Source organism: Gossypium hirsutum, chromosome D05 (assembly GCF_007990345.1).
Source record: "Gossypium hirsutum isolate 1008001.06 chromosome D05, Gossypium_hirsutum_v2.1, whole genome shotgun sequence".
In the NCBI taxonomy this organism is placed as follows: Eukaryota; Viridiplantae; Streptophyta; class Magnoliopsida; order Malvales; family Malvaceae; genus Gossypium; species Gossypium hirsutum.
Genome location: NC_053441.1, coordinates 3,269,780 through 3,330,701, shown reverse-complemented (window position 1 = coordinate 3,330,701; position 60,922 = coordinate 3,269,780). Strand labels below are relative to the sequence as shown.

General features: G+C 33.9%; 7 protein-coding genes across 16 annotated transcripts; 4 read left to right on the top strand and 3 right to left on the bottom strand.

The window, feature by feature from the left end:
- The first annotated feature begins 3,004 nt into the window (after nt 1–3,004).
- On the top strand, nt 3,005–6,315 carry LOC107907047 (casein kinase 1). 5 transcript variants are annotated; one of them, XR_001686841.2, is made up of 8 exons: nt 3,005–3,733; nt 3,818–3,902; nt 4,673–4,742; nt 4,838–4,986; nt 5,075–5,202; nt 5,385–5,426; nt 5,686–5,875; nt 6,099–6,315. XR_001686841.2 is itself a non-coding variant. In XM_016834247.2 (8 exons), exons 1-5 carry the CDS (start codon nt 3,658–3,660, stop codon nt 5,105–5,107), a joined length of 369 nt encoding a protein of 122 aa, XP_016689736.1. In that variant the 5' UTR covers nt 3,038–3,657; the 3' UTR covers nt 5,108–5,202; nt 5,385–5,426; nt 5,686–5,875; nt 6,099–6,315. The 5 variants fall into 5 exon arrangements, 3 of the variants coding, with proteins under 3 accessions (XP_016689736.1, XP_040949077.1, XP_016689737.1); XM_016834247.2 differs by having other exon boundaries at nt 3,038–3,733; nt 3,818–3,858; XM_041093143.1 differs by having other exon boundaries at nt 3,038–3,733; nt 3,818–3,858; nt 5,385–5,487.
- A 9,235-nt stretch (nt 6,316–15,550) lies between these two features.
- Nucleotides 15,551–18,963, top strand: LOC107907049 (cytokinin dehydrogenase 7). Of its 2 annotated transcripts, none has more exons than XM_016834249.2 (4): nt 15,551–16,353; nt 16,498–16,770; nt 17,375–17,637; nt 18,461–18,963. In XM_016834249.2, the coding sequence occupies exons 1-4, from the start codon at nt 15,658–15,660 to the stop codon at nt 18,786–18,788; spliced, it is 1,560 nt and encodes a 519-aa protein (XP_016689738.1). In that variant the 5' UTR covers nt 15,551–15,657; the 3' UTR covers nt 18,789–18,963. The 2 variants fall into 2 exon arrangements, with proteins under 2 accessions (XP_016689738.1, XP_040949076.1); XM_041093142.1 differs by lacking the exon at nt 18,461–18,963 and adding an exon at nt 18,218–18,393 and having other exon boundaries at nt 15,552–16,353.
- A 9,020-nt stretch (nt 18,964–27,983) lies between these two features.
- LOC107907051 (uncharacterized) lies at nt 27,984–29,888 on the top strand. The gene is made up of 2 exons (XM_016834252.2): nt 27,984–28,437; nt 29,041–29,888. The coding sequence occupies exons 1-2, from the start codon at nt 28,371–28,373 to the stop codon at nt 29,634–29,636; spliced, it is 663 nt and encodes a 220-aa protein (XP_016689741.1). The 5' UTR covers nt 27,984–28,370; the 3' UTR covers nt 29,637–29,888.
- LOC107907053 (uncharacterized) lies at nt 29,045–30,941 on the bottom strand. The gene has a single exon (XM_016834255.2). It carries the CDS (start codon nt 30,939–30,941, stop codon nt 30,384–30,386), a length of 558 nt encoding a protein of 185 aa, XP_016689744.1. The 3' UTR covers nt 29,045–30,383.
- Nucleotides 30,942–33,629: 2,688 nt separating this feature from the next.
- Nucleotides 33,630–50,355, top strand: LOC107907050 (myosin-15). The gene is made up of 39 exons (XM_016834250.2): nt 33,630–33,817; nt 34,008–34,136; nt 34,242–34,391; nt 35,320–35,465; nt 35,557–35,713; nt 36,161–36,219; nt 36,814–36,970; nt 37,465–37,614; nt 37,697–37,833; nt 38,513–38,659; nt 38,792–38,893; nt 39,010–39,067; nt 39,162–39,263; nt 39,795–39,832; nt 39,929–40,055; nt 40,147–40,320; nt 41,948–42,079; nt 42,773–42,882; nt 43,255–43,315; nt 43,450–43,627; nt 44,154–44,359; nt 44,641–44,760; nt 45,294–45,392; nt 45,720–45,941; nt 46,141–46,280; nt 46,452–46,563; nt 46,753–46,803; nt 46,921–47,010; nt 47,141–47,311; nt 47,482–47,634; nt 47,908–48,084; nt 48,487–48,621; nt 48,822–48,892; nt 48,973–49,072; nt 49,141–49,197; nt 49,278–49,334; nt 49,422–49,502; nt 49,582–49,664; nt 49,841–50,355. Exons 1-39 carry the CDS (start codon nt 33,812–33,814, stop codon nt 49,962–49,964), a joined length of 4,569 nt encoding a protein of 1,522 aa, XP_016689739.2. The 5' UTR covers nt 33,630–33,811; the 3' UTR covers nt 49,965–50,355.
- A 766-nt stretch (nt 50,356–51,121) lies between these two features.
- LOC107907052 (uncharacterized) lies at nt 51,122–53,089 on the bottom strand. Of its 4 annotated transcripts, none has more exons than XM_016834256.2 (3): nt 52,698–52,904; nt 51,685–51,866; nt 51,122–51,601 (listed from the first exon to the last, which is right to left on the bottom strand). In XM_016834256.2, the coding sequence occupies exons 1-3, from the start codon at nt 52,737–52,739 to the stop codon at nt 51,268–51,270; spliced, it is 558 nt and encodes a 185-aa protein (XP_016689745.2). In that variant the 5' UTR covers nt 52,740–52,904; the 3' UTR covers nt 51,122–51,267. The 4 variants fall into 4 exon arrangements, with proteins under 4 accessions (XP_016689745.2, XP_016689743.1, XP_040949075.1 ...); XM_016834254.2 differs by lacking the exons at nt 51,122–51,601; nt 51,685–51,866 and adding exons at nt 51,953–52,432; nt 52,955–53,089 and having other exon boundaries at nt 52,516–52,781; XM_041093141.1 differs by lacking the exons at nt 51,122–51,601; nt 51,685–51,866 and adding exons at nt 51,953–52,432; nt 52,917–53,081 and having other exon boundaries at nt 52,516–52,781.
- Nucleotides 53,090–54,937: 1,848 nt separating this feature from the next.
- On the bottom strand, nt 54,938–60,065 carry LOC107907055 (guanine nucleotide-binding protein alpha-1 subunit). 2 transcript variants are annotated; one of them, XM_016834257.2, is made up of 14 exons: nt 59,397–60,065; nt 58,389–58,582; nt 58,194–58,266; nt 57,618–57,655; nt 57,438–57,527; nt 57,228–57,305; nt 57,025–57,132; nt 56,797–56,898; nt 56,460–56,515; nt 56,110–56,244; nt 55,890–55,983; nt 55,727–55,786; nt 55,565–55,644; nt 54,938–55,485 (listed from the first exon to the last, which is right to left on the bottom strand). In XM_016834257.2, the coding sequence occupies exons 2-14, from the start codon at nt 58,473–58,475 to the stop codon at nt 55,308–55,310; spliced, it is 1,179 nt and encodes a 392-aa protein (XP_016689746.1). In that variant the 5' UTR covers nt 58,476–58,582; nt 59,397–60,065; the 3' UTR covers nt 54,938–55,307. The 2 variants fall into 2 exon arrangements, with proteins under 2 accessions (XP_016689746.1, XP_040949074.1); XM_041093140.1 differs by having other exon boundaries at nt 59,887–60,029.
- Nucleotides 60,066–60,922: the final 857 nt, after the last annotated feature.

Below are 60,922 nucleotides of genomic sequence, written 5' to 3'. Positions count from 1 at the left end.
TATTAGTCCTTGTATTAGGTGTGGGTTTAGTCCATATACTTCAAAATGATAAAAATAGTTTCGATATTTTTTGAATCAGTCAATTTTAGTTCGTGTATTCTTCAAATTTTTAAATTTCAATCTTAAACCAAATAGTAACAATTAAATTCAATTTATTAAATTTGGTTATTGATTTTGTACTATGCATAAAATTGTGGACTTAGTTCATGTTTTTCAATTGGATCATTTTTAGTCCCTACTTTTTGAATTTTAAATTGCAATCTTGGCACAGACGATAACAATTAAATCTATTAACGGACTTTTTTTATGAGTAAAATGTGAAAGTAATTAGCTAGCACAACATTGCACATGTAGTATTATGTTTGTCACATCAAATTTTAAAAATAACAAAACTTAATAAATTTAAAATTGACCATTTAATAAGGAATACAATTTTAAAATTCAAAAAATAAAAGTACTGAAATTATTAAATTATTAAATTAAAATACAAAATTTAAATTTACAACTTCTTTTTTTCATTCAATGCCTTCTGATTTTGGATTGAAGCAATTTTTTTAAAATTTTATTTTCCAACTATTTGTGGAAAGAGATAATGGTGCGTCAATCTTTTGTTGTGATCAGCACGAGAGGCAATCATAGAAACATTTTAATCGTTATAAATATAAAATTTAAATTTGAATATATAGAAACAGAGGTTCCAAGTTGCAAGCACCCACATCCCTGTCATGATTACCGACATATGTAACGGTGATCATGCGTGTAGTAAATTATTTCAATAAATTAGGTAACAGCCGGTTTTTTTTACGTATTATGGGTTTAGTTAGAATAATGATGACAATTATCTAACATTGTAGTTTGGGAACTAATATTCTTAATCATCTCCAGAAAACTCGATCCTACACCACGCCCACTTATGATCCAATGGTTTGTTGTAAAGTCAATAAGCTTTGAAACAAGAAACTCAAGTGGAACTAAATATTTTTTTTCTTTTTATAACTCAAATTCTCTTGCCAGAGTCAACACCCATGCCTTAACAAGCTTTACATTTGAGTGTATTATATTGTAAGAAGAGATTCCCACTTACAACTTAAAATTTTACATCAATAAACAATTCAAGCAGCATAAATCATTTTTCACTACACCAATGATTAATTGACACAAATTATAATTTGTTGAGTATATAACGAAAAAAAAGTAACTTTTTAATTTGTAAAATGGTTATATCCCTAATAAGATGAGACACGTGGCAGGTTGATAAGTGGTACGTAACTGACTCCTCGTAAGTTTTTTGGGTCCTCTCGCTGGACTAGCCTATCAACGGTCTGTGATACATCCCTCATTAAAGCCAACTAAGTTTAATTGCACTACACCAAAACAGGCTTTTAGCGGTAGTTTTAGTGGCGTTTGGAGAAAAAACGCCGCTAAAAATCGAGCATTAGCGGCGCTTTACATAAAACGCCACTAAAGATAGAGCATTAGCGGCGCTTTAGGGAAAGTGCCGCTAAAATGAGAATTAGCGGCGTTCTTTGAGAAAACGCCGCAAAAAACCTAAACCCAACGGCATCGTTTTTAGACCATTCGGGGATTTAGCGGCGTTTTTGGAAAAGCGCCGCAAAAACATTTTATCTGTCTAATTACTATTTAATTGTTTATTTATATTAATTAAAATTCAATTTATTTTTAATTGAATTTTTTTAAAAAATAGATAAATTTGAAATAATGACAGGTATAAATAAAATGAAATAAAAAAAACATAGAAAAATATTTGTTAAAAATGGAAAAATTAAAATACTATTATTTAAAATAATTTTAAAATTTTTTGGGTACATGACTGATTGATTTTTAATTTATATATTAAATAATTTCATATATAATTGTAAAATATACGGTAGTATTAATTTTAAAATATTTAAGTAATTGTCATTATAGTTTAGGGTTTAATATATATGGTTTAGGGTATATGGTTTAGGATATATGGTTAATTTAGGATTTAAGGCCGGTTTAGGAGTTAGAATTTTAAGGTTTATAGATTATGGAATTAGGGACTATGGATCAGGGGTTCTGGGTTAAGGGTTGTGGTTTAGGGGTTAGGGATTAAGGGTTAGAGATTTAGGGTTTATAGATTCGATGTCATGTTAGGGTTTAGATTAATTAGTGTGTTTTAATTTATATTAAATAAGGTTTAGGGGTTAGGTATTCAGGTTAGGATTTAGGATTTAGATTAATTAGTATTTTTTAATTTATATATTAAATAAGGTTTAGGGGTTAGTAGTCAGGGGTTAGAGGTTTGTGGTTAGGGGTTAGAGGTTAGGGGTTTGTGGTTAGTGATTTAGGGTTTAGAGATTCGAGGCCAAGTTAGGGTTTAGATTAACTAGTTTTTTGAATTTATATATATTAAATGGTTTAAGATTTAAGGTTTACTTGAGATTTGTTAAATGATGAAATTTTATGCATTCAATTAATGCTTTTATATTTAAAAATATTTAATATAAACCATTTGATATATTTAAATATTAGATTTAAAAAAAACATTGATAAATAAATAAATAAAAAGTAATTGATATGGATAGGTAACTATCTATTTTGGATAGGACTAAATTATAACAAATAAAAATGAAATAAAAAAACTAAAATCATTTCACATCGAACATTTAGCAATATATATAGTTATATTTTAGTTAGGAAGAAATATCTCTAATAAAATGAAGATTAGATTGGAAAAGAATAATATAAAATCACGATTAACTAATCTTACATTAGATAATTCTAACTTAATAATTAAATACAACCATTTAATCATTTGTTTTCTTATTAAAATATACTATATTTATTTTGAAAGTACTTATTTTTATTATAAAAATCAAATTTATAAAAAATAATAATAAAAAATATTTTATAAAATCATTTAACTAATAATTTTTAGCAGACAAAATAAAATATTTTTAACTGAGGAAAACAGAATCACTTTGTTTAAAATAAAATAATTTTTTACGGGGTTTCTATAAAAAAATCGCCACAAAAGAAAAGCAAGCATGGAATTTTTCAAAACCCCACCGTCTCAAAATCTCTTTTTTTCCCACTTTCCCTCCTCCCAGTTTTCCCTCGTCTATTTTCATTTTTTTTACTCTCAGAATAAATAAGATTTTGAATCTTCCACAAATTTCTCTCTTTCTCTCTTTGTTCTCTGTTGAAATGTAGTAACGATTGAATTGAGGGGGAAAAAGAAGATTTTAATTGCTTAAAAACTCTTTGTTTTTTTTAAAAAATTGGAGTTAAGTTTGACAGACGGTTGTGCGTGGATTCGGAGTGCAACCTAAGTCCGATGGCTACAACTTTCAGTCCAGGTCGGAGCCCGGGGGTTCAATGCTTCAGTTAGGAGCAGGCAGTGGAGTGTCGAGGCTTAGATCTTCGTCGCTTAAGAAGCCACCGGAGCCGTTGCGTCGTGCGGTGGCAGATTGTCTTTCGTCTTCTTCGCTTGCAGCGGTGGTTGGAGGAGTTAGCTCGCATCACCAAGGGGGTCCTTTGGTTTTAACTGAAGCTTCAAGGTTATTGAGTCAATTTGTCAATATTAGTTTAGTGAAATAAGAGGCAAGGGTGTTTTTCTTTCCCTTTACTGTGATATATAGTTGAGTGTGCAAAGTTTATTAAGATTAGATCATGGAACACATTATTGGTGGAAAATTCAAGCTTGGTCGAAAGATCGGGAATGGATCATTTGGTGAACTTTATTTAGGTATTATTGTAATCATATTTCTTTTCTTTATTTTTTTCCTTCTTTTTAGTTGTTTCATTGATTTTGGTGTTTTTTGTTTTGCAGGCGTTAATGTTCAAAGTGGAAAGGAAGTGGCTGTTAAGCTGGCAATGTTTTGAAGTTTTACTGCATTTCCCACACATTTGATATGGTGGAGTTTTTTAAAAGATTGTATTGATTAATCACTAGACATGTAGTATGGTCAATTAAGCCGAGACTGTTGTGCTTTTGTTTGCCATTATTCTGTGATGTATTTCTTTGTGTTTCATTTGGATTACTAGTACTTTAGATTATGCCTTTGCTTGGAATTTCTTTGTGTTTCGTTTGGATTACTAGTACTTTAGATTAAGCCTTTGCTTGGTGCTTTAGATTAGGGAGTGTAAAACAATTTCATTAGTATATTTATATTCATATGCCATGATAGAGACGCTAGATTTTAATGTTTGTAGAGCTACCTTGTCAAAGGAGATCAGGACCATCTGGTGGCACCTATGGTTGTTCAAATCCAAGCAGTTCTTTTATGCCATTGAAATCTAAGAAAACCAAATAGTGAACTTTCTGCTTTTATTAAATAGTTCACTGAGTTGGAGTTTATATGTATGCAATAAGTTCAAGTTGACTTGGCTACAAAGCATTAATGGAGAGTTTCTTTATATGTTTACTTTTGTAATGTGAAAATGGAGTCAAGGTAAGAATTTGTTTGACTGTGATTTATTTCGAGTAGTCTTAGAATTGGAGAGTGACGTTTGCTGCTAAAACGGGGATGGTGCTTAAGAAATTTCTCTAGAACTTAAGTTCTTACATTGTAGTAATGTTTTTATCATTTCTTTTTCCATTTGTTATTCTAATTGAACTTTATAGTATTGTCACTGCTTGAAGTTTTGAACCAATTATCACTGTGTACTCTCCTTGTTTGCCCAGGAACCTGTCAAGACCAAACATCCTCAACTTCACTATGAGTCAAAGCTGTACATGCTTCTTCAAGGAGGGAGTGAGTTTTCAGTTTTGTTGTGTTTACTCTCTCTTACATGTTTATCTGTATATTATCATAAGTTGGAGTCAGTAAGTAGTTTCTCTTATGTGCAGCTGGTATTCCTCATTTAAAATGGTTTGGAGTTGAGGGTGAATACAGTATTATGGTTATTGATCTTCTTGGACCAAGCCTTGAAGATTTGTTCAACTATTGCAACCGGAAGTTTTCTTTAAAAACGGTTTTGATGCTGGCAGATCAGTTAGTAAGTATGCCTGCTTTTTTCAGGGAACTTTTAACCTTGTCAATTGGCTGCCTTACTAATACTTTTTCTTTGCTTGTTGGTCATTCAGATAAGTATGCCGGAAGTGCAATGCTTCTGGTAGAGCCTGCGGTTTTGAGAGTTCCCCGGATTCCAACGAATGCCATCGAGCCCTTCTTTCACCATCCCCAACAAATACTGGAAGCAATAATACCAGAGGTATGTATGTACTTTCCATTTATACAATTCAACATGTTATTTATTTTCTGTTTTAAGATGGTAATATTAATTTGATGTGAATGTTTAACTCAAAAAAAAAAAAAGGAGTTGAAATTATTTAAATAATTGAAATCGTAAAGTAACTAATTTATTGCTTTGTGTGGTATGTTGTAATTTAATAGGTGGGTCCAAATCCAAGTTGAAGCTGACTCCAATAATCATAGGTATGAAACTGTTTGTTGGGTAATAATGTGGTTCGTTCAACTTGATGTGGGTCTTCTAAAGGTCAGAAATAAAATAAGTTGAGCATATTAGGTTTGTCACTTAAAGGGCTCTGCAGATTGTTTTAGATTGGCTTGATTTTTTATTCACTCAATATTTCTCTTTATCTCTCCATTTGATCCTGTTCTAGTATCATTTAGTACTTATTCTCATATGTTCATTGATATTTAAGTTATGTTCTTTTGTGTTCGATTATTTTAGGTGCTGCTGAAGAAGCAACCGCAGTTTTTGGTCAAGCAGCTGCTCTTTGTGTTCAAAAGCAGTACGTGGATCATGGGGCAGCTAGCCCAAATTTGTATATTTCCAGTGAGGATTATAATTTGGTTTTGTCGTGGAATACATTGAATCTGAGAACTTGAGTGATCTAGAAGATGTTGATACATGTCTTAAGGTATAATTTACTTTCAGTTTACATTTGTCATCTCTAACAAATGACTCAAACTTGAAAGTTACTGCAGCTTCTGTTCTTAACATTAGTTGTCTTAAAAGTTGCATTTGAATGAATCTGAAAATTATATAATCCTAAACTTAGTGTTCCTGAACACAATTATAACATCTTTTCTTAGCATATAAACTTAGCATGATCAAGTCAATAATCAGTTTAATCTTTTCAGGTTTGGAGCCATCAAACACTGGTGGTGTTGTCTTCTTTATGTTTCAGACTGCGAGAGTGGAGAGGAGGATAAATGGGACAGATAACTACAGCAAATTGGTGTATGTATAGGAAGCTTAAATTTTTATTTTGTAGCATTAAGTTTTCTGTAGCATTTAGTTTTTATTTTGTATGCATTGGTGTATGTGATTTTATCATAAGGATAAATGTTTTCTGTAGCTATCTTTCCATTGTTTATTTTAGTTTTGATTCTAAATTTTTATTTTTACTTTAATATTTACGGCAATTTGAGTTCTAACTTTTGGATTTTAATTGTGTTATTAATTTATTATTTTAAATTCTAAAATTAAATTCATTAATTTTTATATTTAGTTTTAAAGTTAAAATTTTTATAGAAAATTTAATTTACATAATATTTTTTATTTATCCTTAAAAAGTATATTTAAAGTTCACATTTAAAAAATAAAACATAATATAATATTTTTTTTCGGCGCTTTACAAAGCTAAAAGCTTGTTTTGGTGTAGTGTTGTCCCATGTGACTTCAATGATAAGAATGTTAGAACATGACAACTAGACTTAATTATGGATCGGGTTTGGATCATGTCGGTGTCAAATTTTAAGCCTAGGCCTGTCTCAATAAGGGCCTAAAACTTTTCTCAAGCCCGATCCAGATAAAAAATGCTAAAATCGAGCTCGACTCGGTCCTCCGGTATTAATTTTTTTATATAAAAACAAATTTTAAAAATATAATACATCAAATACACTAAAAACATTAAAACAAATATTTCTCAACAAATTGAAAATACATTAAGAAAAAAGTTTTATACTTAAATAATACAAATTGAAAATACATTAAGAAAAAAGTTTTATACTTAAATAATACAAATATAGTTGCAACCTAGCAAGCAAACCTCTAAAATAGTAGCAAAATTAACAATAAAACAAGAGTTATACAATATCAAAACAATAACAACAAAATAGTAGCAATATAATAGCAAAATGACAGCAAAACAACAACAATAAAAATAATTTATGCATATTCGGGTCGGGACAACCCTAGACAAAAAAAATCACCCGAGGCTCGGCCAGTTTAGAAAACGGGTCTTATTTTTTGTCCAAGCCCTTTTTTTGGGTCTATTTTTTGCTCAAACCCTCCCACTTTTAGGATAGGCCTTCGAACCTAGTTAGGTGGCTCGACCTAAGAACAGACTAATGACAACCTACGATACTGGCAATACCACACAGTACATGCCATGGTGACACCTAACCTAAACAACATTGACATCTAGCCAACCCACATAAATATTCAGGTTATCATACGATTTACTACATGACACTATAAGACAAGGAGTGACTAAATTCGATCATGTGTTGAGCCACCCGCCTAGACTCGAAGGCCCACTTGAAACAAGGCTCGTTTTTTAAACGGGTCAAGTCTCGGTTTGATTTTTTGCCCGAGCCCAGCCTAAATCAACTTAAACTTCTTTTTTCTATTGCTGCTTTGTTGCTATTTACGCTATTATATTACAATTATTTTGTTGTTATTGTTTGGATTTTATATAACTGTTGTTTTATTGTTAATTTTGCTAGATACATTTGCTTACTAAGTTGCAAATCTCTTTAATATTATTTAAGTGTAAAGACTTTTTTAACATATTTTCAATTTGTTGGGAAACATTTATTTTAATATTTTTAGAGTATTTGATGTATTATATTTTTAATTTTATTTTTATATAAAAATAATATAAAGTAAATATAATTCGGACGAGCCGAGTCGGATTTGAATTTTGTATTTTAAATCTGGACTAGACTTAGATAGAATTTTAACCTAAAAAGGGAGTTTAAAATTTTGCATATAACTCAAACTTCCATTAGGTGTACGAGGGTAGGTGTAATACCCTGAAAATTTTTACAGTAAGATATTATTTTTGATATAGTAAGGAAATAAAGTGACAAAAAGGAGAATTTTGAGCTATGACAACATTGGAAAGTATATTATGACATATTAATTCAAGAAAGGATTAAATTGAAAAAGTGAGAAAAGTTTTGTTACCTAATAGTAAATACTCGAAATTTGAAGGGTTAAAATATAAATATGAAAAAGTTGAAGGATCAATAGTGTAAATATTTTTAAGGGTGGAATAATCTAGAAACTAAGGAAAATGGATGAATTGGGACCAAATTGAATAGATAAAGAATTATGAGGGACTAAATCATAATTTTATCAAATTAAGTGATGCTCAAGGATGGAATTTTAGAAGATCTAAAGGGCAAAATGGTCACTTAGAAGAGAGAGAAATCTAGAAAATAATGATGATGTTGGAGATATTTTAGATTAAATAAATAAATAAATATTAGTTTATTATATTTTGATTTGATTTTTTTTTCTTAATGATATTTTATTTAGTGTATATATATATAAGTGGAAAGAAAGATGGAAGCCACCATCCCACCATTTTTCCATGCATCAACGTGAGAAGAAGAGAGAAAGAAAGAAAGTTTTGCTTTCTTTACAATTTGGTCCTCTCACCCAAAATTCACTATTTTCACTTAGAATTCAAAGAAATTTCCATAGCCACCAAGAGAGAAAATTGATAAGGAGACTATGGGGAGCTAGAATATCAAGTTAGATTCAAGAAATAGAGGCTGGAGGAGAGAGAAAATTAAGTTAAAGATTGAAATCAATAGACCAAGGTAAGAACATCAAGATTTCAATATATTTTTGAGTTTGATATTATTGAAAAAGTATGAAATTGATGTTAATGTAGGGTTTTATTATATAAGGTTCTATGTTCTTGATATGTTAGTGAAGAAAAATAAGAGAAAGTGATGGGAAATACTATAGAGAAAGGGAATAAGGGTGTTATAAATTTAGTAATCAACATTTTGCACTAAAACAGTTTTGGACAGCAACAGTAAGTTAACTTTGAAAAATCACCATAAATAATGAAAATTGAATTAGAGGATGAAAAAAATATGAAATTAAAGCTTATTGAGTCTAGTTTCTCATAGAAGACACAGTGTAATCAATGGAATTATAAATTATGAGATATAATAAATTTTGTGAGACAAGGTCAGAATGAATTTGGGTTCCCCTGTTCTGACTTTGGAAAATCATTAAAAATTGTAAAAAAATTATTATGAGTTATAATTTATATGATTAGAATCCTTAATAAGTCTATTTTCAAAAGGAACAAATGAGAACATCATCCAAATTCTGTACAATGAGATAATTAATTTTTAGTGAAGAAGGGTTGAAACTGTCAGATAACAGAACAGGGATGACTTTAAAGAATAAACTGTACTTATTTGCTAGACCAAAAATTCTGAAAATTTTATGGTAATAATATATGTAAGTTTAGTTTCAGATAAAATTTACGTATCTCAATTCGGAGTTCTATAGCTTAAGATATAATTAATTTAGTGACTATGACTCATGTGAACAGCTTGTTATGAGTAAACAAGTAAATAGTGGTAATATATATATCAAGGATGTGGAATGGAGTGGAGGAGGAGGAAAAATAATATACGTGAATGTTCAGCTAATATGAGTTTATTTTAAAATATCTAATTCACATGTTTTAGGTTCAGGGACTAAATCGAATAAAAGTAAAATTTTAAGGGTAATTTTATAAAAATGTCAAAAATGACCAAATTGCATGAAATGAATTGTTTTATCATTTAAATTAATAAATTAAATGAAATATCAATTTAGATCAAGATTTGGGTGGAAATTCGAGAAAAATGGAAAATTACCAAAATATCCCTAAATTTTGATATTTCTGCAATTTAGCTCGGTAAGTTCGTGTAACTTGAATTATATTCTTAAATGCTTGAAATGTATGTTATTGATGTGAATATGATTTGAATGTTCATTGTTTGAAAATTGATGAAACATTGATATATTTGATAAAAAGGGGAAGAAATCTCTGTTGAATGGAAAGAAAATTCGATGGATCTCTAAAAAGGAATTGGCGGTAAAAAGGATCTAGCCCGGACGGGTGATCCTATTCTAATATAGCCCTCCTGAAGAATATGTGAAAAATAGATTTAGCCCGAATGGATAATCCGAATTAAGGTCTGAATTTAGCCTGGACTGGTAATTCAGATCCAAGCTTATTAGAGTAATTGTCGTTGCAGGGGATCTAGCTTGGATTGGTAATCCTGACAATACTCTTTAAGTTTATATTACAGGGGATTTAGCCTGGACTGGTAATCCGGCTATAAGAAATGAGGTTTGCGAGAGTGTGCTCTCTTGTAGGGGATTTAGCCTGGACTGGTAATCCCGCTGTAAGAAATGAGGTTCGTGGGAGTGTGCTCTCTGAATTGGAAAATATGCGCACATGAATATGAACTGACGGTCCCGAATTTGTACACTAAAGTGTACCCCTAAAAATCCATCGAAATTCCGAGAAATTCAACGGGATAAAAATAGAAAATTATAAGTACTTAAAGTCATGAAATTAAACATGAAATACATAGAGATGATAATTATTTGATATACTAAAATATGACATGAAAAATACATGTATGTGAAACTTGCCTGATAATTATGCATATTCAAGATTTTGAACTGCTACTGGAATAAATATACATTGAACTTATAAAAAAAATTAATGTACATGAAATATTGTCATACTGAATTGAATAATGTATATTTAAGAAGAAACAACAAGAAAATGATATGTATCATGACATGTAAATATGAGACTATCTTTGATACGTTGATACAAGGAAAATTATGTGTATTAAGACGAGTAATAAATTTAAGTGAGACATGACGAGAAAATAAGTTTGTCAATATTAAAGTACGCTAACCAATGTTGTTGCTTGAAGTTTAGGCAAGTGTCAAATTACTGTTGAATGGTAATATGTTTAATTATAAGGTGCATTGGAATGGTAAGTGCTTAGATGAAAGTATAATTGAGCTTATGAAAGAGTGGAAATGTTTCAGTTATGCAATTTCTTATGAAAAGATTTGTTATGTGATACGCCTGTATGAACCCTGCACCTAATTCAGAAAAAAAAATCTAAAATCTCTCTCTATATATATATTTAGGATTCTGCGAAAAATTCCCTATTATTCCGATTTAATCCCAGTAGGTTCCTAATAAATGTTTTGGGCTTTGAGAGCCCAATAGAAAGACGTTATGATTATTTTCAGAATATGAATAATAAATGATTCAGAATTATTGAAAATATTCAGTAAACTCCAGTAATACCTTGTGCTCTATTCCGACAATGAATACGGATAGGGGTGTTACAGTAGGTAGGAGGATCTTGTCCTTTCCCACCATCTCCATTATTACCATCTTTGCTCTTTGTCCTCAAGAACCTCTTCCTACTCCCCCCTTTCATTAATTCTCCGACTTAGATGAATCGCTACTGTTTCTTTGACCATTATCTTCTGTTTGTTGATAGTAATCAGTATCAAGAAAAATAACTATACAAAAAATTATGTTTTAACAATTACTTCAAAGTAGAAAAAAGAAGTGATATGAAAATCTAGTCAAACAGGATATCTAACTCAATTATAGCGCAAACCACCCTTCAAAGCCACATATACTGACTTAACTGATAATCCCCCCAACTTTTTTATATTTTAAATCCAAATCTGGGTTTGAGTTTCCTTTCTTGGTAAAATGATTTTTAAATACAGCTGAATAAATAGCCAAACTTATAAACTCAAAATTCAATTAAATATCAAAGATTCACACAGCAATAAATTAGTATTTCATAATAACAAGGCAGCAGCAACTTTCAAAATCACCCATCCCCTCACTCTTTTTGTCATCGATGAAACAGACGATTATTTTTTCTTCACATTTATGATTTTTCTTGTATTTTTCTCATGAACCATGCATCCATAATTTTAGAACACGCCAAAATGCATGCCCCATGAAGATATATAGTTGAATTTCCAACTTTTCCAATAAGCTCATTTGGAGCAATTTGAACTTGAAATTTAAACCAAAAGACTGCATCAATAACCTTGTGAGATTTCCTTCTTCTTTTTTTTATGATTAATTACTAGTTTAAGGTTATCCTATGCTAAAATCAGAGACCATAAGATTAACTAATAGACCTTACAGGTGGGGGACTACTTGAAATTTTTTGCAGATTCAACATGTTGCCATTATTAAAGTTTCCCCCCCCCCCATTTATGGCTTGATAATTGCGAGGAGAAATATCATAAAATTACAGAGAATAAAGTGTGCCATAAACTGAAGATGAAGCCATCATAGCAATTGCTCAGAAGAACTGAATCATGATGGGTAGAAAATTTCAAACCATTGTGAAACAATATTGTGATTGGGTATAGCTAGCTACATGTCATTGAGAGCTTTGGCCATGGTGGGATTTTCCAAGGCACAGGCGACAAAATCTTTACTTAATAATTCCCAGACTCGAATCATATCCTATAGCAAAAGTGCAAAAATGTTGCTCAGCCATCCCAAATCAAAATTTGTGCCATGTTGGATAATATTTAAAATTGTTAGATTAAATGAATGAAATGAATTGGGGATGTGACACTGGTCATGAAATAAACAAAAATTTGAGTTGAAGGGAAAGGGAAATCTGCTTTTCATTCATGACAAAATATCCATGGAATCAAAGGACACATCTGAAATCAAATGGTATTTGGATGTAATGAAGCAAAGGTGGAAAAATAATGGCATTTTTTTTGGATTCTATAGGCATCATAAAATCAGAATTTTTCATCTCACTATATATTATTCTTCAGCATTATATCCAAAGCCAACTCTGTTACATAAACGTGGACATTCACTCACAAGTCACAAGATGATGTATTCACAAGTTGCTATACATGTTCATAAACTGCAACAAATCATTTTTTTTTACATTATTACAAGATACCAACACTTTTGTTAAGGAAAGCAAATAGAGTTATGGACTTGTTGGCCTCATTGTTTTTGGTTCTATTCTCCTCATAAACAAAACAAAACAAAACAAAAAAAGCAGCAGCAGTAGTGATGTTATAAGATTCTCATCCCCCAATATTCAACCTTCACTATGATGTTTATTGTCTTATTATCTTACTTCGGAAAAACATGATATCTTAACAAAATAGCACCACAAGATTTATATATGTCCCACACGAAATCTATTACCCACCCAAATTTTGGTCAAGAAAAATCAAAAAAAGATTTCTAAAATTTCTTTAAAACTTTTATATATATATATATCAGATTACGAACAGGACAATATCTTTGAAAGTTGAAACAAATATGAATGTTCCAAATACATGTACCTAAAAATTTTGAATAACCCTTTTTTTTTTCTTGGTATAAAATCATATTGTGTGATGGAAATTGAGCATATATATGCCTTTTTTTTCTTCTGAAGTTAGTACTAACTAAAATCATTTCGTTTTCGAATAGATTTGCATGGCATCATGCTTAAATCTTTCTTTGGATATACATATTGGATTAGACACAAATTGCAGTAACCAATTTGTCAATGCTTAAATGAATCTTATATTATTAACCGTATAGACTATTCTCCATCGTTGTATAAAAATCATACATATGTATAGTTGACTGTGCTAACCAAAATATAAGATGGAATAACCTTGAAAAACATATATAGTTTATTGTAATAATATGAATATGTAAGTTGCAGATAAGTGAGGCTATTGTTAATGTAATTTATTGCCGTTGTGTTTGAACAAAGTTTAGATAAGCAATTTTTAAATAAAAATGTGCCGACGTTTGAAGTTTGAACGAGCCTCAATCAGACGAACGCATATATTATGAAATGAAAAAGCAAGCTGTTGGAAATGGTAGTGACACTCAGACCAAGTTTCACATTGCCAAATCGGGGCACAATATTTTTTTAAAACTCCAAGGATGTAATTTCTGAAAAGGTGGCGCAGACAAGTTTGGCATCAATGGCGGGCGTTCAAAGAAAATCAATAATCCAGATTTACCTTTGAATTTTTAATAATGGGTTGTTCCAAAAACTGTTTCACTATCAGTTAGTCACTATTCACATTGAATGAACGGATAAAATAAAATATAATATAAAGTGCTACTTTTCTTAAGCTAATTTGAAAGGATGCATTCTATGGTACATTATTAAGACATTTATACGAGAAAGTGTAAGTTTTAAATTTCAATTTTAACTAATATTGTTTGAATTAAATTGGACTGATGAATGCTGGAATCAGAAAACTTGTTTTGGGGTCCGGAATTAAATTGTATATTTATACGATAGTAAAAATATAATTTCATCATTTTAATAGTCTATATCTTTATAATTTTAAAGGATTAAATCAAATTTTTATTATTTTTGGAGGCTAAAGTGTAATTTTATCATTATTAATTTAAAATTTTATAAATTATAAAAGACCTAAATGGAAAATTTTTCATTTTAGGGGGCCTGGGGCTCCTACCTGTCCCTTGGGTCCGCTGTTGAATTAGAGTACTTGTTGAATCGAAAATTAATTAAAATATCAATTCGAAAGAAGACTTTGAGTCAATTAAATCGAGAATCAATACAATTTATGGTTAGAGCAATTCCTAATATTCATAAACTTAATTGGGAGGTGTATACCTAATTCATTTTCTATATTATTTTTTTGTTGTGTAAATGTGATAGAAGCAATCCTATTTGTTAAGTCTATTTTCACTTAAGTTGGGTGAGATGCATTTTCGCATTAAAATAGCAAGGGTTTGTAGGGATAGTTTAACATTTTTATTTATTAATTAACAAGAAATCAAAAAAGTAAATGCACAAATAATCCAAATGTTGCATTCATTTTAAATTGAGGAAAAAAATTTCAAAGATATTTGCAATGGAAAAAAATTATAAAGGCTAAGATTTGAAATCCAAATACATTGATGTCACTAATAATGCTAATTTAATATATTGTTGGAAAAATAAAATCTAGATTCATTTTTTTTAAAGTTGCAATCATTATTATTTTCATATATCTTTATTAAAAAATAAATATATAAACGAAAATTCAATGTATTATTTTTACAATAAATAAAACGTCAACATTGATGTACATTTTTTTTACAGTTCTTTGTCATACACAAAATACACCATTGCTAGAAAAGACTTCTTTTAATTTTTTTAAATATATTATTCAAGTATACAGTAATACAATAATTATTTAACTAAATAATATTTTAGTTCTTTTAAAAATAAGTTCTTTAATTATATATACTTTTTAAAAATGATATTAATATATTTAATATTTTTTGAACGAGTCCAATGACTAATTATTAATTTGTATTTTATAAGTCTATTAAAGAAGTAATTGTTAGTTACAAACTTTAAATTTACTCTATGCTCAGACGAAGATCGAACTCTAAACCACTAGTTAAGTAATAAAAATCCTTATTATATAATCTAAGAGCTTAGTTAGCCTAATAATTTTTTAAACCTCATAAAAAAAACCTTCATTAAAGCATTATTTAAGCCCCTCCAATTAACTTCCAAAGACGGCTCATCTTTACAGTGCTCTAAAATCTAAATAAACTAAAACTACCATTTCTTTTATTTGTCTCTTTTGCTTTTGCATACAAAGATGATAGCTTACTTGGGGCGAATCGTACACGACAACGACGCCGAGTCCAAGCTCGACGACGATGTTTCCAGCATATCTAAATCCCTCGACCTACAAGGCAGCATCGAAAAGGGTGATGTTAGCAGTTTAGCCAGTAAAGATTTCGGTGGTCTTTATTCGGTTAAGCCCTTGTTCTTAATCAAACCCTCTGGAGCGGAAGATATAAGTCGGGTCGTTAAGCTCGCATCGAGGACCTCCAATTTGACGGTGGCGGCAAGGGGTAACGGCCACTCAATTAACGGTCAGGCGATGGCCGAGGGGGGGCTCGTGATAGACATGTCTTCGACGGAGAAAAACCATTTCGAATTCTTGCCAATCAATGGCTCTCATTATATCGATGTTTCCGGCGGGGCATTATGGGAAGACGTCTTGACACGGTGCGTCTCGAGGTACGGCTATGCTCCGAGGTCGTGGACCGATTACCTCAGCTTAACGGTGGGTGGGACTTTATCTAACGCTGGCGTTAGTGGACAAGCTTTCCGTTATGGTCCGCAAACGTCGAACGTGACGGAATTGGAAGTTGTAACTGGAAAAGGAGAAATAACGGTTTGCTCCGAAACGCTAAACTCCGAACTCTTTTTCGGAGTCCTCGGCGGGCTTGGTCAGTTCGGTATTATTACCCGAGCAAGAATTAAGCTACAACAAGCTCCAGACATGGTTGGTATTTCTGTTTTAAGAAATAAAATAATTCTTGTTATTCATATTCAAATTTTCTACATTTTTTAATTTGAAGTGCATGAGCGACACGTTTCCGCTACGTAACTTAGCTATGTTATTTATTTTATTTATCTGTATGATTAGGTAAGATGGATAAGGGTAGTGTATTCTGAGTTTGAGGAGTTTACTCGGGATGCTGAGTTTCTGGTGACTCAGAAAGAAGGCGAGTCGTTTGATTACGTGGAAGGGTTCGTATTCTGTAACAATGATGACCCGTTCAATGGTTGGCCATCCGTGCCATTGGACCCGGGCCATGAGTTCAACCCGACTCATATCTCTCAAACCGCCGGCTCAGTCCTCTACTGCCTCGAAGTGGCTTTCCATTACCGCAACAGTGACCACCCAACTGTAGATACGGTAACAATTTTTTTTTTTGGTTTATTCATTAATCTCCTGCATCATGGACTAACTAACAAGTTTGAGCCTTGATTGCTAACCGTCGATGACTGAGTGGGACATACATGATTTCTCTGTTGCATACTGAGTTTTTAGTTTTGACCTAGGCGTTTACTAAGTGGATCCCATATAAAACTGTTAACTATGAACATTAAAAAAGAAATTCGTGGGGTCCTATATCATCGACCCTGTTGTAGCCGGACAGTGAAAAAGAATGTCAAAAGAAAATCTCAGAGCATTCTCGCGCCGTCAGCGATGGAGGACGGCGTTATTCTACTCCTCCATCGGATTTTCTGACATTCAAAATAAAGTAGCTGCCGAAACTGCCAAACCTAAGGGGTTTAATTACGAGAATGGGACGCTACTGTAACTATTCCTTATATGAATGAGATTTTGGGTGGCGTTTTGGTCCCCCACTGGCACAGTTCCGGAAATGGCCCCAAACACCGCCATCGCAATCATCTATCATGGAATCTATGTAATTCACGAGTGCCAATATGGTTTAAACAATGGAATGACGATATTGTCCTTGACTTCCTTCTATTTTACTGTATTCCCTATGCAGGCCGTAAACGGGCTTCTTGGACGGCTACGATTCGTTGAAGGGTTGAAATCCCAGGTGGACGTAAGCTACACGAAGTTCTTACTGCGTGTAAACCGAGCTGAGGAACAAGTGAAAGCCAATGGCACTTGGGATGGTCCTCACCCTTGGTTGAACCTCTTCGTGTCTAAATCGGACGTCGTTAATTTTGATCGGACGGTGTTTAAAACGATGTTGAAAGATGGAGTCGGTGGGCCCATGCTGATCTACCCTCTTCTGCGTAGCAAGTGAGTAAAACTCCCCCTTATTTATTTTATGGATCCCCATGTCAAAACTGCATGTCTGAGAGCTTCTTGTGGCTAAGATTTTTTGCTGTCCGAAAGAGGTCAAATAATTTCTTAATAAATTTTCCCAAAAGAGTCAATCACATAGAGGGACCCACAGTATTATATCGTATGGCCTACAACATCAACCTGTCCCTAAGCAAACTGGCGGCTGTAGGACCGTCTTACTCTGTGCTCAACTGTAACGGATCATATCCGTCCTCGAGAATTTGTGCAGCCGGCGGGGGTGCTCTCAGACCAGTAAAAAAAAGGGTAACCGTATCGGTTTGCGGCGTAAAAAATTGAACCAAGCAACCAGATCTTTTGACATGCATTGCCGCCCCACAAAAGGAAAATATCAAAATAATTCTATAAATGATATCAAGGAAAACTGAGATTCTTTTGTCCCAACTTCCTCAATTATAGAATAGGATAAGATCGTCGTGACCCAATGACATGCAATCCTACGTGTCTTTTTGCTGTATATAGTTACATACCTTATAAAAGCCTGTCATTTATTTCGTTCAAATTTGGATAAATGCAGAGAAAAGAGAAGTGCTTGATTATCAGAATAAACAATTCATTTCTAGTTGGCGTGACAATGATGGGATATGATGAAAGAATGTTTTTATTTTATAGAATAATGAATAAAAAAGGGCAGATATAGAGCATCATTTATTGGTGCTGCTTTCATTCTTTTCCATATAAAATGGATAGGTATATATGAATCTCTTGTTCTTCTAATATGTGTGTGTGTGTGGGGTTGCTTTCAAATGTGTTTTTTCAGATGGGATGATCGAACGTCTGTGGTGTTACCCGAAGGTGAAATCTTCTACATCGTGGCTTTGCTACGCTTCGTTCCCAATGGCCCATCTGTTGAAAAATCGGTTGCTCAAAACCGTGAGATTGTAAATTGGTGCATCAAAGTGGGTTTGGATTTCAAGTTATACCTCCCTCACTACCAATCAAAAGAGGATTGGGAACGACATTTTGGGAATCGATGGTCAAGATTTGTGGAGAGGAAGGCTAGCTTTGATCTTATGGCCATACTTGCACCGGGGCAAAATATTTTCAGGAGGGACCCACCGAATATCATAATTAGCAGGGAATTTTAATTTTTTTTTTTTTTTGCATATCATCACATTTATCATCTTTAATGTTTCCCCCTAATTAATTTGTGGGTTAGTCAGTTCCGTTTGCAAATGATTGATGACAATGAATGTTGCATTATCATTGTAAAGGGGAAAAAATCTTCGTCAAATAATTTGGATTATTTTTTAAAAGAAGAAAGAAAAAAACCTCCAAAGAAAATTAAAATTTGAGTTAAACGGATTATATATACGATTTATTTTAATTAAAAATCTAAACTCGACCAATAATCTAATCGCCTAAAATCTGATTTAACTGTTATAAAGTTTTTTTTCTTTAATCTCAAAATGGGGCATACTTCATGCAAAAACTATTTCCATTTGCTTCTGGACTCTATTTTTGATTCAGGTCTCTGTCATTCATATAAACCAATCAATTTGGACCGTTCAATTCATGTCAAATCTGAATTAATAATTAATCTCAAGTGGGATTTGATGTTACAATTCTAGAAAATTTGACTTCAAACTGTAAAACTACATATTTTAAAATTTATGCTCATTTCCTTTTTCAATAAACATCATTTTAGGAGTTAAAAAAAAGAAAAAGTATAAAACTCGAAAAAGTGCATATCAAATTCACTTTTCAAGCCAAACAAAAAAAAAAGTTTCTTCCCATTTATTTATTTATGGCAGTAACTTTCAAAAAAAAATTATTTTCCATGTATCAATAAAATTAAGTTATGTAATCAAATTTTAAAGAAATAAAAATAAAAATATACATACATGCATAGACAATCTCTTCTCTGTTAAGAAATGGCTTAAAATTGGTAGTGGATTGTTGTTGTTGGTAGTGGGTTGTTGGTGGTAGTGGATTAGTGGATGGTTGTTGGTGTCCATTTTCAACCACAAATCTTTGCCAAAGTTTTGGACAATTATGTCCTTGAACTCTCTTATAAATAGAGAGGTTCATTAGCCATATTGATCATCCCAAACCAAGAGAGAGCAAAGCTTGTTCTTTGAAAGCTAGGATTTTAGCTTTCGGGTTTTCTATAGGGGTTGAGAGTTGTGAGGTTCTCGGGTTGTGTCTTGAGTGTAAAACACTTGTAATCTTCATCTTGTTATAGTGAAATTTCTTTTCGCCTCTGCCCGTGGACGTAGGCATTAAAGCCGAACCACGTAAATCCTTGTGTTCACTTTATTTTTCGTTCCGGTCAATTTACTTGTAGTCATATCGGAGTTCTCGAATCGATCCTTTCCGCAACAAATTGGTACCAGAGCGTAGTTGAAGGAGTGATAATATTTTCTGAATTGCCCTGTGACTGCAGCTTTGTCTGATCTTTCACATCAGGAAGAAAATATTATCATTCATTCAAAGGTTCCAAATTATGGCTACAAGTGTTTCATCGACTAAGTATGATGTCGAGAAATTTACCGGGAAAAATAGTTTCAGTTTATGGCGCATCAAGATGCGGGCAGTGCTGGTTCAACAAGGATTGCTAAAAGCATTGTCTGGTAAAGATAAATTACCAAGCACGCTTTCGGAAGAGCAAAAGGATGACATGCTAGAAAGAGCACATAGTGCTATTCTGCTATGTCTAGGAGATGAAGTGCTACGAGAAGTAGCGGATGAGAAAACCGCGTCCGGTTTGTGGCTCCGGTTAGAGAGCAAGTACATGACGAAGTCATTGACGAACCGGCTCTACCTCAAGCAAAGACTCTATGCCCTGAAGATGGAGGAAGGTACACCTGTTTCCCAGCACCTGGATAAATTCAATTCCATTATCATGGATTTGAATAATATCGATAACAAAATCGATGATGAGGACCAAGCAATAATTGTTTTGTGTTCTTTGCCTCCCTCGTATGAGAATTTTGTTGATACAATGATGTACGGTCGTGATGACCTGACTCTAGAGGAGGTGAAAAATGCCTTAAGTTCCAGTGAGTTGAGGAAGAAAATCACTGGTAAGGTGGTCGAAAACAATGAAGGCGAAGGCTTGGTTGCTCGAGGAAGATCCAAGGCAAAGGGTGGAAGTTCAAGTAAAAGCCATCCTAGATCGCAGTCCAAGAAGAGAATACAGTGCTACTACTGTAAGAAGTACGGGCACATGAAGGTAGATTGTCCGAAAAGGAAGGAGAAATCAGAATCACAGGAGCAACAAAATGATCGTGCGAATGTAGCTGATGCAGATTCTTCAAGTGATGCCGAGATCGTTCTTGCAGTATCCGACTCTTACGCTGGTGGGAGATGGATTCTTGATACGGGAGCTACATTTCATATAAGTACTTCGAAAGATGCATTCTCAACATACGAGAAGCATTCTGGTTCAGTACTAATGGGAAATGACCACGCATGTCAAGTCATGGGGATTGGCACAGTTCGTATAAAGATGTTTGACGGTATTGTTAGAACTCTAACTGATGTTCGGCACATTCCAGAAATGAAGAAAAATTTGATCTCTTTGAGTACGTTGGACAAGAAAGGCTTTCGGTACTCTGCTGAAGGTGGAGTTCTCAAGGTATTCTCGGGTGCTTTGACTGTGATACGTGGTAATTTGGAGCGGGGCCTTTACTTCCTCGATGGTTCCTCGGTTACAGGTGTTGCGGGAGTGTCATCATCAGATGATCTAGATTCTGACACCACGAAGTTATGGCATATGCGGCTCGGGCATATGAGCGAGAGAGGCTTATCGGTGCTAAGCAAACGAGGATTATTGTCTGGGCAGTGTACAGGAAAGTTGAATTTCTGTGAGCACTGCGTCTTCGGTAAGCAGACTCGGGTAAAGTTCAGCACTGGGATTCACAAGACAAAAGGCACAGTGGATTACTTCCATTCTGACCTTTGGGGGCCTTCTCCGACAATTTCTAAAGGTGGTTACAGATATCTGCTTACCTTTATCGATGATTACTCGAGAAAGGTTTGGGTGTATTTTCTGAAGAGCAAGTATGAGGTTCTCATCAACTTCAAGCAATTTAAAGCTTTGATCGAAAATCAAACAGGAAAGAAGATCAAGCGATTCCGGACGGATAATGGCTTGGAGTTTTGCTCAGGTGAATTCAATGAGTTCTGCAAAAATGAAGGAATAGTGAGACACCGCACTGTTCGTCGAACACCACAACAAAATGGAGTTGCAGAACGCATGAATAGAACTCTCTTGGAGCGAGCTCGTTGCATGCGATCAAATGCTGGGCTCGGTGAAGAATTTTGGGCTGAAGCTGTTAATACTGCTTGTTATTTGGTTAACAGATCTCCGTCAACAGCTATTGAGCTGAAGACTCCTGAGGAAGTATGGTCTGGTTCTCCTGCTGATTACTCTGGTTTAAGAGTGTTTGGCTGCCCTGCGTATGCTCATGTAAATGAGGGAAAACTCAAACCGAGGGCGAAGAAATGCATATTTCTTGGATACGGCCAAGGGGTGAAAGGATACAGGTTGTGGTGTCCTGATCCGGTTTCGTCCAAGTTCATCATCAGCAGAGATGTGACTTTTGATGAGTCATCCATGCTTCGATCCACCACAAATTCCCGGGAAAAGGAGGAGTCAGATAGAATGGGAGATCACGGTGTTGAGAAGCAGGTGGAGTGTCAGGTGGACGCTCCAATTCCTACGGAAGGTACTTCAGTCCAGGATGATCAAGTTGAGGTGCAAGATTCCGATGAAGATGAGTCACCTCAAGAAAAACCATATAGCATTGCCACTGGAAGAACGAAGAGACAAATCAAACCAAATCCGCGTTACGCTAATCTGGTGTCTTTCGCGCTCAGTGTGGCGGAGTCCATTGGTATAGAACCTTCCAGTTATAATGAGGCTGTCACGTGTGATGAGTCGGCACAGTGGGCAATTGCTATGAGTGAGGAGATAGAATCTCTTCACAAGAACCATACTTGGGAGTTGGTTAAGCCGCCAAGTAACCAGAAGATAGTTGGTTGCAAATGGGTCTTCAAGAAAAAGGAAGGCATCCTAGGGGTTGAAGCAACTAGATTCAAGGCACGATTGGTTGCTAAACGCTTCACTCAGAAAGAGGGGATTGACTACAATGAAGTTTTCTCCCCAGTCGTAAAGCATTCTTCCATTCGTGTATTACTTGCCATGGTGGCCAAGTCTGATCTAGAACTTGAGCAGCTTGACGTAAAAACGGCGTTCTTGCATGGTGAGCTCGAGGAAACAATCTACATGCGTCAACCAGAGGGTTTTACAGTTCCTGGTAAAGAAGACCATGTCTGTCTATTTAAGAAGTCTTTATATGGATTGAAACAATCCCCAAGGCAGTGGTACAAGCGGTTTGATAGCTTCATGATTCAGCATGGTTACACAAGATGTGACTATGATGCTTGTGTCTATCATCGGAAGCTCTCAGATGGTTCGCACATTTATTTGTTGCTGTATGTTGATGACATGTTAATTGCTTCCAAAAACATGTCGGAAATCAACAAGTTAAAGTCGCAGTTGAGTGGTGAGTTCGAGATGAAGGATCTGGGTGCTGCCAAGAAAATTTTGGGCATGGATATTCACAGAGATCGCAAGGCGGGCAAGCTTCGTGTGTCGCAGAAGAACTACATTGAAAAGGTTCTTCAACGCTTCGGCATGGATAAAGCGAAAACTGTGAGTACTCCGTTGGCACCACATTTCAAACTCTCTGCAGAGTTGTCACCACAATCTGATGAAGAAAAGCAGCAAATGTCTCACATTCCATACTCGAGTGCAGTTGGAAGCGTGATGTATGCAATGGTTTGCACTCGTCCAGACATTTCACATGCAGTTAGTGTGGTCAGCAGATACATGAGTTGTCCTGGCAAGGAACACTGGCAGGCCGTGAAATGGATTCTCAGGTACTTGAGAGGTTCTGCAGATTTATGCTTGGTATATGATCAGAGTGACTGCACTAGCAGTGTCACGGGCTATGTGGACTCTGATTATGCTGGAGATCTGGACAAAAGAAGATCTCTGACGGGTTATGTTTTCACTTATTCTGGAGGAGCCATTAGTTGGAAAGCTGTGTTACAGTCTACCGTAGCCTTATCTACGACTGAGGCGGAATATATGGCGTTAGCAGAAGCAGTGAAAGAAGCATTGTGGATGAAAGGTCTAGTAAGCAGTTTGGGTTTACAACAGGATTTCACTGTTGTATTTTGCGATAGCCAGAGTGCCATACATCTGACTAAAAATCAGATGTTTCATGAACGGACCAAACACATTGATGTCAGATATCATTTTGTTCGGGAACATGTTACGCAAGGTGACATTGTTATCAGCAAGGTTGCTACCGAGAAGAATCCTGCAGATATGTTAACTAAGGTGATCCCTGCATATAAGTTCAAGCATTGCTTGGACTTGATAGGTATTCGGGATTGATTAGCGCCAGAGAGGCGTTTGGAAGAGGTGATCCAGTTCGAGGAATTCACTATGATGTTCAGCTTGGTAAATTTCAAGCCAAGGTGGAGATTTGTTAAGAAATGGCTTAAAATTGGTAGTGGATTGTTGTTGTTGGTAGTGGGTTGTTGGTGGTAGTGGATTAGTGGATGGTTGTTGGTGTCCATTTTCAACCACAAATCTTTGCCAAAGTTTTGGACAATTATGTCCTTGAACTCTCTTATAAATAGAGAGGTTCATTAGCCATATTGATCATCCCAAACCAAGAGAGAGCAAAGCTTGTTCTTTGAAAGCTAGGATTTTAGCTTTCGGGTTTTCTATAGGGGTTGAGAGTTGTGAGGTTCTCGGGTTGTGTCTTGAGTGTAAAACACTTGTAATCTTCATCTTGTTATAGTGAAATTTCTTTTCGCCTCTGCCCGTGGACGTAGGCATTAAAGCCGAACCACGTAAATCCTTGTGTTCACTTTATTTTTCGTTCCGGTCAATTTACTTGTAGTCATATCGGAGTTCTCGAATCGATCCTTTACGCAACATTCTCTAACTCAAATTAACTTTAATTAAATTATTTAAAAGATAAATAATATCACACAAGGCAACAAATTTCTCTTTCATTATATGCAGTTGTTTCAGCTTTAAAATATTTCAAGTTTCGTGAATAAAGGGATATTGAAACATGGAAAACGAAAGATGCACTTTTTTACAAGAACTAATGGGAACAACACCCTTCAGGTGCATAAGGAAACGGTTTAGGCTGTGAAAAAAATTATAAAAACAGTAACGGCAAAAGTCATAAAAACATGATCAGTTCATTGCTTTAATAGTATTTTGTGGATCAAAATGCCAAAACAATAAATATTATTCTCAAGAATTCAGAGAAGCATGTGACGGTTACAAGAATTGAATTTCTAATTAAGTTTGACTCTTTATTTTTAAATAATTTAATTTTAAAAAAATCGAATTATATATTTAAAATGGATGACAGGACTTAATTTTACTAGCGTCTCAAAACTAAACTTTTTAATATCATATTAGTATACTCTTTCATTTATTTATTCCTTAAGCATTAGGTTTTCTTAATTGTTTGAACGTTGAAACAATGCAAATCGAATCTACTTGGTTTCCTTTTTCCTTTTCTTTTCGTCTTTTCCTTTTTCCAATTTCCACTTATAAAAAGAAGAGAAAAAGTTAAAAATGGAGGGGGTCCAATAGCAACTTTAGAGTTTCATTACAAGATCATGATTTATTGTAAGATATCACATGTACCAACCAATCATTGATGGCTCCCTCTAACATTTGTTGAGGTACAATTTGATTCTAGCCTACGCAAGAGAGGATAAATTTTTATATATTACACTAAGAAAAAAAAATGCGGTACTTTGCATGCATTCGAAATTAAGTTTGGACGGTGTTAGTGGTTGTATTTGTATTATCTTTACTTTTCAATAAAATTACTCTTTTTTCTTGTCACGGTCTAATGAAAAGCCAAAAGGCACGGACATATAGTCCACTTACTTCGTTACGTAGTAAGCTATCTTGTAAGGCAGATTAAAGTTGGAGTAGGCTACATGCATGCCTTTCTCTGCATAAATACAAAATTAAATCGGTATTTTCATAAATGAATATATTATAGTTAGTGAACTTTACAGTTGGTAGCCATGAATGATTCTTTTTTCTTACGTCGACGGATTATATGCAGTTTCATTATGGTCCACTTTCCCTTCTCTTATAGTTCCCTACAACTGTCTTGGGCGAGGATGAAGCCACAAACATATTGTAGGTGTGGTAATAGGATTTGAAATGTGGGGCTTCAGTGTGGCTGACATGGAAGGAAGACGACAGATATTATTAAGGCGATACAGCTTGGAGATGTTACTATATTAGAGACGATATAATTTAATACTGAATATTATTGGTTTTAATATATATTAGAAACGACAGCCACAAATCAGCTGACTGATCCTTGATTTCATAGGAAAGATTGTATTGTGAAAATGCTAAACACAAATCTCTCAATCCTCTTTGGGTCTATTGATAAGAGTTGGAGTGTGACTTCTTTTTCCTTTTTCATTTGATTTGGCTAAGTGAAATGTATATATTAATCTTACTTATTTTTGGATAGTGGCTTAGTTAGAATTTTTTTTTAAATGTTGCATTATTGTCACTCTCGACAGAATCATTAACGCAGTTGTTAAATTACGGAAATGTTTTTCTGTAATTAAAATAAGTTATATTATTCGAGGGTACTTTAATATTTTTCATTAAAAAAACAAAAAAAATACATATAATGAGATTTAAACATAAACCAATTGCATTATGCATTTTATTTACCACTAAGCTAAGACTTCATTTTGATATATTTTATACATTTTTATTTTAAAATGCACAACTTATTATCTCCATCAATTGTGTATATTAATAATGTTATTAATTGAATTCGTGTGGCAAGTTAACTCGATACTAACTCACAACCGATGATAACGCCGTGATAAATAATTGTAGTGCATTTAGTATTGTTAATCTGATGTATGTATGGAGAAAAAAATTGTATAAAACTATGATTCCACGTCATTCTTATCCCTTTATAATAGGAGGATGACAAATCAAATTTTTCCTCTAACTTTTAGCATTTAGTTGGATTTGAATTTTTTCAGAAATAAAAATCTGATTTGTCATTCTCCTATTAAAAAGAGATAAAGATAAAATGAAATCATAATTCCGTACAATCCCTTCTTTGTATGCATGTTGTTAATTTCATATGTAATTTTATGTTTCAAATTCTAAATATTTATGTTTATGTATATTATCATCACTATGTTTGGAATATATTTATGAAGCTTATGATAAAAGTTATATATGGGCTTGATGATGCAATTTCATTTGGAAAGTTCAATTAATCTATAAAATGTTTTTGAGCTTAGATAAAGATAAGAAAAGATGAACTGAGCTGATACATTTGGACGCCTGACGCCCAGCAACCGGCTGTGTTAGGGTTAAGCCCGACGTAAAAGACCCAATTATTCCCTAATAGAAGCCCTGTTGGGTTTGTTCTTGAGGAAAGTGAAAATCAAATGTCCACATTTTCATATAATGTTTTTTTCCTCCCGTTTTCTTATCTGTACTTACATATTTTATTAGTATTTAAGCATTTTATTAAATTAATATCAATTTCAATTAATTCACCGATTTAATTACGAAATTATTAAAATATATTTTTAAAAATTATACTTAATATTATTATGATAATACTTTTATCTTTTTATACTTTTATTATCTTTAAATGAAATAATTAAAAATTACAAGTTCATCACTGCTCCATCTATATTCAATATTAAATTATTTTCTCTCAAATGTGAAAAAATTTAGTGACTCGATTTTTTTATTTTGATACTTAAATTATTTTTATACCGTTTTAATGTTTAAAGTATTTTCCATTATAATTTTTTGTCAAAACATAATGGGTTTTTTTATATATATAAAAGGCAAACTCTAAACAATTAAATCATGTCACATAATTTTTGTTTTGATTTTTTTTTGTTAAAAAAGAAAAAAATGCTATGATCCTACAAAGAAATGGTTGCATTAAAGATATATATACATATATTTGAAGGAATATGCATTAAGGATATCAGTTGATTGGAAGCATGAATTTGTGACGACAAACATTCAACATTTGAAGTTGGGGACCTTAATATCAGATATTTTCAGAGCACGCACTGCTTAGGTCCATTAATTGAGCAAATGGCCCAATATGCACCTACAGTTCATGTACCTTATACCTAATTGTGTGTTGACGTTCTTTCCTTCTTAAAGATATTTTATTTTGTATAAATAAGATTGCATCTAAAAAATTCAGAGTTATTAATATTTAATTCACATATAAGCATAAAAAATAATATTTAAACACGTTTGGGGTTATAATAATAAAATAATAATTTATAACTAAAACAGTTGGCTTTAGAAAAATTGCCTTCCTCACATCACATGCATCTGTGTTGGAGATTGAATCATTTTTCTTAAAATTAAATTAGTATAACACACGAGATAATTATTTTAAAGTCCAAGAAGAACCCGGATGGTGGTAATGTCGGCAAATAAAGACCAAAATAACAGATTAGCCATAGTTGTACAGCAACCGAAACGAAGTAGACATTTTACTGACTCTTTCTTTCTTCTGTATCAGATCTACTGAGTTATATTCTTCATAGCAACTTAAGGAAAAAAAGGGAAATACCCAGCAACAATGGCAATGGTTTTATGGCTTCTTTTTTCTCCTTTTCTGTTCTTATCTGTTTCTGCCAACACTCAGAGTAAGTCTCCCTCCCCTCTTCTTTCTCTTATCCAGCTTTAGCTTCTGTTACAAAATTAAAAAAGACGGTTTATTTTTCTTTTTCTGTTGGTCTGAGTAAGTGATGAATCTGCTTAATAACTATAGAATTATATCCTTTTTCCATGTTTATTTCTGGGTTTTTTTTTTCGTATTTTCCAAATGCTTCTTTTATTTATTAGTTGGTAAGATGTAGTATTGATCTGAATCTCAGGCATTGCGGTTCTAAAGTCTAAACTTGAATGGTTGCCCATTTTGATATGACTTTCTTTAAGCAGTTTTTCCCCCGTGGATCTCATGTTTAAAGCTGTGTATTTTAGGCAGTTGACTTAATTTTTTCAGTCCTTTATTTAGTTGATAAAGGAGGACAAAGGAAAGAAAATTTATTTTGCATCTCAGGTTTCCGTGTATTCTGATTGGAAACATTTTTAATGCATTTAATTCCACCGTATACTTCTTGCTTGTCTATGATAAGGAATAATCATCTGTTGTAGAAGAGGGAAGAGGAACTATCTTTGTGGTTTCAGTTTATGGTCTAATTTTATTATTATGCTGGAGCCCTTATGATGGAACTGTTCAATTGTAGCCAAAGTAACCGATAACCCTGCGGATGAATTGGTGGCTGCGCTTAATGCCAATAGGACAGCTCACAAGTCATCGGCTCTCACCGACAACCCAGGCCTGGCCTGCATTGCTTTGCAATATATAAAAGCATACCAAGGTGACTGTAAAGCTGTAGGAGAGGCCAAGAAGCCCGCTGACTCTGAATTTGCTGAAACTTTTGCCCCCGACTGTGGTGTGGAAGCCTCAACCCTCTCTCCAATCACTGGTCGTTTACTTGGATGCCAATCGAAATACGTCAAGCCTTCTGAAGCTTTCTCGATGTTGATGAAAAACGAGAAGAGTTTGGAAATCCTTTACAATAAGAACCACACTGAAGTTGGGGCTGGTGTGACCGGCTCCGATGGTGGGGGTCCCTATTTCTGGTGTGTACTTTTCAGCAACGGTAAGCATAACAGTAGCTTTGTTGCACAAGGTGGTGTGGCTAAAATCTCGAGACCGGGATGCTTTAGTGGTGCCAATGATGAATGCAGCGGTGCTAATGATTTATCTCGACTTCATCAAATGTGGCTGTACGCCATAACAGCTTTCGTTGCTGCAGGATATGCCTTCGGAATATGATCATATCCTATAGTATCCGAACTCTTTATCATTAGATTGTTCATTCTGAGGCCTGCTTCAGTCCATTGCCATATATAGCTCAGCCTCTCTAGTAGTTTTTTCGAGGGGTTTATATATTGTTATAATTTTATTGATTTGTTTCTTTTTTCACATTGAGCAAGTTTCACACTGTGCCATTGAATTCTCCAGTTTCATGTGTCAACCTTCAAATTGAGTGAACCTACTTGGAATGACAATTACTTATTTTTTTCACTTGGAATGGTACATGTTGTTCATCATTGACTTGTGAAACCATCATACACCACGATTTAAAGAGGCGTTGGCTTTTCCCTTTCCCACTTGGAATGGTGTATGTTGTTATGCTTGGCACCCTGGTAGGCCCCTATTCGATGTTGTTTTTGTGGTGCTTCATGAAATTTATCTTGAATCTACATTTTATGCATACGTGAGCAGGTGACATTGTTGAACACTTGAACTACATTCACACCATGCGTCCAATATAGTCAAGTATAGAGCTTGGCTTTGTGGTGCAAAGCCCTGTTACAGGGATTATGGAAACCGTACACAACTGGATAAAACACCAGTTTAACAGTAAACTGTACATTCGTTCTTCTTACAATGACATGGTCTAATACCTGCAAGGCTGCAACTATGAAACAGAGAACCTTCGTCTCCAAGACATTGACAGAAACAGAAGTTTCATGACTTGTGTTCTTTAATGAATCACTTCCTGTTAGAAATTCAACTTCAACCGGCATTCTTACACTTCAAAACGACAGCAAGAATCAAAAGAACCAGTAAGATCCCAGCAGAAGAACCCCCAACTCTATGAATCCAGTTAGGATCGAACTTCGTACAGCCTCTATCACAGAAAAGCAATGTAGCGATGGCCAAGGTTAATATCAATAGCAGAAGAGGCAACCAAGAAGCAAAGTTGATGGGCTGCTCGTCAGGTTCGAGCTCACTTGTGCCCTTGTTGATATAAAGAGGAGAAAGAACACCTAAGACTATCAAGCCTATTGCAACCAGTCTTTCATATGATGAATACCTGCTCGGCCTAATCCAATGACGGTCGAACCTGGTAAAGCTCTGGTTCAAGTAAAGCCAGAAAGCAAAGGCCAAGAGCAGTAGCACAAACAGGAGACATAACCATGAGGTGAAGTCCATGGATTGCTCTTCAAGCTCCAGCTCTGTTGGCTTTTGGTTGACATAGAGAGGTGAAACCACAGCTAGAAAGGTCAATACAATTGCCACCCATTTCTCAAATGAAGACCTGTTTGATCTGCAAGCACCTCTAGGCTCCATTGATGAAAACAAATTTCTTTAGGAGCAACCCTTTTTTTTCTTATTGAGAATTTCCCAGTTCGTAATATAATCCTATATTTGCCTCTTTTTTTCTTTTTTTAAAGAAAGGTGTGAACTTTCCCTTCGGATCATCCATTTGGAAAATAGTTTGGGGTGGAGAAACATTCCAATCCAACGGCCAAGGCACAGGGGTGAAATGAAAGAGCAATTTCTTTAAACCAATATCCCATTGGAATCCTTCCGGAAGTTGCATTTTAAATTGTTTGGAATCAGATTCTAGGAGCAGAATTCCTCTGCAAATTTCCAGTTATGTCTAAAGTTGTTTAAATAGATGCCATTTGAGATCAACACCTTTTAAAATGTCGGTAAGGTAAGACAACAAACAGCGGAAAATATCTCAACTTTTAATTATACAAGCAACGGTATGAGATTTGTACTATTTTGATCGGGATGATCTTTTAAGTAAAATCTTCGTAATAATGATAATTTCAAGATTTAAACTTAATCTAATTCTAGTTCTTCCAATTAGTTATTGATCAGTATTTATAGGTTTAACTTAAACATTTTAACTTTCATTGGCACATTTTTTATTGTTTTATTTAATTTGTAAAATTAATGAAATATCTTGATTGATGAATTTACGATATTAGGAATTGATAAAATTCCATATCAGTCTGCTACAGAAGAAGCGACATGTTATTTTCATGTTTAAAAAAATATACAATTGTTATTGCTATACCATTTGTATTTGAAAATATGAATTCAAATTTTTAAAAAGAGATAAGAATTGAAAAACCTATAAAAGTCCATAATAGAACGAGCTAGATTGATTTGTGGCACAATATATATATATCAACTTAATATACTTTTTCCTTTTTTCGGTCTACAAATTTGCTTAAAAGCTAACACTAATCAACCAAAAGTTAAATAAAATCTTCATATTTCTTAACATACTTAAGATTAATGTTTTTCTGTGCAGCGACAAATTAAAGAATATAACAATGACGTGAGACAAAGCAGCCGCCGCTTCAATGCGGTTACGAACGACAACATGTTGGAGCTGCGTAATATTTGATGTTATTATCAGAACAAGTTCTTGACGATGCTTTTTGTTTTCACCCGGCATCAATAAAAGCTCTTTACTTAAAAAGGGTGGCAGTTTAACCATTTTATGAGAAAAATGAGTAAATTAATTTGTATAAATTTTGAAATTGTACAAAATAATATATCCATTAAGTTTTACTTGTTAATGATAAGTTCGAACTAAATCATCTATAAACTTTTCATTAAAGTTTCAGGATCGAGACATTAAGCTATTAATCACTCTAAGTACTAGACCAAGGGATATGTCGTATTGTATATAAAAGTTGTCATTTAGGATGAACTAATTTACATATTTTGAAATGTATAAAGGGTAATTGAAATTCAATCCGCTCCTAAGTATAAGGGTTTTTCTGGTACTTTTACCATCAACACTTTATTTACAAATACTTTAAAATGTAAATATTATAATATTAAATCCATTTTTTTCTCGTTTATACCTTAAAATGAGTTTTATTTTTTATACAATATGACGGAGAAGGGTGTAACATAGTTTGTATCCGTGTGACAAAAATTTTAACCACAATTCTCTTTAAATCAATACATAATTCAAAATAAATTAAAATGTCCATGAAGCATGATAGCGGTATTTAAAGTTGATTAATTTTTTTATATTCTCTTAAAAATTTAAAATTATTATTTCATAATATTTTAGTTTTCTCCTTAAAAATTGGGTACATGCTAAGCCTTGAATGGCATGTGTAGCCATAAAAGCCCTAATTTAAAAAATTGATAACGGATTGGTCCTTGAGAGGGAAGAAGAAAATGCAGTGGGGGTAACTCCAAGTGAGATGGACTTGTTGTCATCAGCCAATAATGACGAAACAACTTACATTCCTTTCTGGTTTGGATGATTAATTACTTACATAAGTTCTAAAACAACTCAAATTATATGTATGTATGTGGACTTCATTGCACTGTTCCTACCGCCTCTTTTTCTTCAGAATTGCTTTAAATAAAAAATGCTTTACAATTAAGGTTCAAGTACATTTTGTAAATTAAAATTCTTTTTTTATAGTTGGAGTTCAATTAATAATGCGTTTATTTTATTTTTTTTGCTAAAATATTTTCGTTATACCTTTTTTGTAATGTTGTTTTAGATAGAGATGTTACAATACAAAATCAACATTTTAATTTGTTTATTTGATATTTCATGAATTTCATCTTAAAATTGCTATCCGGTTGAATGAAAATTTTGTTAAATAAAAAAAATGAAGAGATTAAATTATTGATATTAAAAGTAAAAGAATTGTGAAAGACGAATAGATTTTGAAATTTGAATTTTCAAAGGAGGAAAACAAATAAATAAGTAAATAAATGTCTTCAATAACATTTTTGTTTAAAAAAAAAAAGAAAAGAAGAAGAAATGGAGCGTTGAAAAATCAAAAGTTAACTGAAGCTACAGTTGAATATGAATAGATTACAGCTCCTGGGCATCCCCACGCAAATTCAAAGTTCCGAAAACATTGGGGTTTTCCCTTCTCTTTCAAGATTTGAAAATTTCAATTTTCCCAGTAACCAAACAAACAGTCAAAGTTATGAAGAACAAGCAAACTTGTCCCGCCCGCTCCAGTAAATTTATAAAAATTTGTATTTACATTCCAAAATAAGAGAAACACAAGCTAAGCAAAGGGCACAGTAAAGAGTGACGTGTCCGATACGATATATTAAAAAAGAAAAAGAAAATCAAAATAGTCCTCGTTCAATATTTGTTTAGAGTCTACAGCAGCAGTTAGGGCGGGAAGTCGAAAAAATTCACAGCTAATAACATGCCCGTAATCTCTCTCTCTCTCTCCTTTTGTCTTTCTATGTCCGTTTAGGGTTTCTTTGAAATTTCCAATGTCACACTCGTCGCACCCACATTTTACTTCACTCTAACTAACAAACAAACAGAACGAGATTCTTTAGGGTTTCATTTTAATTAATTTTCTTCCTTAGTTTCTTGAATTTTCCAAATTTTCTCAGGAACCAAACATGAATTTCCGCAAGGGTGCTAAGGTTTGGGTTGAGGACAAGCACTTGGCTTGGGTTCCAGCTGAAATTACTGATTGCAGAGGCAAGCAGGTCCAACTCCAAATTGGCTCCGGTAAAACGGTATAAATTTCATTCATTTCCGTTTGTTTTTAAATTCTTTTGGGTGTTTTGAATAGTATTTGTTTGCTTATTTTTGAACTTGTTGGTTTCATTTTCGTTGTTCAGGTGTTAGCTTTGCCAGAGAAATTGTTTCCTAGAGATGCGGATGAAGAGGAAGAACATGGAGGAGTTGATGATATGACGAAGTTGACTTATTTGAATGAGCCCGGTGTGCTTTATAATCTCCAGAGGAGATATGCTTTGAATGATATTTATGTAAGTTTGATTCCGTTAGCTACTCAAGTGAAGTTTGATTCCGTTAGCTACTCAAGTGATGTTCAAAATTATGCTAAGTTGTGAACTTAATTATTGGTTTTTCGTGCATTTTTCTTTGTAGATGTTCAAAATGGTAATGATTATAACATATGATCAATATGTTTGATTTGTTACTTAAATTTGATGATGCATTTGTTCTGACGTCTGAACCGCCATGTTGGATATATTATCTTTGAGTTACGTATTAATGGAATTATGGTGTTTGTGATCCACTATGCAGCCTGTCTTCCAAATTTGGTTAAAAATATATTTCCCATTAATGCTTGAATCTTGGTTCCATGTGTTGGCGCATTGAAACACTAGTCATCCCCTCGTATTAATTAAGAAACCCGTTTAGTTTCTTTCCTTTTTGTTTATTTCTTACTTATTGCCATGATGATGTAAATTGTGGTCAACGAGATTTATGTTCCATGGTTATCATGCAAAAGCTAGAGTTTTGAATTGTTTACTCACCTTTGGTTTTTTTAATGTAATATGTTCTTTCAGTCAGCGTACCATATGGACAAGTTAATGTGGAGTTTTTACTAGTTATCTAGACATGTTCTTTTCTCTTACTTGTATAGCTTCATGCATTTGATGAGACACTGCTGACTAAATTTGTATTTTTCCAATTTGGTTTTCTAGTTTCATTATGAGATTATTAGTGATTGACTCTGATCTTTTGTGTGTTGTTATCAGTGGTCTTTAGCAAGTCATGACTAACATATTTTAGTTTAAAAAGAAACCATTTTTTATTCTCATTGGTTACGTGATGTGTTCGCTCATGCACTTGTGCATTATTTGTATAACATTTTCTGATTTTCTTGGTATCCTTAGTTGGTAAATTTTCAGCTACCAAACCAGTTACAAAGATGTTTCTCTTTTATAGACATATACAGGAAGCATTTTGATAGCCGTTAATCCGTTCACAAAACTTCCTCATCTTTACAATGTGCATATGATGGATCAGTACAAGGGTGCTCCATTTGGTGAGCTAAGCCCCCATGTTTTCGCTGTGGCTGATGTATCATACAGGTATGTCATCTTTGTCTGGATGCTTGATCCATAATTTTGCTCATGGCATGATTCAGCTGGTATCTATTAAACCCCTTATTTTATAACCTAGGGCAATGATGAATGAGGGTCGAAGCCAGTCTATACTAGTCAGTGGAGAAAGTGGGGCTGGTAAAACTGAGACAACAAAACTTATCATGCAATATCTTACTTTTGTTGGAGGCCGTGCAGCTGGTGATGACCGAACTGTTGAGCAGCAAGTTCTGGAAGTAAGATGGCATAAGTTGACTAACTTTCTTATTACTTAAATACCATGGTTACATATATAAACTTTTTGATTTTGCTATTATTAGGTTTTTCTCTTACTGCTAAATGTGGTCTCTCTGTTTTCCCTTTCCTTTGAGGGGTGGGGGTGAGTGGGTGGACTGGCATGTCAGGTAGCCCGCTGTCTTATGAAAGTTTGGCAGCTACTAGCATTTTTTGCTCTAGGTTGATAGCAGATTACTTATAGAATGGATCAAACTTTATAGCAGATTACTTTTAGAATGGATCAAACCTTTATTTTTCTTATTTTGTAGTTTCATGGAAGCTTAATAGAGGATCCTATAAACTAATTATGCAGTTTAGCCTAGTTCATGTTTTCTTACACACTCTTGGAATGCGCTACCCCTCTTTGCTACCAACTTGCCCTTGATTTCATTTCCTTTTTCATTCAGTCAAATCCGCTCTTGGAGGCTTTTGGAAATGCAAGGACTGTTAGAAACGACAATTCGAGGTGAGATTTAGAACAAGTTTCACAAAATACATGTGGCTACTGGCTAGTGCATATACTTTGTTGTTGAGTTTATATACTCCATCAGCAGTGTGTAGGATTATAGTTCTTTTCAAATAGATCTAATAACAAAGTTCGAAGTAAGAGTTTAGCTTCTTTTACATTGTTGCTGATCTTATCCTACTAATCCATGTTGTTTCTCTAATCTTTGATTTTTTTCTTCACTACTGTCCTTATATAGTTGTTCTTCACGAGTACAATTTTTGTGTGATCTGTATTGTTGATTCAATCTGTGGTGTGGTAAGTATCATGATTATAGCTATAATCATGCAAGATAGATGAAACCATGTAGTTTGTTCTTTTGCTTCTGTATCAGTATATGTTTTAAATGCATCAAGATGGGAGAATATAAGATGACTTTATTTGAATGTGTCACATACAGCCATATCATTGCAACTCAGAATCTGTTAAGCTTGGGCTATTTCCATATTACATTCCAGTTTACAGTTGTATGCTAACAAGATACAAGCGACAGAGGATATAATTTATTTATCTTGTACTATTGTTTAATCCTTATGCTTAATTTGTTTGTGGCAGTCGCTTTGGAAAGTTTGTTGAGATCCAATTCGATGCAAATGGTAGAATATCTGGTGCTGCAGTCAGAACTTACCTTCTTGAACGGTCTCGCGTTGTTCAGATAACAGATCCTGAGAGGAATTATCACTGCTTCTACCAGTTGTGTGCATCTGGGAAAGTAATCTGTCTTACCTTTATCTTGTTATTTTGGCCATATATATCTCGTTTTCCCTTTTTCTTTTCTTCATTGTCTATCTCATCGTGTTTATCCATGTTTAGAGTTTGTGTACATGCTGTATATATGCTTGAGAGTGTTTTGTTTAATGTTGAGATTGCTGCACTTTCTTTTATTGCTAATATTATGTTTAATTAGTATGCATATACACATGTTATAATGCTGTTTTGTTTGATTGCGTAGTTCCTTTTTTTACTCTTCATGTTGTTGAATTTTTCCTACAAATGTTTTTGTTAACATACTTCATGTACGCCTATAAGAAATCTGCTGTTGTAGTATTATACTACTTTTACTTTTTAAAAACGGCTTTTGTTGAGCTGAATTGTATTATTAGAATTTAGAAGGTTATTTCATTAATGTCGGGATATAAAATAAGGGCTTAGGTCACTTAATCCCTTAACTGGCATATTTTCATCCCTATCACTTTTTTTGTTCAGGATGCAGAAAAGTACAAATTAGGCCATCCAAGCCACTTTCACTATTTAAATCAAAGCAAGACATATGACCTTGAAGGAGTAAGCAATGCAGAGGAATATATGAAGACAAGGAGGGCAATGGATATTGTTGGCATCAGTCATGAGGAACAGGTTTGAAAATATTACACTTATCTTTTACTTTTGAATTATTTTTTCCTGGATTAACTTTTGCTATTGTGATTTTTTTTATCAGGAAGCTATATTTTGCACCTTGGCTGCTATTTTGCATCTGGGAAACGTTGAATTTTCCCCTGGAAGAGAGCATGATTCTTCAGTTGTTAAAGATCAGAAATCTACATTCCATATGCAGATGGCTGCTGATCTTTTTAGGTGGGTCACCCTAGAAGATAGCTTTCAATCTTGTCTTGTTTGTCATTCTTGAGTAAAGTATAAATTATAGAACTTTCTTTTTGTTTTCAGTAATGGTTTGGAAACTGTAATATGAATAAAGTAACAACCAACGTTTTTAGAAGTGTTAAAAGTTGTTTCTTATGTCATGTATGTGTTGATAAAAGCAACTATTCCAATTCATGGATGAGCCTATGAGGATTCTTGGATGTTTTCGCAATTTAAAGACAAAATTACCATATGGAACTTGAGGTTTGGATTGGGAAGCACAGTATTTAATTGCAATCAATGGTTCATGTTGATATGTTCTATCACTATTGTGCTAATTGGCTTAATAAAATATTTTCTCAATAAAAAATGTTGGATTGCATGTATAGTTTGGAACAAAAAAGACTAAAATCAAAGCTGTGATTTATTTTCACTAGTATATGAAACAACTTTTGTAGTATAATTAGTTCAAATTTCAGTAGTAAAAGTATCTACTTTAAACAACTAATAGTTTTTGCACGGATGTTTTGAGTTTATTAAATACCCTGTGACTTGCACATTGGCAATGGCATAGTAGGTTGCTGGGTAGTTCAAGCCAGCAGCTTGTTGATCTATGCAATTTGTAGATTTTCATTCTCTTGTTAGGCATGTTAAAAAATTGCTCATTTGGCAGGTGTGATGTGAACCTCTTGTTGGCGACATTATGTACTCGTACCATTCAAACCCGTGAAGGAAGTATAGTTAAAGCTCTTGATTGTAATGCTGCTGTGGCTAGTCGGGATGCGTTGGCAAAGACAGTTTATGCTCGATTGTTTGATTGGTATGCTTATGTTAATTCATGTTTGGAGGCATTTATTTTATCATATGCTCATATTTTGTATTACTTGCCTTGCCAGCATGGGGTCAAGATTAAACTGTTTCTGTTCTGAAAATTTTCTTTCTATTTTGTAAGGCTTGTTGATAAGATTAATATATCCGTGGGGCAAGATCCAAATTCCCGTGTGCAAATTGGAGTTTTGGACATCTATGGATTTGAATGCTTTAAGCATAATAGGTAAAATATTGTTCTTTGGTTTTGTATGTTTATTTAATATTTTTATCGTTATTATTAGGTAAATGTATAGCTTTATGTTTCTTTTCATTGATTGATTGTAATCTTTTATGCTGTAGTTTTGAGCAATTTTGCATTAATTTTGCGAATGAAAAGCTTCAGCAGCATTTCAACGAGGTTAGAAGTCAATCTTCCATGCAATGAAGTCTACATTTATTCTGATGGTGCTATGCTCTCCAGTCTTATATATTCCCTTCTTGATTTGTTTCAGCATGTATTCAAGATGGAACAGGATGAATATAAGAAAGAAGAAATTAATTGGAGCTACATCGAATTTATAGACAACCAAGATGTCTTGGATTTGATTGAGAAGGTTTTCATGCTTGGTCTTCTAAAAAGAAATGTTTATCTTGTTTAGTTCTATTTGTTATTTCTGTTGGCAATAGAGCTTTACTTTGGCTATTTTTATCTTCCTATTAGTACAATCAGGTAGCTAATCAATATGGAACTAAGTACTATTCTTTCCTTTAGTTTAAACATTCTTGTATACCTAAGGTGTGCACTACTACATGTTGGAGACTGTAAGTGCATAAGGCCTTATCTAAGTTCTGCCATTATCATCATGGTGTATTTGGAATACCTTGCAATATCCCATTATCTAAGTTTTGTCCTTTATGGTGCTGTTATTATAAGTAGCATTTCTTTTAAGGGGGTGAGGATGAATCTAACTTAAATGATGTGCACTTGAAATTTGCATCTGTATGATGTTTAGTGATTACTGATTAGCAATGTACATGTAGGTACAGTTATTATTTTCACTGTGTAAATTTGTGCTTGAGCAAATATATAACACCCAATTTGTACATTTTTTAAATATTTTTAACTATTGTGCTTGCATATGCAGAAACCGATAGGGATAATTGCTCTCTTGGATGAAGCTTGGTACAGTTTAAGTTCTTCATTATAAATTGGTGCGTGTTGCTCTATACTATTTGATCTGTGCTGTTAGTCCTTATCCTGATTTTCTTATTTGTGCAGCATGTTCCCGAGATCCACACATGAAACATTTTCAACCAAATTATTTCAGAATTTCCGTGGTCACCCAAGGTTGGAAAAGGCTAAATTTTCAGAAACAGATTTTACCGTTTCACATTATGCTGGCAAGGCAAGTAATAGAACATTGTGTATTAGATAATATAACTATATTCTGATATGTCAGATAATGTGATGATGTGTACATCTTCCTTTCTTTCTAGGTTACTTATCAAACAGATTCCTTTTTAGACAAAAACCGGGATTATGTTGTGGTAGAACATTGCAATCTCTTGGCTTCTTCTAAATGCCCATTTGTTGCGGGTCTTTTCCCTTCACCACCTGAGGAATCTTCAAGATCATCATACAAGTTTTCCTCGGTCGCCACAAGATTTAAGGTACGAGACTCTTTTTGGTTTTTGATGGCTTTCCTAAGGAATCAGAAATTTAAAGATGTTTCTAATAATTATGTCATATGATATATTTAGATAATTTTTCTTAGTTATTGTCAAAAACTGCTATTTTTTTGGCTTAAGTCACGATTTGGCCCCTTAATTATACTCTTTTTCCTGCTTTGGTACCTAAGCTTTTTTTATGCCACTTTGTTACCTAAACTATCATTTTTGTCCCATTTTACACCAAAAGTTACCTATGTACAATAATAATATGCCACATGTCACCTTATTGGCAAGTTTTATATTTTCAGGTAAACTGAAATGAAAATGATAGTTCAAGTACCAAAATGGGATAAAAAAGTTTAGGTACCAAAGTGAAAAAATAGATATAGTTTAGGAGTCAAATTGCGACATTAGCCTTTTTTTTTCTTCAAACACCAGTGTTGCTTGGACAAAGCATTTTCTACCCGCCTATCCATGTTGAAGCAACATGACACAGATTTGAGTGTGGCATATGTGTCCAGTATGGTGATTCTTATTCAGACTGGGTCTCTTTCATGTACAGCAAATCTTAAAACCCCAATCCAGACATTATAGGAAAAAAAGATATTCTGATGGGGTAGTGTAAGAAAGCTTGAGAGGAAGTTTAAAGCTGCAATTAGGAGCTTATTGCCATGGGAGGGATTGGGCTCCCGAGGCACATTCACATCACAGCCTGCTTTATTTTCCTTTTTTTTTTCCTTTTTTAACCTTTGCTTGAGCATTTTTTTTAAAAAAAAAAGAGAGCAGAATGGTAGCTATTGTCAAGCAGAAAGAAAACAAAGAGGACATTCAGGGGTACCGTTAAAAGAAAATGACATGTGGCTTGCAACTTGCAATGGTTTAAAAAACTAATAAATAGAAGTTTGTTTGAGATTTGGGGGGGGGGGTTAAATAGAAACAATTATTAGGTCGTATAAAATTGTTATTGTGTCACCATAAGCCCTTTTATAAAATGAGAGAAAGGAAGAATATGAGCTGACCCTCGGTTTGGAGTTGGATGGGTCAATTTGTTCTTACTTTTCTTAACACGGTGTTTTGCTTGAGTCGAATGGAATTTTCTAATTTCTAACTTTTAGAAGTAGGACTATTATGTTCACATAAGTTTTTACGATGATCCCCATTTCTGTATCTTATTTTCCTTCACTTTTAAGCCAAATCTGCAAGTAACATATTTTACCAAAAGATGAGTCTGACAGATGGACACATACTTTTATTGGATACTCATACTCGAGTACATGTAACATAGTTGAGCACTTATTTTAGGAAGCTCTTGTGAAGGTTCAGGCATGCATAAATGCATGTTATTGAATGCATTTTTTAAGAGAATAAACTTATGAAAGGAATTTTTGGCTATGTCAATCTTTTCTTTCTTGTGGTGCTGATATTATTCTTTGTTGGATCATACTTTTAGCGGGTGGAATATTTGAAGATTTTGATGATTCATTTTCTTTATTAATGTTCTTGGTTGAGTGCCTTGATTACAAAAAGATTTCCCTGTTAACTTGCCTATTTAGTTGTTATTTACTGACGAGGGCTTTCTGCTTACTGTAAGCACATCCGGCATAATTATTTTTCCTTTTCTTTATAGCAACAACTTCAAGCACTCATGGAAACCCTCAACTCAACAGAACCTCATTATATACGCTGTGTGAAGCCAAACTCATCTAACCGGCCTCAGAAATTTGAGAACCTTAGTATCCTTCATCAGCTACGCTGTGGGGTAAGTAGTCTCTTTTATGTATGCTTCCTATGTTGAACTGTAGTGCGAGCAATCTAAATGGAAAGGTCAGTCTAAAGCTTTGTGCTCCTGATGATGATTAGTCTTGTGTTGTAACATTTGACCTTGGCCTTTCATGGTTACATAATTATCTGTTCATTACTTTCCTAATCTCTTTGACTGCAATTTCTTTTACATGGAAATCTCATCCATGTATTTTGGCTCCATTTCATTCTGGAAATTCTTTATTTCTAGTTGATTTATGAATCTGTATTAATTTCTACATGAAAATGGGTTCTAAATTTCTAAAACACTACTTAAACGGTCCAATTTGCAGAGTTTTTCTTTGATAAATGGCAGGAAAGTATGTAAAAGCTTACTAGCAATGAAGGCATATCTTTTACATTTTCAGTCAGACTTGAAAATGTCTCTTTTAGATGAAGGAATAGAATAGGCAAGTCTGTTAACAAGAAATTTCCGATGCCATTAATAATGCTAAATACTTGGTATGCTATGGAAGAGGTTCCTGGTGCAAGTGACACACAAATTCATGATTGGTTTTACATTTATTTCAATCTGACTGCCTGTGCATTTCTCCCCTCTGGAGCATGGATATCCTCCCATTCCTGGTCTTGATTCTTGCTAAATACTATAGATTTGATTTGCTGAGAACATTTTTTTTTGATTTGGAATTAGGGTGTTCTGGAGGCTGTTCGAATAAGTTTAGCTGGCTATCCAACTCGACGGACTTATTCTGAATTTGTGGACCGCTTTGGCTTGTTAGCTCCAGAATTTATGGATACAAGGTTGTATATGTTTTCCAAACATACCTGCATATCGTGCAGATTATCATATGCACATGTAAAACTGCATATTTCCTTAATTTTCTTTAGGATTGTTAAAATATAGTCAGTATCTCCCCGTATTCCTTGTAGAAATCCTTTTTTCATCTCTGGTAAAATCTCTGCTTGTGCAGTATTTTGCATATCCAGTTCTCCCAAGAATTTGCTTACAACTTGCCATTCTTTGTTTGTGAATAGTTAAAAGGCATCCTTGCTTCTCCATGGTTGTGTTTTTCTAGATTTTTTTTTCTAAATAAATCCATTTCTTCTCTGTTTTGCAGTTCTCTGTGACTTCTTTTTCTGTTTCTTGTTTAACTTTTAAAGCTATATTTGCAGTTATGATGAAAAGAGATTGACTGAAAAAATTCTGCAGAAGTTAAACCTTCAAAATTTTCAGGTAATTATGATTAACATTGTATAAATAAATTATTTCCAAGTTTTTGTTGCTTCTTTTGCATATCTTTTGCAATTTTGTCTTTAGATTGCCTATTTTTTTTCTTCTAATTCTTCATTTTCAAATATTTTGTGCAGTTGGGCAGGACAAAAGTGTTTCTTAGGGCTGGTCAGATTGGTGTTTTAGATTCACGAAGGGCTGAGGTTTTGGATATGGCTGCAAAATGTATTCAGCATCGTTTGCGGACATTTATTGCTCATAGGAAGTTTATTTCAGCCAGGGTTGCCGCAATTGCACTCCAGGCATATTGCAGAGGTTTTCTTGGCGTCTGGATACCAACTTTTCTTACATAACTAATCTGTTATTCACTTTTTGTTTTGCTGCTTGAATCTTTCTTTTTCTTTAATGTTATTCTCTTTATATTCTTCAAAGATTACATTTGGCTATATTTTTCATTTCACACAAAATTAATATCTGATTCTGATGTATGGCACGAGGGTAGATAGAATATGAATTGAGAAGCATTGAGAAAAAAGGAATCGAGAGAATTTAGGTAAACAGAGGAATAAGAGAGGAGGCTAGAGAATCAAGCCTTGAAATTATTCAATTTATCAACATAATAACTTTAATGTTCAAAATATATAATGGAGATTTAAAAAAAAAAAAAACTAGCACAAAACTTAAATTACATATTCTTAAATCAAAATTGAAATTACAGAATACTCATTTGATTAGCCTCTTCTGAGAACAAAATGTATTTGAGTCACTAACTATCCTTTCCATGTGATTGTCTCATGCATTCCATCTAAGCTGTAGTACTAAGTTACCATGATTCCTACAGGATGCCTTGCTCGAAAGATGTTTGCTGCAAGGAGAGAGGCTGCAGCTGCTATTTGTTTACAGAAATATGTCCGCAGGTGGCTATTGAGGCATGCGTATCTGAAACTAATTTCTGCAGCTGTTTGTATACAGTCCAACATTCGTGGCTTTTCAACTCGTCAAAAGTTTTTGCATGGAAAGAGGCATAGAGCTGCCTCTGTAATCCAGGTGAAAACAACTTCATCTAATTTATATATGCATTTCTGTGCTATCTTGTGGTTTTCAATATGTATATGATTATGTTCATCATGGTTTTATGAAGTTGCACTCTGGGCACGTGAGTGATAAACAATTAATGTGTTTCCCCGTCCTCAAATTCATGGCATGCTTAGCATTCAATTGCTTATTTTGAAGCTGTTTCACCTTTTCTGCTTTTTTTGAGAGTTCTGTAAAATTCTTTGCAGGCTCCAATGTGACTTTTAATATATTCTGTTTCTTGTATTGAGCAGGCTCATTGGAGATTGTGCAGATTCCGCTCTGCTTTCCATAATTATAAAAAATCTATCATAGCATTACAATGTCGTTGGAGGCAAAAACTTGCAAAAAGAGAGCTCCGAAGGCTTAAGCAAGTATGTGGAACTGCTTTTTCTTGTGTTTTCTTTCACTGTAAATGGCATATTAAATGTGTTTTGTGGAATCTGCCTAGTGCTACCTCTAGGGCCCAAGAAAAAGTACTTGAAGAGAAAAGAATCCTTGTTCGTTGAAAACTGTTCTTTGAATACCTTAAACTTCATTTTAGTTTCATTAAATGTAAAGGTAGTTCTACGCACTTATTTAGTAAGTCAAATGTTTGGTCAACAATCTTCATGTGTGAGGTATAAAGCAGGCTAGGAAAGTCCTATATTTTCCAGGTGTATTAATCTTTTTAATAATTGTTGATTGTACTTGTTATGAATTTAAGGAATTGTAGAAAAGTAATCAGTAATGATTCCTAGTTTTCTCAAGTTTGACTTGAGAAGTGAGTATTCATTTAAGATCAGACCTGTCTATACAAGGAGGTGGAATATTCCTACTTATGCATTCACTAGAATCCCAATTCATCATCAAACTTTCCACATGTTAAGTTTCAATGCATGACCACTTTTGCATGTGCATTTTTCAGGAGGCTAATGAAGCAGGTGCCTTGCGGTTAGCTAAGAGCAAGCTTGAAAAGCAATTAGAAGACCTAACATGGCGGCTGCATCTAGAAAAACGAATGCGGGTATCGCTTATAGTTTTTGAATTCTTGTTTTAGAAAAGTTAGGTGATCATATAAATTTGGGAAGTTTGTATTTTGGTCTTTTCTTTGTGGTTATGGCTAGTGATGCTAATGACAGGGTCCACTTTCTATAAAAAGCTGAATCACTTAATTATGAACTGGAATTCTTAACTTTATTGTGTATAAACTTGGCAAGCTAACTGTTCAGTTTGTGCTATAAATATCTGGCTCTTAGATCTTTGTTCTAGTGCCTCTATTCTTTTCCTTAATAAAATACTCTATTATTCTACATTCCATTTCCTTTTTTAATTTAAATGTGGCAATCTGCAGGTTTCCAATGAAGATGCGAAGTCAGTAGAAATTTCGAAACTTCAAAAAGCCTTTGAATCTTTGAAGCTTGAGTTAGATGCAGCTAAGCTAGCAACAATTAGTGAGTGCAACAAGAACGCAGTGCTGCAAAATCAATTGGAATTATCAAGAAAAGAGAAATCTGCTTTGGAAAAGGAATTTACTATGATCGCTGAAATGAGAAAGGAAAATGCATCACTTAAGGTTTGTGTTTTGGTGTTGATTATGAGTATCTCATGATAAGTCTAAGAGCACTATTTACGTTCTGCTTTGGGACTTTGTGGTTTACTTTGTCTGATTTAAATATTTTCTTATATATTGAATTTAGAATATGCTTTTGTATATTCTTTATCTGCTTTATTATTAATAAGGACTTTCCATTGGCTTCCATTTACTTTTTCAGAGTTCTTTGGATACCTTGGAAAAGAAGAATTCTGCCCTGGAGCTTGAGCTCAAGAAGGCTCTAAAAGATGCCAATGATACTGTTGACAAGTTGCAGGAATTAGAACAGAAGAATTCTGAGCTCCAGAATAACATGCAGAGGTATCTTTGATAACTGAAACTATTATATTACTTTTAGACTTAATGCATACATGTCTGCTATGAGTGCTGTTTATTTGGTTGTCTTGCCATCTGAAGTGAATATATTAATTTGGTTTGCACAGTTAATTAATTTTACTTCCTGATTCATTTTGTTTGGTGGTTTTTTTTAAGTTTGGAGGAGAAGCTCTCACGTTTAGAAGATGAAAATCATGTTCTACGACAAAAAGCATTGACCCCATCCCCGAAAAGCAACCGTTCTAACTTTTTAAAGTCATTTTCAGATGTAAGTGCTTGTGTGTTTTGTCTTTGATGGCTTATCACTGCGCTAACCATAGTGTTTGTTTTTCTTGGATGATGCCGGTCTGACAGGCATTCTTTTTTCAATTTCTTCTTTATTTTCTTATTAAATTTGCATTTTTTTGGACTTGCTGAGAAGTGGTTCATGTAAATTATTGTTTTCTTAATGAACCAGAAATATGGTGGTATGCTTAATCTTCCTTTGAATGACCGGAAGCAAGTATTTGTAAGACCCCTCTCAATTTCTCATTTTTTTCATGAGAAAAATATTTCTGCATTTCACTAATTTTAGCTCAACTGTTGTGCAAGTTTTAAGCTTTCTTCATTACATTCTTTTCTGCAGGAGTCTCCCACTCCTTCAAAACTTATTGTACCTTTCTCACATAGCATGTCTGAATCAAGAAGACCTAAACTAACAGCAGAGAGACAACAGGTTTCTTGTTTATACAAATATCATTAAGTTTATTCTTTTGATTTTCATGAGATCTTTTAGTAGATAAATAGTTTCGAAATTGATAGTTTTACATTTGCATGACTTAATATATAAGTATCTTTGTCCACAGGAAAATTATGAATTCCTTTCAAGATGTATCAAAGAAAATTTAGGGTTTCACAATGGTAAACCGCTGGCTGCTTGTATCATATATAAATGTCTCCATCATTGGCATTCCCTTGAGTCTGAACGGACAGCTATATTTGACTACATAATAGAAGGAATCAATGATGTTCTGAAGGTACTATTAGACATTATCACAAATTTCATGAAATTGAAAGGCCATATGTAATAGATACTGCTGATGATGAGTCATATTTCATACCTTCTCTCAGCTCAATCCCATAATATTTTTAGCAACTTTTTTGCCTTCTGTGGATGTTACCCATATTCATCTGGCCTTTTTTGCAGGTTGGAGCTGAAAATGAAACCTTACCTTATTGGCTGTCCAACACCTCAGCACTTTTGTGTCTGCTGCAGAAAAATTTGCGATCAAATGGCTTTCTGTCTGCTGGCACTCAACGTTCTGGGGGAAACACTGGTTTACCTGGGAGAGTTTCTTATGTGAGTTCCGTTGCAATATTTTGAAAATAAGACTTTTTCAGGTTGTAATTTTGTTATATATGGTAGAGAATATTTAATTTCTTATCTCTATTTCTTTGAAATTTTAATGCAATTCCAGCTGAAAATATTTCCTGAGTTTTGGTTATGATGTTATCGTTATCATATGACTGAATAGTTGACACCTTTATGAATTGGTCTTCTCTTGATATATTTTTTTTCTAATGATAATCATTATTGTTGTATGTAAGCTGATTTTGTTTATGATGCCTCCAGGGTCTAAAATCCCCTTTCAAATACCTCGGGTTCGAGGATGGTATGTCACATATAGATGCAAGATATCCAGCAATACTATTCAAACAACAATTGACAGCCTGTGTTGAGAAGATTTTTGGCTTGATTCGTGACAATATTAAGAAAGAATTATCTCCACTTTTGGCACTGTGCATTCAGGTTTGTATTCAATGTTAGATGTTAATATCTTATGCAGATCTAGAATCTAAAGCCAAAAATCAAATTTATAAATTACTTGGCCCCAAGATTAGTTTTGATTATTATTTAGCTGTGTGTGTTATGTCCCAAATAATCTCTGCATTGTGCGGTTCAAGTGCTTAGCTTTTTATATTGAGTTAACTTGACACTAACAAGTAACTTAGGCAGAAAGGCATTAGGTGTCTGATTAAGATTTGATCACGGTGTTTTTTATATATGTTGTCATGTATATGCGATCCTTTTATTTATTTATTTAGTTAAATAAGGTATATTTGTTTGGATTCTTGTGAGGAAGCATCAGACTTTTAGTTGGTTAGAAACTTCAAAACTCTAATTGCTGGATAATATTTGTTAATTTTGAAGGTGCCAAAAAATGCACGAATGCTTGCTGGAAAATCAAGATCTCCTGGAGGGCTTCCCCAGCAATCACCTAGTAGTCAATGGGATAGTATCATCAAGTTCTTGAATAACCTTATGGATCGTTTGCGTGAAAATCATGTAGGTGTAAAAGTTTAAAGCAAGGTGTATCTCTTCTAGAAACAATAATTACTAGTTTGCAGTTGATCCTTAAACCTTAATTGAGAAGGTCATCATTTGTGTGCAATAATGAAGAAAATTTATTTAGAGCAGTACTGATAAAAATAATCCCAGCTTTTGCTTCTTTAATTACCTTCCTGACCTAGCCCCTGTGCATGTAGGTACCCTCTTTCTTCATTCGTAAGCTGATAACTCAGGTTTTCTCCTTCATCAACATGTCTCTTTTCAACAGGTATGTGCTCATAGTATCCAAAATTATCCTAAGATTCAATTGGTTGAATGACCAGACTATTAAGTTGAAATTTTCTCCAGTCTTTTACTTAGACGAGAATGTTGCTCGTTCTCAAATGGGGAATATGTTAAATCTGGCCTAGCAGAACTAGAGAAATGGATAGGCAATGCAACAGAAGAGGTAAATAACTTTTTTCTGTGAGTTATTGTGCTAATGGTATCAATATTCTGAAATATTGCAATATGTAGTTTGCAGGAACCTCATGGCATGAGCTAAACTATATTAGACAAGCTGTTGGCTTTCTGGTTAGTGTCCTACATTTTTTTGGCTAGTTAAACTATAAATTATGAAGTTTGTTCACTTTTTTCCTTCTACATTTATTTAGGTTATACATCAGAAGAGGAAAAAATCTCTGGATGAGATCAGTAATGATTTGTGTCCGGTAAGTTAATGCTTATCTGAATCCCCTATCTCAAGTTCACCCTTTTGGACGCTAGTCATGTTTCCTTGTATTGTGGAACTTGTGCAGGTCTTGACTATCAGGCAAATTTACCGAATAAGTACCATGTACTGGGATGACAAATATGGCACTCAAAGTGTGTCAAATGAGGCAAGTTATATAAATCAGGGCCCGTGTTAAATTTGTGTTCCATAATGTCCCTTGGGTTTCTAACTTTATTTACCGCCAGGTTGTTGCTGAAATGAGGGAGATGTTGAACAAGGACAACCAATATCTTGCCTCAAACTCATTTTTACTGGATGATGATCTGAGGTAATACATTCTGTCAAATTTGTGTATAATTGAACTTACTGGAGTAATGGCACGTCATGCCTTTTGAAAGTGTGTTTTCCCTGCCAGAACCCACTTGGTATTATTATACGTGAATACATGTTTCTATGTATATCAATTTGATTTGCTATTGATTTCAAATCGTTTTCTGATTGCAGCATTCCATTCTCAACTGAAGATATAGATATTGCGATACCAGCAATAGACCCTTCTGGCATTGAACTCCCTGCGATCTTGTCGGAATATTCATGTGCACAATTCCTAACGCAGAACCAAAAGTAAGTCTACCGTATGATTCCGAAGGCAACTTTTTGAACTCACAGTATAGCTCGTATTGAAAGTTAAATGCATCGAAGATAAAAGATTTAGCAGCAAAGAACCTAGAAACTTGTGAAATTAAGTCTATATAAACTGCCATCTCTCTTGATGGCGTCCACATTGGGTAGCCGTAGGACTTAGGTAACCACATGGTTGGCATTGTTTAGAGATAGCCATTTATTTGGGTTTTAAATTGAGAAGGATGCTTCTTGTTTTTTTTCTTGTGAAGCTTGTCCTCTCCTGTTTTGTCCTTTCTTCATATTTGCTTTTTTAACTGTAGAAATGCTTTCATGTTGTATTCTTATGCCTGTATACAGAATGTTTAGATTGTACATAGAACTGCCATTACTGCTCATGGACTGAGTTCTGGACATTATTTTTTTTTTCAAGTTCTAATTATTTTAAAGAAAAACATAAATGTTTAGTAAAAAATGTTTTTAAGATTTGACTGATCAAATTGAATTTGATTGAGTAAAAATTTATCAAGCCAATTATGAGCCTACGCCTTATCGTTAGCTTCTTTATTGTTAATGAAATCTTTATTCTTTTTTTTTTTACTTCATTCCATTTTAATTTGATTGACTATGACATTCTTATCTAATCCATTCACATTATTTTCGCCACGTTAAGTATTTTACAAATAAAGTTAAATAGTAATATTATATGTAGTTATATACACATTTGATATTTTGCTGGTTCTGAACAGTCCACCTCCACCCTAGGACCCAAACAGATAAAAAGTAGACTTCAGAAATCAATAGAAGTAGAAGACACTTTCTCGGTTTACTTTATTCAGTTCCATCTTTTGAGGCGAGCGATTGATACGCTTTTACCAAAACTTTGTTGAAGTTTTTAATGTTTATCAGAATTTTTAATTTATACCAATATCAATATTTTTAATAAAAGCTTTAAAAAATTTTATGTGTGCTCACTCTGAAGCATTATAATGATTAAAACAAGAACATTCTACTTTTTAAAAAAAAAAAGGTTGAATATTTAATAGACTTTAACTTGAATTTTAATGTCTATACGTAAAAGAGAAAAAGTGCCGCTCAGCATGATCATCCACATGCATTAGGGTCAATAAAATATATATCAAGCTCTGTAAGAAGCAAAGCAAATTAGTATCAATTTTGTTTCTTAAGAGTTAGTTTTATCCTCAAGTAATGAGCAATCGGGATGAACGCTTCCCATGACAGTGCCGTACACCAGACAACGAAAAGGACAACCAATTAGAGAAATTCCGGCTACGACGAGTAAGGGGGTCTTATATTATTGAAAGAAGTGGGGGTTTGAGGGCGGGTGCAGAGGGCATGAAGTTAGAAGTAGAGTGGTCACTTGTGGTAGCAGAGATACTTTCAGAGCTACCCATTGCAACAGCTAGAAAAGTCAATCTGCTTTTTCTTGAATTCATTATGGATTTGATGGGTCTTTTGAACTTGTTCTTGTCCCATGCATAGTTGATTGCTAACAGGTTTCTCCTCCTCCGTGTATAGGCGTTTTCAGGTTTTGCTATCTCTTTAATCGATGAAGTGGATGAGCCTTCAGCTAAATTTGTGAAACACTTGGATTTCCCATTGTAAAAACTTGAGATCCCTCTCCTGTTCATAAACCCAATTTTTTGTTTACATTATGAAATCATAAGAAGAAATTTTAATGTAAGCGGCGGAGAGTAGATACGAACCTCATAGGCAAAACCTGTTGAAGCGAATCCATAATGTCTAAGCCACCTTTATAAGAGCTTTCCACCTCATCATCATCTCCGTCGCAATCTCCACCATCGGCAGATCCATCACTATTCATCCCGATCCAAGACGACGACGTCGTGGTGGTAGACGATGAACTCCTCCAATCATCTTCCTCCACCTCTTTCCTTTGGTTCACATGCATGATCATCCACATGCATTAGGGTCAATAAAATATATATCAAGCTCTGTAAGAAGCAAAGCAAATTAGTATCAATTTTGTTTCTTAAGAGTTAGTTTTATCCTCAAGTAATGAGCAATCGGGATGAACGCTTCCCATGACAGTGCCGTACACCAGACAACGAAAAGGACAACCAATTAGAGAAATTCCGGCTACGACGAGTAAGGGGGTCTTATATTATTGAAAGAAGTGGGGGTTTGAGGGCGGGTGCAGAGGGCATGAAGTTAGAAGTAGAGTGGTCACTTGTGGTAGCAGAGATACTTTCAGAGCTACCCATTGCAACAGCTAGAAAAGTCAATCTGCTTTTTCTTGAATTCATTATGGATTTGATGGGTCTTTTGAACTTGTTCTTGTCCCATGCATAGTTGATTGCTAACAGGTTTCTCCTCCTCCGTGTATAGGCGTTTTCAGGTTTTGCTATCTCTTTAATCGATGAAGTGGATGAGCCTTCAGCTAAATTTGTGAAACACTTGGATTTCCCATTGTAAAAACTTGAGATCCCTCTCCTGTTCATAAACCCAATTTTTTGTTTACATTATGAAATCATAAGAAGAAATTTTAATGTAAGCGGCGGAGAGTAGATACGAACCTCATAGGCAAAACCTGTTGAAGCGAATCCATAATGTCTAAGCCACCTTTATAAGAGCTTTCCACCTCATCATCATCTCCGTCGCAATCTCCACCATCGGCAGATCCATCACTATTCATCCCGATCCAAGACGACGACGTCGTGGTGGTAGACGATGAACTCCTCCAATCATCTTCCTCCACCTCTTTCCTTTGGTTCACCGCCGTGGATGCATTACACGCCATTCCCGATACAGTCGAGATATTAATCACTTCTTCGCCAAATTACTAAAATTGATAAACAAAGTAAGAATAAGAAGACAGAAGAGTTTGTTTCTTAAAACAAAATGGAAAGGAAAATGGAAGTCTTTGGAGAAAAAAAACAAGGATAAGTTAGATTTTGATGACTGAAATGTTTATTACTCAAAGTTTAAAGCAAGCAACTGGGGCCTTATCCTCACCCACTCATTGTTGATGTTTCCATTTTCTTTTTCTTTTTAAAAAAAGAGAGTATAATCAGGTGTTTTCGAAGCGCACGACTTGTTTGTTTGCACCCGAATGTGCTTTATCGCTGTGTAAATGTTAAGTGAAGCGATGAGTCATAGCTACGTTCTCATCTTAAAAAAAGTTGTGATGAGCAACTGTTACGTAATTAAATACCAAGAATGGTTGGCAATTTCACGTGCCACGTGGTCCAATTATAGAAGCAAGGTGTTGGTTTACTACATGTTCAGGAACTGTCTGTCTCCGACTCTGACGTGGTAGTTCGTACTTACAATGTTCTTTGGGTATGTCCGCTGACAATGCATTTGCGTTATCCATATCCTTTATTTATTTTTGAAGCTTGGCTTTGGAATCGGATGGCTCCAGTTTGGCTTTCTTACCCTACCTTTTTTTAAATTTATTATATTTCTCTTAACATTTTCAAAACATAAATATTTTCTTTAAAACTATTTCTAAACAAATTTGGTTTAAAAAAGTAATATAAAATGAAGTTGATGTTTTCTATTAATTAACTTAATAACAAACAGTTTAATTGTAACATAAAGTACAATGTTTTAAATAAAGATAATATACAACTATGAACTATCTAAATTTAAAAAAGAAATTAAAGGTAGGATATCTAATGATAACATTATTCAATAATATTATGATATATTTAATATATAACATGTTTTACTATTTTTCCATTTTTGTGTCATATGTGATCAGCTTTTTTTTTATTGTAAATATGTAATTGTAAAAATAAGCCAAAATTGCAGCTTATGAAAATATAATTAAGGCTAAATAATATTTTATGCCAGTGCTATAACTTTTACCATACATGAAACAGCTTTTTTTTTTAAAAAAAATCATAAATATACACCGAAAAGAATGGGTTGAGCAGAGCCGAAGGGTTTAGTTGGGAAGTCGGCTTGAATGGGCCTATGGGTTTTGTAGTATCGGCGTAGAGGAGTCGGTAAGTGGGGCTAGTTAACAGGGCCCGGCCTCAGTTGTTTTATTTAATATTATTTTATAATAAGGGAAGACCGTAAGAGTTCGACACGAGTAGAAACAGTTCAAGGGCTCGGTCTTTCTTGTTCTCCGTCTCAGATCGCTGTCAATGTACGTTTTGGTTAGTTTTATTGTTATTTTACTCGCCATCTGCTGCATCATCGAAGGCCACGCGCTTCATATGAAATTAAAAATAATAATAAAATTAAAGGCGACAATGATAATAGAATGATAATAAAAAATTATTATTAAAGAAGTAATATTAAAATGAGGATATAACTTCAAAAATGTAATATTATATCTTAAATAGTAAAATATAACTAATAATACAAAGGATCTAAGGATTAAGACATAGGAGATCTACCTTAACAGTTTAAGGTTTAAGATTGAAGCCCTAACAAAAATATTGCATGTGCTCTCAATTTGTAACATATCAAATATATATCAGATTAATCATAAATTTTTTATATTAAAATGAAGAATTAGAGCAATTAAAAATACATAAAAAAAGAATTAGTTAAAATTCTCAAATCCAGAAGTAGTGATGTAGCTAAAACATTTATCAACCAAGAATATAGGCCATTTAATTTTGTGGGTTAAAATTCCCTGTTATCACTTCTTAGGTGGCAAAAAGAACCCATATACTGTGACAGACACAACTGCCAGTAACAAATTCAGTTTTTTAACCAAAGGAATTTGGTTTAGACCACAAAAAGACCGCCTAAACTTATCCCTTTATTATTTTTGTTTCTAAGAAAGGCCTCACTTTGGGACAAATCGAGGCTCAAAGAGTTCAGTTGAATGAACAGTAAAAGGAGAAAACTCCAGTTTCTTTCTTCTTCTTTTTGGCTCAATTAATAATCATGAAATAGTGGCTTAGTTATATTTTCAAAAACAGGGTGTAATGCCAAATTCCCAGACAAGAATAATCATGACGAGAATTACTAGAATATTATAAACAATGTGTTGTATTACTAGGAAATAAAGAATGTCTTTTCATGTTCATTGTTCCTTCATATGTCTGATCCGATACACCCCCCCAAACCCTGAAAGACAAACAAACAAACAAGAAAAACAAATTCCTCTCGGGAATGTTTTACCCTGAACAAATCAGAGTCCCTAGAATCATGGGGAATTTAGAGAAGATTTTTAACAAAAAAAAAATTTGGTCAACAATATGGGGAAATCAAAACTTTTAGCCTGTGATGAAAATATGATATGATATGATATGCCAGCATTTCAAAAACATCCAAGATGGTGTGATGATCACATTCTTCATATTATGAACAAGTCTTTGCAATTAGGGTTTTGTGATCTCGTTCACAACAACCCAGCCTCGAACAGATTTCTCCGTCTCAAAGACTCATCAACGAGCTTGAAAGTTTTCTTCACAAGCTTCTGGTCAAGGGCAGTGGTTCTATATATCTTAAAGACTCGGTCAACTCTATCAGGGGCTGTGCTTTGAAAATACAGCTCCTCAAATTTCTTCTTTACAAACCTGAACAGAAAGAGAGTTAATAAAATTGTCATAAGTTGAAAAATTCCTTCTTCGCAAGGAGGGGAGATGAATTGCTTACTCGTATGCATGCTCGATCTCTTGCTTTCCAGTTGAAACTGGCTGGTAATCTTTGAACCACTCGCATACATTTAGCGGAACCTATGGAATGTTGAATGTCAAAGATCACACTCATGCAAACACATAAATATTGTAATTTTATACCCATTATACTGGCTTTTACCTTTAGAACCTTGTTTTCGAATATGTCGAATTTGTTGAGGAACAGCATGAAGGATGTTTTCTGTAAAAAACAACCAAGTTTTTACATTAAGTTAAATTCCAGCTATAACCAAAATCCTTTACCTTGTAGACACACAAAAAGCATAATATAGCATAAGGAAAACCTCAAAGCATGGTTGCTTTAAGACCCAATCAAAGAGTTCTTTTGTCTCCACCATCCGATTCTTCTGTTCGTCCTCAAAAAGAGTTTGATCATACCTAAACCACGACTTCTAGGTTAATATTTCTGTATTTTGATACCAGGTTCAATATAGAAGCAGTGTTGTATTGTTACGTGTACAGACAAAATGGAATCTGCAGATGGCAAAAGCAAAAAGGTCTTACTCGCTAATAGCAGCACAAAAGATCACAGCCGTAACACCTTCAAAAAGATGGATCCATTTCCTTCTCTCATTTCTCTGGCCTCCCACATCAAAGAGTCTGTATACTTCACCACTTTTCTTATTCTCCCCCACGGGGCTGCAAAGCAGACATCATACATAACAACATGAGTTATGAATCAAGTAACCCAATAAAATGCAGACAGGAACCTATGCTGTATCGATGATCTAACCATTGATTTAAGTTACCTTACCAAAATATAATTTGCATAGATCATGTCAAACATGAACACCTATTTGAGTACCTAATTGAATTTATCCATATAAGCAAAGGAGAGACTAGATATAATTCACCTGAACTGAATTTCAACAACACCAGTTGTACGAACTCTTGCATATAGAACATCCTCCTGCAATATGGAACAGATTAGGAAGCCGATGGACAGAGTTTGTAGTTCTTAAAATAGTGCAATGTTACCAACATTGCATGTTAAATAGGCTAATAAAGATGCAGACAGGACCAAAAAGAATTCATTTTCAAGGTTTTTTTTATCATTCACACTCATCTTGTTGAGGGTATAAATTATATACATGATAATTGTTTTGATGAGCAAGGACGTATTATAATTGTCTTTATCATATATAGATGATAGAACTTCTTTAAGAAGGAAATATTGCAACTTCTAGATACCTTTGTGGGAATATAATTTGCATCAGACAATCTTTGCAAATTTTCCATGAAATAATGAGTACAATCTGGAACTTGAAGTTCATTACCACGAGCATAGGTTTCCTACAAGTACACAGAGTGATTAAGTACTAAAATACACCATCGAAAGGACCAGTTTCAACAGGTTCAGTAAATTCCACACACAAAAGGAGCAATGCTTAAACAGCTTAAGGTAAAGCAAATAGGTACCTGAATTGCAGAATCTTTCCAGAGAGTTTCTATCTCCTGTGCAAGTTCTCTATTAAGACGTGGATAGTCCAACCTGCTTCCGATTTCTGATAGTTTCTCTCCAATAACCTGACAGAGTAAAGAAAGTGTGTGTAATACCTTGACTACAAATCAAAAACTGATTTATTCAAAAAAAATGCAACATGAAAATGATGAATTCAAACCTTAATTTCGTTGGATAAAACATATTTGGAAGAATCTGCATCATTTTGAGCAAATTCCTTTGATCCATCATACAGTATCTATCAAACCATGTTAAGCTCAAGTTAAGAACATAGATAAAGATCCTCTTATGATATAAATAAAATTCCTCGTCATAGATAACTGACACCTGAAGGGAAATAACCAACACACCCTTTTCAGGTTTTGCGTACTTTTATAGTCTGATAGATGTTTGCATGGATGACTGAGATATAGCTCTTCAGCTCGTCCTCGTCAAAGCCAGTTTGAAACAGAAGCTTTATCTACAGATAAGAATAAAAGAACAATATACACACCAGCATTGTCGACTGATAAGAAGTCAATTCAATAAAAGGCCAATCAATCTGTCTTACCTGCTTAAAAATTGTTGACTTCCCAGATTCACCAGCACCTTAAAAAACAATGAATATTTAAGTCATTGAAAGAACAAGAAAGAAAACAAAAAGCATTGCTGCAAATCAGCACGAACAGTTTAGGCTGCTCAACTTCGTATCTCAATTGTTAAGAATTAATCGATCAAACATTCTTTGATACTAATCTAGGTGTAGCAAGTATAAGCATAACCATCTACAATTCTATGATAACCATTACTATTTGCCAGTCTTGGACAAAAACAAATGAAAAAAGTGCAATTTACCTATCAATACAAACCATTAAACAAATTAGGTGATAAAGACTAATAAGCATGCCAAGTCCTCTATAAGCATGAACATTTTCCATAGACAAACAGAAAAACACATGACATTTAACATGCTCCTATTCATATCCATAAAATTTGGACAGTGTTAGAACATGAATGGTTCCATATCAAAGTCTTCAACCATTCAAACATAATAATAAGAATTTAACAGTCAAAATACGAAAGTACAAAGCTCATTTTTTGCTAACGAACAAGGCAAAAAATGGAAAGCAAACTAAGTAGCACACACCAAGTAGTAGAAGTTTTTGGATATGCTTCTCAGCTTTTCGCTCTTGTTCAATTCTCCTGTCAATTTCTGCAGCCTGAAAATGAACAAACTCAAAATTAAACTAAATATACTCTGTAAATAAAACCATGTCCAAAGGGTTCGTCCAGTTGCACTAAAATAAAAGGATGGTATATGTTGCATGTAAACTGTGTTCACCTGTGCATTCTCCTCGGCATCTGCTTCAGTGTAACGACGATTTTTACTGCATAATAAACCCATATTCTCTAGAACAGTAATCAGCATAGAAGATGCATAAAATTAAGCACCAAAAGGCATCTTATGTGCCCTTGCCTCCATCAGTATTCACTAATAATGAATTTTAAGGCAACAATGATTACAGTCGTCTCCTCCTACAAGAGATCCTTTCGTAAGAAACCATGAAATTTCTTAAAACAACTTAATAAGCTTTCTGGCAATAGTCCACAAAATGGCAAGAAAGTTTCTTTTACTACAAACATGAGAAAATCTGCCTGAAATTCAGGTTACAAACAAACTCATGATCAGCAGTCAAAACATTCCAAAAAAAACTGTACAAATATAAATCAAAGCATATCATAACTGATTAAATTCCCTCCCCCCTCCCACTCAGATGTAAGCCTACAAATCAGCAATCAGATTCCATTTTATTTCACGTGAATCTACAAACTTAATGTGAACATGACATCGAAGCACATGGCCACGTGCTAGACAACAACTAATAAACCATACATGAACGTCCATTTCTGTATTCACCATTACCCACAACAACAATATACCGTCCTTTAGGTGTTTACAATGTTTTTGGGACTTCATTACCCTCCTTTACAGCATAATTTTCATGCCTCCTCGACTTTTTCCACGAAATATTAGAAACTAAAGTGCTCAATTGTGTCAAACAAACAGAAATTAACCCACAAATCTTAGCTGCTCACCGGATCACTCACCGGAAAACCTTTCAGTTCAAAGAAATGGTAAGGAAATCAGTAGAATGAAGGTTCTCACTAGTTAAACAAAAGAAAAAATCAAAACACAAAAAATGAGCATACCCAAAATCCTCCTGATCTAATCACCAAAAAACCAACAAAGAGATCTCCAAAAGCAGGCCCAAAAAAACCCAAAAGATCTAAAGCACAAAAGATTGGAAGTTCAACAAGACGCAAACAAAAATAAGAAGAAAAAACTTACCCAATAACAAGAAGAAGGGTCTGGTAAGGTTGATAGACTAAAAGGGTTAGCTTTAGATTCGTACAATTGGGGCAAGAAAACAGAGAGTGAGAGTTTTTCTTTTGAGGGCCAACTATGGATATGTTATTTTATTAGTGGTAATAAAAAAAATGTTTTGAAACTTTGTTCAAGTGTGAAAATTATAAATAAACAATAAAAATTGGAATTTTAAAAGAGAGATTTTGGAGAGCAAAACAAGGAAGAAGAAAGATGGAGACGCAAGCAAAGCAAAGCCAAAGGGAAGAAAGAAGGAGCGCCGAAAGTGTTGGCTTTGGTTGCCTTCTCTTTCTTTCAATCTTCAGTCAAAGTTAGAAAGATCTGTACTTTTTTATATATAATAGAAAATTTTTAAACCTCCTCCTCCCTCATAAAAAAATGTGTATAAATTACACAAGAATATATAGTATAGTGTTTTTATATAGCGAGAGAAATGGGTGTCTCGGGAAAATACATAGACGCGCTTAGACTGGAACTCTGCTCTGCTCTGCTTCAGCTTCAGTTGCTGCCATTGCCATTGCCTATCTTTTTCCTTTGCTTTTTTCCTTCTGATGCTCTCTGTTCACAAAGTCTCGAATATCTTCTCACATTTTGACCATAGAAAAAATAATGCACTTTTTATTTGCGTTTTCTTTTTCAAAATAAAAATTAATGCTTTGTTTGAATTAATATTTATTAATTTAATAAATAATTTAAAAAAGTGTTAAGACCTCGATAAAACTACTCAAGCTCAGAGGTATTACAGCTCAACAAAGAGTAGGACTGCCCGAAATAAGCTCCAGCCTAAAAGCTAATTTCATCCAAATAAATTAGGATAACGATCATATCTTTTCCCCGGGTGAAATCACAATTTTTTTTAATCGAAATTATATTGTATATTTTTATAATAGTTTAAGTTTTTATAATTTTTTAAAAATTAAATTCATTTTTTATCATTTTTATATTAAAGTACAATTTTACTTATAAATAATAAAGAGATTTAAATAAAAAAATTATTTTAAGGAGACTGGGACTCTATCTTCGCCACTATTTTTTACCAAACACAATGTAAATGTTGGAAAAAAAAGATACTTTGGAAGCTTTGAGAGATATTCTTGATTAGTAAAGGTAGAAATTTGAATCATAAAATTATGGTTTTATATTTTACTCCATGAGATCTTTATAACGGTATATCATATGCTCAAAATGATTGAGTGATGAATGAGAAGTTGATGCTTAAAGTAAGTCACTTGTGAATTAAGTTGAGGAAATTGAAAAGCTTAAGGTTATTGTTTGTTGATCACTGCAGTCGTGCTCATCTTGTTGTTGTGAGCGGCCGAATTTATCTTAAAAAAACTATCTAAACAGGCATCAACTGCCAATATACTATTTCAATTTACTTTTGTTTTCTATTTTCCAGTTATATATATTAATGTTGTTCTTGTTCGATCTTGTGATTTGATATAGAAGTTTTATATTACTATATTTTACTAAGGCTTATACAATGGTAA

Coding starts and splice junctions, on each gene's coding strand:
- LOC107907051 (XM_016834252.2), top strand. CDS start 28,371: ATGGCAATGGTTTTATGGCTTCTTTTTTCTCCTTTTCTGTTCTTATCT. Junction 28,438..29,040: donor TGTTTCTGCCAACACTCAGA/GTAAGTCTCCCT, acceptor GTTCAATTGTAG/CCAAAGTAACCGATAACCCT.
- LOC107907047 (XM_016834248.2), top strand. CDS start 3,658: ATGGAACACATTATTGGTGGAAAATTCAAGCTTGGTCGAAAGATCGGG. Junction 3,859..4,672: donor AGGAAGTGGCTGTTAAGCTG/GCAATGTTTTGA, acceptor TTGTTTGCCCAG/GAACCTGTCAAGACCAAACA. Junction 4,987..5,074: donor TGATGCTGGCAGATCAGTTA/GTAAGTATGCCT, acceptor TTGGTCATTCAG/ATAAGTATGCCGGAAGTGCA.
- LOC107907055 (XM_016834257.2), bottom strand. CDS start 58,475: ATGCTGATTACTGTTCTAGAGAATATGGGTTTATTATGCAGTAAAAAT. Junction 55,645..55,726: donor TCGAAAACAAGGTTCTAAAG/GTAAAAGCCAGT, acceptor AACATTCCATAG/GTTCCGCTAAATGTATGCGA. Junction 55,486..55,564: donor GAGATCGAGCATGCATACGA/GTAAGCAATTCA, acceptor CTTTCTGTTCAG/GTTTGTAAAGAAGAAATTTG.
- LOC107907049 (XM_016834249.2), top strand. CDS start 15,658: ATGATAGCTTACTTGGGGCGAATCGTACACGACAACGACGCCGAGTCC. Junction 16,771..17,374: donor ACCACCCAACTGTAGATACG/GTAACAATTTTT, acceptor TTCCCTATGCAG/GCCGTAAACGGGCTTCTTGG. Junction 17,638..18,460: donor TACCCTCTTCTGCGTAGCAA/GTGAGTAAAACT, acceptor GTGTTTTTTCAG/ATGGGATGATCGAACGTCTG.
- LOC107907053 (XM_016834255.2), bottom strand. CDS start 30,941: ATGGAGCCTAGAGGTGCTTGCAGATCAAACAGGTCTTCATTTGAGAAA.
- LOC107907052 (XM_016834254.2), bottom strand. CDS start 52,739: ATGGCGTGTAATGCATCCACGGCGGTGAACCAAAGGAAAGAGGTGGAG. Junction 52,433..52,515: donor CAACAGGTTTTGCCTATGAG/GTTCGTATCTAC, acceptor GTTTATGAACAG/GAGAGGGATCTCAAGTTTTT.
- LOC107907050 (XM_016834250.2), top strand. Junction 39,068..39,161: donor TTCAGCAGCATTTCAACGAG/GTTAGAAGTCAA, acceptor GATTTGTTTCAG/CATGTATTCAAGATGGAACA. Junction 49,503..49,581: donor CTCAAAGTGTGTCAAATGAG/GCAAGTTATATA, acceptor ATTTACCGCCAG/GTTGTTGCTGAAATGAGGGA.